The sequence below is a fragment of the Epinephelus fuscoguttatus genome, linkage group LG4, assembly GCF_011397635.1.
Source record: "Epinephelus fuscoguttatus linkage group LG4, E.fuscoguttatus.final_Chr_v1".
Lineage (NCBI taxonomy): Eukaryota > Metazoa > Chordata > Actinopteri > Perciformes > Serranidae > Epinephelus > Epinephelus fuscoguttatus.
In genome coordinates this window covers 2,994,113-3,066,201 of record NC_064755.1, presented here as the reverse complement: position 1 = coordinate 3,066,201, position 72,089 = coordinate 2,994,113, and the positions used below count along the sequence as shown (strand labels likewise).

At 41.0% G+C, this 72,089-nt stretch overlaps 1 protein-coding gene across 3 annotated transcripts; it reads right to left on the bottom strand.

The window, feature by feature from the left end:
- Positions 1-54,930: 54,930 nt before the first annotated feature.
- On the bottom strand, positions 54,931-69,603 carry dnajc24 (DnaJ (Hsp40) homolog, subfamily C, member 24). Of its 3 annotated transcripts, none has more exons than XM_049574527.1 (5): positions 69,507-69,603; positions 67,713-67,816; positions 66,365-66,500; positions 56,567-56,635; positions 54,931-55,273 (listed from the first exon to the last, which is right to left on the bottom strand). In XM_049574527.1, exons 2-5 carry the CDS (start codon positions 67,812-67,814, stop codon positions 55,053-55,055), a joined length of 528 nt encoding a protein of 175 aa, XP_049430484.1. In that variant the 5' UTR covers positions 67,815-67,816; positions 69,507-69,603; the 3' UTR covers positions 54,931-55,052. The 3 variants fall into 3 exon arrangements, with proteins under 3 accessions (XP_049430484.1, XP_049430486.1, XP_049430485.1); XM_049574529.1 differs by having other exon boundaries at positions 54,931-55,251; XM_049574528.1 differs by having other exon boundaries at positions 67,713-67,829; positions 69,507-69,586.
- Positions 69,604-72,089: the final 2,486 nt, after the last annotated feature.

The window sequence follows — 72,089 nt, the reverse complement described above, 5'->3', positions numbered from 1 at the left end:
CGGGAAAAGATGCTGTATAAATGACAGGCTACAACTTTTTTTCCCTTGTCCCCCCCTGGAATTATTCTCTAGAACTTTACTGTTTATTGTCCACCCCAACTATGAAATGGGATTTTCGCCCCTGTAAGAACTGTACCTTTAAACTGTGTAAAGTAAGTATAGAAGAGGTGGAAAAGTTATTGCTGTCCATCAATAATGAGAAACTACCTGGTATAGATAATTTAGATGGAAAGCTATTGAAGTGTATTGCCAGCTATATCGCTGCTCCTATTTGCCACATCTTCAATTTGAGCCTTGAATGTAATGTCTGCCCCCTAAGCTGAAAAGAGGCCAAAGTCATTCCATTACCAAAGAATACAAGAAATGCCTTTACGGGCTCTAACAGCCGACCAGTAAGCCTGTCACCTGTTCTCAATAAACTCCTTTGAACAAATACAGTATTATTTCTCTGTTAACAATCTGACAAGTGACTACCAGCATGCTTACAGAGTGGGTCACTCAACAGCCACAGCACTAACACAAATGACAGGTGATTGGTTGAAAGAAATTGATAAAAAAAAAATAACATTGTGGTGCATTATTGTTAGATTTTAGTGCTGCATGTGATGTGGTGGACCACAAAATATTATTAAATAAACTGAGGTATTATGGCTTTACTCAAACAGCTTTATCATGGATAGAAAGTTATCTATCGAATAGAACTCAAAGAATATTCTTTAATGGTAGCTTCTCTGAGGCTAGACAGGTTGAAAGTGGAATTCCACAACAAAGTTCGCTTGGTCCATTGCTGTTCTCCATTTTCACCAATGATTTTCCATCTGCTTTTCTGACACCACAATTGACCAAGCAAGTCCTTCAAACTCTAGTATTGCCAAACTTAGACTATTGCTCAGTGATTTGGTCAGGTGCGAACAAGAAGGAGATAGGAAAGCTGCAGCTAGCTCAGAACGGAGCTGCTCATCTGGCACTTCAAGGCACACAAGGTCTAATGTAAATAAAATGCATGTCAAGCTCTCCTGGATGAAAATCATGGAGAGGCTGACAGTATCACTCCTTGTTTTTTTTAGAAATTTTAATGTGTTGAAATGTCAGAATTGTTTATATAAGCAACTGACATGTAGCTGCACATGTACATACCACACAAAGCATGCCACCAGAGGTTGCTATACATTTCCTAAAGCTAGGACACAATCAATGCAAAGAACAGTTATGTATCGAGCCATGTTAGGATGGAACTCTCTTCCAGAACAGATCATTAAAGAACAAACAAAAGCGAGCTTTAAAAGAAAACCTAAGCAACACCGAATAGCCCTACACCTGTAAACACATTCTGTACATGTAGACATACACATATAGAATATTATCACACACATGCACACACACCTATAATTATGTGTATTTAAGTCATTTTATTATTATTATGATTTATTTTTTTTCTTTCTTTAATCTCATTTATGATTTTTTTTTATTGTTGTTTATATTATTTTTCTTTGTCTTTTAAATTTACTTAAACAATGGGAATATTAGTATGGATCACACTGTCATTGTAAATGTATACTGTCATGTTTGTTTGTTATGTGTGGACCCCAGGAAGAGTAGCTGATGTCCTGCATCAGCTAATGGGGATCCTAATAAATAAATAAATAAATAAATAAATAAATAAAAACAAAGAGATCATTAATTTTATTACTATATTTGAAAAAAATATATATTCTTAATGATGATCATTTAATAATTTTATATTAATTTTTACCTATTTCTGGGGCCCCTGTCAGTCAGGGGCCCTGGGAATCGTCCTAACTTTTCTCCTCTATACACCACCACTGAGCACGAGAGTTGAGAAAACGGCCCAGAAGCACTGCCAGGACGGAGCTGCCATTGCAAGGACCTCTTCAGTCAGTGGCATAGAAGAGAGCAAGTAGGATGATTGAGCCCCGGCCATCATGACTGTGATGTGCCTGCATCCGGTCCCACACCACTAAGGACGGCTTCATCTGCAGGTCATGGACTGTTGAATTCTTAAGTTTATTGCTTGACGCTGACCAAAATATTAAGACTTTACCTTTTTATTACTGTATTTACGTATGCATTTTTAAATATATCACTGGTAGTGCGTGCATTTAGTACGTTCCTGTTTGCATACGGTTTATTCATGAACGGGGCTGACTGATTTGAAGTATGTATGAGTTATATAATATTTATTTTCCTTTTTTTTACTAATAAAGTTAGAATTTCTTTTATTATTGTTTACATGATCGCCTTTTTCTTAATGTGCATGCTAATCAATCATTATGGAGGGAGCCCAAGACGTGCCAATGGCTGCCTCTGTATTACTGTGCATAATGCAGCAGGCAGATGGAGGTAAGATGACACTGCAGTAGAGGTCACGAGACTTATCCTTGGGTAATATGAAGTCAAGCAAAGAGTAACTCACTGTCTAACTAACTCCGTCTGTATCCGGATCCGTATTTAACGTTGAGCATAAATGGGCCTTTACCCCCAATTTCCACCAGATGCGCGTTACATCTTGATATATCACGCGATTATGCGTGAATTCTCGAGATCTTGTGGGTCCTCGAGCTGCACCGCTCTGCACAACAAACGCAGCAGGTGGGTGTGTTGACGGACGGCGGAGCACGCAGCAGATAACCAGCGCAGCCATTCCGCAACGGACATGCATCCAGTGGAATTCTGGCGAAATAAGAAGACACGAAATGAAAGGAAAACGTGTCCGTTTTTTAAAAATTGTTTATTGTTGTTGATGTTGTTGTTTATTTATTTCTTAGATTTGCTCGTGAAAACCTGTCTAGGGTGGCAAATTTATTTATAGCACATTTAAAACCCAAAGGCAACCCAAAGTGTTTTACAGATTAGACAGACAAGTTAATTGTAGCCTGATCACAGAGCAATCCTGGAAGGGCTGGGGTCCGTTTCACAAAGCAGGTTTAGTGAAAACTCAGAGTCTGTTAACCCTGAAATGAGGGAAACTCTGAGTTTTCCGTTTCAAAAAGGGAGGTAACTCAAACCAGAGAAAGAGGGGTAACTCTAGCCTGTTTCAGAGAGAGAGGTAAGTTAAGCTCTCGGTCAGTTACCGTAGTAACAGACTCTATGAACCTAACCTGGTCGGGACCAGGTTTTTCTCAATGAACCTCGAGTTTCTCTCTGTCTCCGCCCTCTTTCAGAGCCACACACTCCATTTGATTTCCTCATTCATTCAGTCAGCAGGCGAGTTTTGGCGTAGCCTAATTCTGCCGTCTGTCATTTTAAAAAATCATTTAAAAAAAATCAGAGTCAGTATATTAGAAGTCCATCAGGCACAGTAGGTGGCGACTTTTTTCACTAACATGACATGTCCTTTTGATAACGATCCCGTGGATGAAGGTGCAGCATTACTGCGTAGAGAATTAAATGTTCGTCGGGAGATGGTTATCAGACCGCGCAATGTTCTAGCATTTCCACACAATTATCTACATACACAACCTAATCCGTCCTTACATTTGCAACATTACCAATCGTAGTCATGCTCTCACATCCCAGCAGATATTGTGTGTTGCGCTAATAGACTGTATAAAAATGCGCTGCGTTTCTTTGCAAATGGAAGTTTTTTGTACAATGTCGGAGATGCTGAGCACTTATTGAGTAAGGCAACTGTGTGCAGGGCGGTCAGAAAAGTGTGCTCGTTTTACAGGCATCTGCCTTCTTTCTGTTGGCTGAGTAGAAGTCTGTGTTAGTTTAAATTGGCTTAATTATTTAACAGAACATGATATAGATGAGAGAAGACATGTGTGTGAAAACAGCATTATGTTGGGGATAAAACAACTGCACAGTCAAACAGCCACTCAATATTTACTTTACGATGTAAAACATGATCAAAATGAGGTACCCCCATGAGATTATGCCGAGGTCTTACCTGTTTGAACAATGTGTTTACATTTCATCCTAAACTGCTGCCAAGTGCGCTTCTCCCCCGCGGGATTGCACCTAAATGAAATAAATTAATAGGCTACCATTCAAGACCCGAGCAACAATGTTCTCCCATGCCGTCTCCCTCTCTTTTGCAGCTGCAGCAGTGTTGCACTTCTTTTTGAAAACATGTGCAAACTCGCCGTATGAGCGCATTAAAATTTCTAATTCTAGTGGAGTGAAAAACGCAGCCCTCCTCTTCCGCGTTGCCATGGTGACTCGTCAAATCAGGGCTCCATTGATGCTGGCTTTTTATAGTTGTGGTGCACGCGCTTAACTCCAGGTGAAACTACTCCGAGTTGATTAAACTGATTCAAATCAGCTGTTCTGGAACTGGAAACTCAGAGTTTCCTATCTCAAAGTAGATCAACTCAGACCCCTGAACAATTAGTAATGCTGATTCAATTAGAAGATGATCTATCAATACATACTAATGTCCTTTACTTACTTGAATGTGAACTCTGTTCATTCTGCTTCAACGATACATGTGTTATCAATTATTGCCCAAGTTATATTATTTATTTATATATTTATCTTTAATTCTTATTTCATATTCAATATTCTCTTATTTATATATATATATATATTTATTTATCCATTTAAAATATTAATTTAATTATTTATTCATAGAGACTAAATGTATGCTATAACTCAGTGAATGTAAGATATAAAATATTAGCAGATTTAAAGAACTGCCACCTGATGAACAGCTGATGTGAGAGCACATGCATTAACATGCATGCAAGCTACACTGTGTTTCCTAAAAGTAAAGCAAAGTGAGTTGATAATTATAAGTACTATAAATGACTGTGTTTTTAAGTGTTTATGTTAGATTTAAGCAATATCACACGAGAGGGAGTGATGTTGTACTGTGACAATCACAGCCGTGACGATATCACAGTACAACATCACGAGCTCGAATGTGATATTGCTTTTATACAACAGTTCAACAGTTAAATAAGCAAGGCTGATCAAGCAATGTTGAAAAATGAGGACAAAATAGATAATTTAAGCATTTTATTTGTCTTCCGCCAACAAAAATAGTTCCCTCAGGACTCCGCTGTCACTGTTGCTATGTAACTCAGACATGGTGCGCCAGGCACTTACTCTTTATACACATTTATCTGCACATTTCCATTAATTGTGCAGCCGGTGAAATAAGTCTCCGGTGACTGCATGGTGGACTGTCGCTTCACAGACACAGCTGACTCTGCCTTCTGATCTGACAGTATGTTGCTTTTCTCCAAGTCATCGAGCTGCGCTGATGAAATACGGACAAACCTGGATGTGTGCTCAGATGGATTCAGCTTCTCCTCTCCCTCATCTTCCTCTGATGACTATTCATAGTTCAATTCAAAACTTATTTTAGGAAATAAATCCATATTTTTGGCTGTTTGACAGTGGATGAATTAATTAGTCTACAACGCAACTGCTGACCTAACTAACACTAACCGTCAGTTTTGATTTGATTGTTGATTGCAATCAGCTGTGAGGCGGGGTGATACACACACAGTGAAATAACCGTGATGTTGTACTCCAATATCGTCACGGTTTTACTGTCTCTCGACCAATCAGATTGCATGGCCGGAACTAACTGTTGCATAAAATAGTATATTGTATAGCGGTCACCTATAAAACCCCACCAAAGAAATTGCTGAGGGGCTTTTAATTTGAAATGATAAGGCCTGATGCGCACAAGGATTTATCTATTTTTATGAATGAAGATGAGGAGAAGAACTTGCTTTTCTTGAAATGAGTGAATACATTGTAAAACAGAGGGCATAATGTGCCTGCTTAATATGCTTACTTTGATGACACCCACTGAACTCAAAAACTGAGGCTCCTGCGACAGGAGAATGAAATAAATTGCTTCACATTAATGATGCAGTGCTAATGTTTGTCTGCAGCACTGAATGGATTAGAAGACAGATGAAACTATAAATTTGTTTTTGTATGTAAGGCATTCTTTGGGGGCCGCACACTTGCCGTGTCTTTAACTGCCTGGAAAATGCATGGTCAGGCACTGGGTGCTACTCTTGTGCCTTTTCTGTGCCAGCTTTCAAGATTGCGGCAGCAGGTTGCACCTGGGCTCACAGGTGAAAGTCTGGGGTTTCTTGGACCCCCCTCCACCACTCCTCCCACCAAACATATAGGGACTTTCCAGCTATTTATATTACATCATTACCGGCTTCAAACTGATGCTGCAGTGGCATATCATACTGTTGCGACAGGTGACATCCTGCCAACCGATGGCATATCATACTGCTGTGACAGGTGGCTTTTGGCATCAGTGTCAGATGCCAAAATCACTGGCAAAGTGGCACTATTTGATTACTTCAGAAACTGAATGGGCTGGACTAACACATGGATGGTTTGGCTCTGCACATGGAGTACACTGATAATTCCAAAATTCTCGAAAAAAAAAAAAATCAACCTATTTCTTTGATTTTTGTTTTAATTGTTAATTAATATATTTACTCTTCATGATGCACTTGGAATTTCTTGTCTCTGGATGTTGTACAAATAAGCTTGACATTGCATCAGTTGGCCATATCAACAGATTTATTACAGAAGAAATACAAATAATATGAGATAAAAATGCTAAACAAAAATGAGTAATTATTTGAACTTTTCCAAAAGAGAACACATAATTCACAATAAATCAAAAGCTTATGCCCTCCATACCCCTGCAACCACATTACAAGATTGTTCATCTTTTTTTTAACATATATTGTTGCCAAATGAGCAGTGTTTTGAGATTTTAAGTATCAATTGCTGTGCGCAGTTTGAGCTGAAGCTCAAGAGGAGCTCTAATTGGAGGCTTTACTCATGTGAGAGCCGTGTGAAGAGAGGGCAGTCACCCATTAGGCGCTTGTACTCACAGGCTCCTTTGGCAGCATGAGAGGCTTTGGCTGCTTGCAAGCTGTATGGAAGCTAAACACTAAACAACTCTAGAAAGCATGGATAGTCCAATACAACTGTTGTCCTGACTGTGGCTAACCTTAACTGGCTAAAATGAGGGAGGGAGGGAGGTCCTGTAAGAGGCTTTCACTGAATACAAGACCTCAGGACAATAGACAGCTAGATACAGAGAGGTGATGAAGACGTCCAGCCCACCCATACTTAAAAGACTGACCTTCAACAAAAGGCTGCAGCAAGTGTCTCAATAAAGCCTTCTTATACAGGACCAGGATGACCTAAGGACCTTGCGTCATTGTTAATCATTACTGAGGTTGTCCCTGGACTCAGTGCCCTGGGAATTTGGCGGGACTCTCAGGGGGATGTTCAATCCTAACTTGTTTTTAAAGTGGAGAATTAATTCATTATTTAATTATATTATATTTAATGAGAAAATGTATTTCCTGCAGAAAATGCATGTGGATGCTTAAAGCTGAGATAAATTCAAAACCATGGCTCAAAATGCAGAATATGAAACAACCTGCCTGTCAGAAAATGAGGCTGAATTGCATTACCTAAAGAAACTATGAACTGAGATACATTACCAGAAAACCTGGAAGCTAAACTGCAATAGTGTCAAAGGTGAAAGTTCAATTGAACTGAAAAGAAATGCTTCATACTTTAAAATGCATAAAAAGAAGAAAAAATTGAATACAAACATAAATGTCCTTTTAACAGTGGACTTTTAACGTTTTAACATTTAGATGGTTTCTGTAGCTCTTGGTATGCACAAGTGGTAATCAATCAAAAAAATGTAAAGGAGATGTATTACTACAACTAATAGCAGTAGTTGCAGTAGTAGTAGTAGTAGTAGTACTACTACTAACAGTAGCAATAGTAGTAACAAAAGTAATAATACTACCAGTACTACTGGCCTACTAGTTATGTACTACATAACTAGTAGGCCAGTAGCAGTAGAATTTGTACTAGAAGTACCAATAAGTAGAAATAGGAAGTAGAAGTAGGTCTAGTAGTAGCATCTATTAACAGCAGCAGTAGTATTAGAAATAGTGCTAGTCAGGGGCGAAAATCCCATTTCATAGTTGGGGGGGGGGACAATAAACAGTAAAATTTTAGAGAATAATTCAAGGGGGGGACAAGGAAAAAAAGTTGTAGCCTGTCTTTTATTCAACATCTTTTACCGCAATTGACGCTTTAATCCTTTCTCTATCTCTCCAACAGGCAGGCATAGGACCTTTCTTAGCACTGGCTGAGTCCACCTGCACATGTCCAGATTTAAAACAAAATGATTGAAATCAAATTAACATGTACACATCGACAACAGTCAGGTGCGCCGTGCTGTCCAAGGTGCTGAGTGTGTCTGGAGCAGAGCAGGTCTCTGTCTCCCTGTGCACAGTAGTGTGAATATTTATGCTATTAAGTAAGCAGAGAAAACATGTCTCTCATTGTTTAATAGCAGCAAAACAATAAGGCTTCATTCATCAAAGACTGAAACTCGATCTCTCTCCTTCTCTCCCTCTTTTTCATCTGGCTCAGGTGTGTGGAATGGATCCTTCGTCTCCGGCTGGCTGCAGGAGCAAACCATTTTGTTTGTTTGGTTTTTTTTGGGGGTTTTTTTTACCGGCAGTGAGATAAACATTTCCTGCAATTAAACTGGTGAACTGGTTTATAAACAGTGTGCTGTGAGATCTGCCGCTGTGCACCTCACAACCATGCATAATAATCGCGCGTAATGGCCGTCCTCGTCAGTTAAACTGCATGTCTGTCATGTTTGTCTCACTGACAGGTGGAGAGCCTACAGATATTAACTACGAGCCACTCCGTCACTGACTGCTCTTGTCCTGTCCTCTCCCTCTTCTTTCTCTCCTGTCCTCTCTGATTATCACTAAACTCTGGCTTTTGAACAATGCAGGAGAAATGTTGCAGACAGTTTATATTATCAGCCTGGGCCTGGGGCTTGTTGCAACAGTAAATGGGATGTGTTGTAACTTGTTTAAGTTAAACTGTATCTGTGTGAGTGAACATCTTACCCCGCGCGATGTGGGCAGCGGGGTCCAGCCACACGCTGCAACTGCTACCAATTACTAACGGCTGCTAGCCCCGCCCATTGGAAAGAGTGTGGGATATACCACTACTAGGAATGGGAGGGGGGGACTAAATCTTTTAAGATTTAAATAGCACATTATTACGCTTTTGTAATGAGCACCGCTTACATTGTGCTTTTAATAAATACTACTGCATTGTTCAAATATTATTAATTGTGTCTCAAATTATTCTGGGGGGGACAGCTTTATTGAAGGGGGAGTCATGTCCCCCCTGTATTAGTATTAGTAGCAGCAGCAGTAGCAGTGGCAGTAGTAGTGGTGCTACTAGTAGTCGTGATAGTAGTAGTCCCCCCCCAAGCCCACTAAAACAAAATAAAATCATACTTTCTCATGTATCATAAGAAAGTACAGCTATGCATGCTTTGAAATTTTGAAAATACCAAAGTGAAAACAAATCATCCTGAGGGCAATGTCTTAAATTTAGGGGGACTCTATCTGATAGTTGTCGAGACATTTCACTCAAAACCATGAATGTCAATCTTTTGGTGGCACTAGAGCAAAGTCAGGGGTTCACTAAAGTCATTAGGATTCATCCTCTGGTGAACATCAATGTCAGTGCAAAATTTTGTTTCAGTCCCTCCAGTAGATATTTTACAGGATGAGTGAAAACTCAAATCTGCTGGTGGCACTACAGGAAAATTGAGGACATTGCCAAAGTTGCTAGGCTTCATCCTCTGAGAAATATGTTGAGATATTTCAGCAAAAAAATAAAGTATTAATCTGCAGGTGGCACTAGAAAAAAGTCATGGAATCACCATTGTCAGTAGGATTCATTCTCTGGAGACTACAGTATGAATGTCTGCACAAAATGTCACTTAAATCCTCCCAGTAGTTGAGATATTTCAGCGTGGACCAGTGTGGCGGACCGATTGACAGACAGTCATGTCATCCTTAATGCCATGCTGCTAACATGGCAAAAGAGTTGTTCCCTCCATAATGTATTTAGCAAAGCCAAGTAGCAGAACACAAACATATTTAATAGAAACCAACAATTCACATAGACATATGAGGGTCTAATTTACAAATTCTTGCACTAACATGTTTTCTAAAAATTTAAGAAAATTAATGTTCCAAATGGCCCAAGCTTTTCAATAGATTCTATTTTATTTGTCGACTTCCCTGATTTCACTACTGCTGCTGCCAGTGAGCTCGTTTCCACACGCATCAATGTACTTTCATACAAAGACAAGAGGACTGTCCGTCCTGGAAGAGGGATCCCTCCTCAGTTGCTCTTCCTGAGGTTTCTACCGTTTTTTTTCCCTGTTAAAGGGGTTTTTGGGGAGTTTTTCCTTATCTGCTGTGAGGGTCCTAAGGACAGAGGGATGTTGTATGCTGTAAAGCCCTGTGAGGCAAACTGTGATTTGTGATATTGGGCTTTATAAATAAAATTGATTGATTGATTGATTGATTGATTGATTGATTGATTGATTGATTGATCGACTGCTCTATTATAACAAGAAACTTTACTTCCATTGTGAGTTTAATGTCAGTAATATTATTGACTCCCTACAGTAACATTTAAAATATGACAATATAGTCAGATGACCTGGGATCACTCGTAGTAGCTGATCAAATCTGTTCAGGGTTTTCAGAACCTTTGAAAATTGACTCCCCTGGGGTAAAACACTGATAACTAATGGGGAGGACTAGCAAGAGTCCAGCTGCTGAAATCTTTGTCTCACCTATTATCAAGAACACACAAACACGCATGCACACACACAATCAGTCTCCGAGACAGCATTTGTCATCATTTAGCTGGTGAGTACGGTTGTTTTCCTGCGGGCCCCTGGGGACCAAAATGACACACAAAGAAAACTCCAGAGGCTCGACCATGTTTCAGCCTGCCGAACACACACACACACACACACACACACACATTCACACAATGGAAAACAAATCTGTGTGTATTTGTGTGTGAGTGTGTAGCTTGGTGACGCCACTGGAGGGAACTGTTATGACATGCCTGTTGCTATAGAAACCCTAGGGTGGGGGTGTCTGACAAGACACCTATTCCCTGAGGGGCACACACACACACACACACACACACACACACACACACACACACACACACACACACACAGTGATGATCATCATTATTATTATCTTGTCAATGGTAATGGCTTGGCTATATCTTACTGAGGAGGGGGAAATAATAAAAAGATCTTCAGCTGAGTTTTATCACGAGGATACAAAGTGGCACATTGGTAATAGGTTCTCTTCAGCAGAAAATTTCACCTGCAGCTTGGATTCCCCTTGTCCTTAAAATATTAATTAAAAGCTCTCCACAGGTTGAATCAAGTTTTGACACTTTTTCTTACTGAATTTTATTATTATCACCAATAATGGGAGCATGAACACTCTAGGTTTTTCAACAAATACCATGCTAGCCATTACCCTGAGAGTGAGCTACACTGCTGAATACCTTTTGGAAAAAAACAGTAAAGCACAAAAAGTTGATTATTTAGCCAGGTCCACAAAAACACTATAGTGAATGTGAACAGATGCATGTGTGGTTTGAACTGAGCTGAACATGCGTCAGTGTGGTTTGAGCTCCCAACCGATCTCATATTGTCGCTTGTTAAGTGGACTGTCATGTCTACGTCTTACGTAGTAGATATCCTGGGTGCGTCTTGATGTTCCAGGATGCCATGTCAATTACTCTTGTTACATGCATTGTGTTGTTTTTTTTGTTTTTTTCAAAATACACTTCCACTGAGATAGTTTGGATGTAATTTTACTTTGTTGGGTGTGATGGCCATATTGTAAATGTACAATTTCTGTATGTAGTGTAAAGGCTTGTTTGCTGTTTTTAAGCGTTTTAGGTTGGTGCCCTGGAACCAATGAGGAGCATGGATGGATTACTGAATGGGCCTACCGGGGGTCCAAAGTGTTAGGAGGCCTTCTGGCCTTCACTTGCAAAATGTCAAACGCCAACTTAAGATGTACTGACCACTGAGAAACTCAAAATGACCCCTCAAAGACACAGTATGAACCAGTGGAGACCTTAAAATGACCCCAAAGAGACTAGAAATGACCACAAAATGACAGCATAGACACAAAATGACAACAGAGACACAAAATGACCACAAAGAGAAACAAAATGACAACAGAGACACAGAATGACTACAAAACAAAATGAAACAAAATGATGAAAAAGAGACACAAAATGGCCACAGGGTCACAGAATGACCCCAAAGAGACTCAAAATGACCACAAAGAGACACAAAATGACAACAGACACAAAATTACCACAAAAACAAACAAAATGACCCCAAAACTACATAAAGCAACCACAGAGACACAAAATGACCCCAAAAAGACACAAAATGTTCCCAAAGAGACACAAAATGACAACAGGGACACAAAATGACTGCAAAAAGAAAAAAAATTATCCCAAGGGGACTAAAATGACCTCAGATCATCTTCTACTAAATTTTAAAGAGGGGTTCACTATTGTCAGCCTGTTCAGACTATGTTTTTCTCCATTTAGAGTTAACATTATTTTGTACTTGTTTGTATTGTTTTCACATTTTCAGTTTGTTTGGGGGCCCCAAGGAACCACTAGTACTTACCTGTACTTTAAGATAGTCTGCTTCTCTTCATCAGGTATAAAGTGGTTTAAACAATGTAAATGAAAAAAGCACAGTGTGCAGTCAGTAAAGCAGCAGTTATCTCTCACTTCAGACTACGTAGTCAGTCATTGTAGACACACACACACACACACACACACACACACACACACACACACACACACCCATACAATACATGGAAGTGAAGTGTTGAGTAATTTCCACAACAAGTGATTATGCTGAACCACTGAGCAGAGAGTCACCAAATAAAGGCAGTGTAAACAGTGTCTTTGTGTCGACCACTCCTGCACATTTGCACAGCCCGGTGGAGTCGGCACAATGGAGCCATTGCTCTGATTCTGCATGTAATTGTAGAGTGTTTGATTCATCAAACAACTGATGACAAGAGACACGTGTGAAGGGGCTGAAACAGGAGGAGAAGTGAAACAATTAGAGAATCCACACATGCACCTCACATTTACATCACACTGTTACCAGACGGAGGCAGAAGTAGTTTAACCCATTTCTTTCTGCTTCTGTCATGTCCGTCAGAGACATGAGTTTTTCAAACAGAATATGGTGCAGAGCAACTGGATCTTAGATCTCCATCCTCAGAGTTCTTCTCATCTTCTGAGATGCTCTGGTCAACACTTTATTCCATGGAAAGGTATTCTGAATAGAGGTGGTCAGATCTGGATGAAATTTGCAGTGATGCTCCTCAGCAGTGCTTGCAATCAACAGCTTGCATTGCATGCAGCATTTGGGGGAAATAATCATATGCAGGAATTATTAATTTTATTTCAATAATTGCTTGTAAAATCATTTTTCAAATACATTCCCCCTGATCAGTACTGGTCCGTGGCATAGGCAGTGGAGGCAGCTGCTAAGGGTGCTATTTTTACTCATACTATTACTACTACTATTATTTGGAAATATTACATAACACCACAACAACATAACTACAGAGCAAATAGTACTAAATAACAGAGAGGCCCTTTTTCTGGGTTTTTAAAATGACAGAATAATTGTTCAAATAACATTTCTTATTTCTTAACATTTTCTATTTGATGGTCAAGCATACCATTTAAGTATATAAAATATATTCATATTCCTTATTACACCATTTTTTTAGAGATTTATTTACCAGACAAAGTGTGACAAAGTAACCAAAATCATTCTTAACAATAAACATTTAATGAATAATAAGACATAGTTTTAAAAGCAATAAAATAACAAACTGAGTGAAGGAGTATAAAAAATAAAGATGAAGAAATAGATGAAGACATCTTTCCTCTGACAGATCCTTCACTGCTCTTTTCATCTCCTCTCAAGGCCTGTAGAGATGGAGGAGCAGCAGCTGACAGGTCCTGTCCACCTGTGCTTCACTTTATTATGACAGCACATGCAGAAGAAGAACAACTAATGACAGAACAGACACTCTAAGTCATCAGATCACATCTGACAAGTTGCTCCTGTCAAAGCTTTTCTGTTTGATTGGTCTGTCTGCCCTGACCGAAGTGAGGCCTCCAGTTGTCCATACACCTACTCTCCTCTCTGTCTTCTTTCTCCTCTTTTCACACTGTACAGCCCTCAGGAGGAAATTAAATAGACATATGTGAGGACTATATTGTTGTTTTTGCATGTTTTTAACTTTCAGATGAGCAATCTGTTACATAGATCCATCACTTAACCTCTTGCACTGCACCCCTATTTTGTAGTGAAAACGCCAAAAATGACATACCAAAATTAAAATGACTGTAGCCTCTGAACCGCTCTGACTACATGCATGCATGAGGTCTTGCCAGAAAGCAAACTCTCTTAAGTTTCTTGTGAAAGTGTCAGAAACACTCTAGGTGATACAGAGACAGAGTAATGGGCCTCTGAAATCAGTAAACCCGTTGAAGATTTTTCCTAAAATAAAATAAAAAATAAGGGCAGCACGGTGGTGTGGTGGTTAGCACTCTCGCCTCACAGCAAGAGGGTTGCTGGTTCGATCCCGGGCGTGGGAGCCCTTCTGTGTGGAGTTTGCATGTTCTCCCCATGTCAGCGTGGGTTCTCTCCGGGCACTCCGGCTTCCTCCCACAGTCCAAAGACATGCCGACTGGGGACTAGGTTAATTGGTAACTCTAAATTGTCTGTAGGTGTGAATGTGAGCGTGAATGGTTGTTTGTCTCTATGTGTCAGCCCTGCGATAGTCTGGCGACCTGTCCAGGGTGTACCCTGCCTCTCGCCTGATGTCAGCTGGGATAGGCTCCAGCCCCCCCCGTGACCCTCAAAGAGGATAAAGCGGTTAGAAGATGAATGAATGAAAATAAAAAATAATTTTCAGGATGAATAACTGTCTGTGGCTTCATCTGAGCAGGTAAATGACACTGTGGGGCTGTAGGCACACTATCAATGAACATTTGTTTCAAGTTTGAAGAAAATTGCTCAAAGTATGACCATTCTACAGTGTTTTTTCCATGCAAAGATCCAGGCAGAGCTCCAAATGACAGAGCACTCACTCCGCTTCAAAACAGTACTATCAGTGATCAAACAACACTCAGCCATCTTCAAACATCGTACCTTATTGAAATCAGGCGTGATAACGATAGCTGATGTTGTTTATGACAGAAACACCATAAAATATCACCAAATAAAGCCATATGAAACGTGAAAGTTGTGATCCTACTTTCTAGGCGGTATATCTCAGCCAAAAATAGTGGTAGGAGTGAGGTCTCACCTTTTATAAACCAGCTACGTAACCACTGACGGCTTGGCATGAGATTGCGAGTAATCCTTTGACTTTTCCCCTCAAAAAACGGCATGACATGACTTGTCACCACTCATCGCGATTTTGGCCTTCGTGTATTTAGGCTGCTCTGGTGCAAAATCCATAAGGAATAAAAGAAAAACGATGCCATTCAGGAAGCCGAGAGCTTCCTGAATCCAGTGATACCAAACATCACATGGTTTGATGACGTAGCGCGCCTGTGAGATCCCATGTAACAGAGGAGGGAGGTAGTGCGGCATTTGGGCTTCTAAACATGAGGCCTCTAATCAAATCTGACAGAGAACACTTGTGAGCACACCCAGCAGTGTACTGACAGGCATTACTTCATTTCACCTTCCAGGGTTTGGCTTACCATTGACTTAGCAAACACTAACCTCCCATATAAAAGTCGATGACTGTTGGACCCATCCACCACCTATCCCACCTACCCTACTTGGACTGACGCTGCCTTTACTTTCTTTGTTGTCCTGCCGCATTTTCACCTGACGCTGCCCGGTGTCCTTAAAGGGAAATTTCAGTTCATTTCAACCTGTCTCCTATCATCCTAAATTTGTTTCAAGTGACTAGTGACATAAAAATAATAGTTACCATGTTAGCCGTTAGCATCAGACCTGTTAAAACGTAAGTGAACGGGCATACTTCAAGTGCAAAGTTAGTCCACTACACAAACTTTTTTTTTTCCATAAAGACCACCTCATACCGTTAGGATAAATGTCAGAGAACATATAGAAAATGACATGTAAACGTGTTGTCTTACCTTACCGGTGTGGTGCCATGTTTGTTTACCATCTAGCTCTGCTTTCCAAAGCGTGGCCGAAATACAGTACAGGCCAAAAGTTTGGACACACCTTCTCATTCAATGCGTTTTCTTTATTTTCATGACTATTTACATTGTAAATTTCTCACTGAAGGCATCAAAACTATGAATGAACACATGTGGAGTTATGTACTTAACAAAAAAAGGTGAAATAACTGAAAACATGTTTTATATTCTAGTTTCTTCAAAATAGCCACCCTTTGCTCTGATTACTGCTTTGCACACTCTTGGCATTCTCTCCATGAGCTTCAAGAGGTAGTCACCTGAAATGGTTTCCACTTCACAGGTGTGCCTTATCAGGGTTAATTAGTGGAATTTCTTGCTTTATCAATGGGGTTGGGACCATCAGTTGTGTTGTGCAGAAGTCAGGTTAATACACAGCCGACAGCCCTATTGGACAACTGTTAAAATTCATATTATGGCAAGAACCAATCAGCTAACTAAAGAAAAACGAGTGGCCATCATTACTTTAAGAAATGAAGGTCAGTCAGTCCGGAAAATTGCAAAAACTTTAAATGTGTCCCCAAGTGGAGTCGCAAAAACCATCAAGCGCTACAACGAAACTGGCACACATGAGGACCGACCCAGGAAAGGAAGACCAAGAGTCACCTCTGCTTCTGAGGATAAGTTCATCCGAGTCACCAGCCTCAGAAATCCCAAGTTAACAGCAGCTCAGATCAGAGACCAGATGAATACCACACAGAGTTCTAGCAGCAGACCCATCTCTAGAACAACTGTTAAGAGGAGACTGCGCGAATCAGGTCTTCATGGTCAAATAGCTGCTAGGAAACCACTGCTAAGGAGAGGCAACAAGCAGAAGAGATTTGTTTGGGCCAAGAAACACAAGGAATGGACATTAGACCAGTGGAAATCTGTGCTTCGGTCTGATGAGTCCAAATTTGAGATCTTTGGTTCCAACTGCCGTGTCTTTGTGAGACGCAGAAAAGGTGAACGGATGGATTCCACATGCCTGGTTCCCACTGTGAAGCATGGAGGAGGAGGTGTGATGGTGTGGGGGTGTTTTGCTGGTGACACTGTTGGGGATTTATTCAAAATTGAAGGCACACTGAACCAGCATGGCTACCACAGCATCCTGCAGCAACATGCCATCCCATCCGGTTTGCGTTTAGTTGGATGATCATTTATTTTTCAACAGGACAATGACCCCAAACACACCTCCAGGCTGTGTAAGGGCTATTTGACCAAGAAGGAGAGTGATGGAGTGCTGCGGCAGATGACCTGGCCTCCACAGTCACCGGACCTGAACCCAATCGAGATGGTTTGGGGTGAGCTGGACCGCAGAGTGAAGGCAAAGGGGCCAACAAGTGCTAAACACCTCTGGGAACTCCTTCAAGACTGTTGGAAAACCATTTCAGGTGACTACCTCTTGAAGCTCATGGAGAGAATGCCAAGAGTGTGCAAAGCAGTAATCAGAGCAAAGGGTGGCTATTTTGAAGAAACTAGAATATAAAACATGTTTTCAGTTATTTCACCTTTTTTTGTTAAGTACATAACTCCACATGTGTTCATTCATAGTTTTGATGCCTTCAGTGAGAATCTACAATGTAAATAGTCATGAAAATAAAGAAAACGCATTGAATGAGAAAGTGTGTCCAAACTTTTGGCCTGTACTGTATATCTCGCAAGCTCTAGATAAAGCCCAGCTGGATACTACTCCAGGTGGAGGTGTCTCATCCTCAGTCACATCCAGACCTTGAAAATAAGGCTGCAACCGGTCCCATTCCTTGCAACAGAGGCATTCCTCTTCTGTGGGCACTGGGGCACAGCATTCACAGGTACACCACCAATCTCCAGAGCTACGCAGCCTTGCAGCAGCCATTCCTCCTCTCTCGTCCTCTACCTGTTGCGCCTCTCTCTCTCCTCCTCTATTCTTCAATTTCACAAAGCTCTTCATCAGTGCTCTTCGTATTCTGGCTCAAATAAATAAGGGCGGCCATCAAACTCTGCAAAATCAAAATCCTTCTCCACAAAGTCGAAGTCTGGCAAAAAGTCAGCCATTATTCTATAAATCTTTCATAAAATAAATGAATGAACTTTTCAGGCTACTGTCCGGTTCTGCCTTCCAGCTGTTGCTGCTTGTTCTTGCGAGATTTCAGGCACAGTATGAGATTGCTGCTTGTTCTCGCGAAGCAGAGCTAGATGGTAAACAAACATGGCACCACACCGGTAAGGTAATACAACACATTTACATGTCGTTTTCTATATGTTCTCTGACATTTATCCTAACGATATGAGGCCGTCTTTGTGGAAAAAAAGCTTGTTTGGTGGATTAACTTTGCACTTGAAGTATGCCCGTCCACTTACATTTTAACAGGTCTGACGCTACTATGCGCCCCGGCTGTATCTAGGCTAACGGCTAGCATGCTAACTATTGTTTTTATGTCACTAGTCACTTGGAACAAATTTAGGACGATAGGAGACAGGTTGAAATAAACCAAAATTTCCCTTTAAACACTAATGGTGACCGGCAGCGTATCATGCTGAAGTGAAAGAATGGCTTTTCTCTCCGGCGTCTGATGCTGGAAGTCACGGACCAAGCAGCGGTTTTCGACGACGCTGAAGTGAGACCAGGTCCTTTGAAGGTCACAGAAAAAAAATGTAACATCAAAATGTTTGCTCTTTGACCTGCATCCTTCTACTATTTTAAATCTGATAGTCACTAACCTTCTTTGTGAGGGTAGCATTTCAGTTTTATAGTATTGAAAGTAAAAAAACAGGCGACTGTTGACTAAATGCATTATAAAACTGTGTAAGGTAGAGATATTTGGAAGGTGTTACCTCTAGCTAACAGACAAAGGAATCGGCTACATTTTGATACAAGATTTGAGAGTCTGTTTTAAGTAATTCTGGCTGGCTAACATAACTTCATTGCAAAGTTGGGTCAAATGTGAGCAGGTTTGGTTTGCAAATGGTTCAACCAATATCAAAAGTAAGAGCTGAAACTCGAATTGTATTTCAAGAGATTACACTATGTCCTATCTGGATGTGTTGCAAGCAAGCTTCAGTGATTAAATCAGTTTAAATTGCATTGTTTTCTGTTGGACTGTCCTAACTGCCCATGAGTGACGCAACGAAAAGCAGCGCAGTCCAGTGTGCCACACTCACACTGGGAGCACCACAATGGTAGAGGAACAGCTGATATGGTTAAAATAAGAAATTGCCTCCTTGTTTTACTACAAAACCCTAAAATGCTGTACACATGCTGCATTTTTTGTGCCCTCATATTCATTGTTTTTAATGGAGACACGTGGTGTCACACATTCCTGAGTGTCTATTTTACAGGGTGCGACAGCTGCGCCCTAAGATTAACAAAGTTCAACTTTGGAACGCAGTAGTGCGCACCGCATGTCATGTGATGAGGAACAACCAACAACAGCCGGCAAATATCTTTTTTTTGTTTTTCTTTCAAAAAATTCACTCTGTGGTAAATATGGAGGAGAAGTTAATCATTTTAGTGCAGGGCTACCCTGAGCTTTACATCTGTCCCATGGACAACATTTTTGGCTTAATACACACTACAAAACAACACCTGGAATATGATTAAGTCTGCACTCAGGATTTCTGTGGGCTATGATACGGAGTTTGATATGGTTTCTTAGCAACCTCAGATGCAACTGGCCACTGCACCCTTGAAAGTTGGCACAGAGTAGGCTAGTGCCCAGCACCTGACCTCACTTTTTCCAGGTGGTTAAAGATGCAGTATGTGTACGAGCCCTAAATGAATTAGCATCTGGCTGGAGGGAGATCACCAGGAAGATGAACGTTTCTGGTTGAAGAAGAAAGAATTGTGTGGGATGCTAGCAAGCCAGCTTGTTTAAAAAGTGGAAATGGGGATGATATAGTATGGGGCTGCAACAGTGATATTTATAAGTTTCCTGTGATAGTATTGTTGTGAATATGAATAATAAGGAAGTACATACTTGCCTGTCTTTTCAGTGGTTACTCTGAGACCACAGCTGCTGGGTAAGTGGTTTGTTTACATGACGTGACAGAATTCCATATTTAATGGATCCAGTGTGGACAGAGAGTGTCTGATGTAATGCGATAGTCTGACACTCACATCCAGGATACAGTGTTGAACTATGTCGAAAGCTTTAAAATGTTTATATTGTTCATTAATTTGAATGTTCAATGGCAAAAGACATTCCTGCTACTGAATTGCTTACAGTCAGGGCTGGACTGGTACAAAAAAATGGCCCTGACATTTTTGGCTATGGCGGCCCACTATGATTGGTGAAATGCCACACGCATATACTACGCTGTTACCAAAAGTAAAATAAATCTCGGTAGTACCCTATGTGCTCTGGAAGAAAGTACCAAGGCTAGAAAATCAATGTGGTCATTCACTACTCATATACATCCTGGTGGTAGTAGATGGCCACAGAGTACACAATGCCTGTATTTTGGTGAAAGCACTTGCCAAAGAAACTCTACAATATTTATCATTTCATTTTTTTAATAAAATGTGTGCAAGTGCAAATAAGATACATAAATCAGCAAGACCATACCATCATGTAAAATAAAGACTTTCTCAAAATGGCGCCTTGAAAGAGTCTACATGAAAGAGTCTCTCATTCATTCTGCTGATATTACTCCTTACCGGGCTGGCAGTGGCTACTCTGTTCTCCTCAATTTGTCCCTGGGCCATACCTTTCTGTCCCTCCTCCTCCTCCTCTGAATCATCTCCAACAGCAGCCACCTCTTCTCCTGAACTACTCTCTTGCAGGTCCACATTTATGTTTGGTCAACGGGATGTACTGGACTCGGTGCGGACAGCCCTGCTGTACCAGATCGTACAGCAAATACGTCAGATATTTCGCGCATTTGGCTGCATCTGCCTGGAGATTCTTGTGCCTTTTCTCCCGTAGCTTCTCCGCACCTCCTTTGCGCTTTGGTGGTTTATCTATCAGTGTACGTCAGTAGGCTACATACTCCACCATTATGCACAAGGCCAATAGCCAACTACTTGAGCTCAGGAGAACTCAGAAAATGAGTGGGGAGGGGGCGGGCTGAGGAGGAAGGGCTGAGAGATTTCATTGGGCAGTGAAGAAAAATAACCAGTGGGCCATTTTCCATGCTTTAAAGGTCGGTGCGGCTGTTAAAAAATATCTACATAATTACATTAAAGCCGCTGTGCGGAACTTTTCGTTTTCGTTGACTATAGTGCCCCTTTGGTCGAAGCGCTATGACACCCACAACCTGGTGTCGTAAAATTCCGACTGCAGCCGGCAATTACCGCATGCATTTGTTTTGGAGAGCGAGAGGATTAACTAACGTCAGGTCAGTCCAAGAAATTAGTGGAAACAGCAAAATTACTCGGTAAATTCTCCTGTCGTGTTTCTGTTCTGATCTAATCTAATCTGTTGTTATTTTGAGCTAAGGCTACCATAGTAGTGTGAGCCTCAAGTTATTCTGGGTAATGTAGTAACCGTTGTTGTGCTACTGGAAACAATGAGAAGCAGCCGTGTACGTTCGGTGTAAGGAGGAATAAACAGTTAACAAGTCATCTGCCGAGTCCGCATTATTATGTGAAAAGAATACTCCGACGATTTGGGGGTTATGCCCTTTCTCTATCATTTTCATATTGAGACAACATGATGGATATCTTGGCGCTTGTAGGGGGTCAGTACATCTTGCGCGGAGACACCGGTGAGCAACAGCTGCAGCTGGCTCTGGGACAGGTACGCTAGATCACTCGGTAAAAGCAAACAAAGAGACGACACGGTCGATATTACTCACCCGACTGAAAGCTGTCCATCAGCTCCCGCAGGCCTGGAATGTTTTTTCCAGTTCATCTTAGGAACATGAAAAAAAGTTTCAATCACGCCAGGATTAGTGATTGCTGCAAAGTTTTCACTCCTTGTGATGCACTCTCTACGGCGCTTTTCCTCCTGATGATATATCTCCCCAACGATGGTAGCACCGAGTCCCATTCTGTGCAGCAAAATGGGAGCGGAGGATTCAGCCTCTCTTCTCGCCTGCTCAGCAGCCAACACATGGAGTTCCTCATCTGTGTACTCCGGCTCAAACAGGTATGGCTCTGGGTCTGTGTCCGCTACAAGAAACTCTTCAAAATCACGTTCAAAGTCATCCAGCTACTATAGTCTGGAGATATCGCTAGGCTAAATAAACAGCTGAGTTTTGTTTACAAGCTACGTCTATGCCTGCTCACCGGTGTATCCCTCCGCGGATCACAGCGCAGGACGTACTGACCCCCTTTAAGCGCAATGCTAACCGCTGAGACCCAGCCACTGGATGTACAGACACAAAAAAGATATCGATCATGTTGTCTCAATATGAAAATGATAGAGAAAGGGCATACCTCCCAAATCGTCGGAGTATTCTTTTATGTGAAGATACACAGTGAAGACATAACATAATCCTAACACAGCATAGCTGTTAACGTTACCTCCAGCCTTCGCTTGCAAAGCTAACTCTACTAACGTCAGTCCAAGTAATTAGTGGAAACATGCTAACGTTACACACAAATTAGTAGTAAAGTAAGACCTGTTCATAAATGTTCTGGTGTAGCTCTGAATTTCTTATAAACTGAGGACAACTGCCTGCTGTATATTTGTGTTCATGGTCACAGTCACAGATAATTTTAGATGATGCTCCTTTGTTATCCGCCATGACATCAAAAGTACAACCAAGTCCTCATAGATACATCTCTGGTAAAACTGTTAGGTGTTATGTGTTCAGCAATGCTCGTTGCGTACTGCTTACTCGAAGAACACTGTAAACACGGCTCCTTCTTCCGTGGTTTAATTGCTGCGGGCCGCTGCGGGCAAGGCTGTTCAAGAGAAAGCTGAGACACGGGGTCAAACATGGGGGGGATTGCACATGTGCAGTAAAATCTGGTCTGCACTTCCTCAAAGGACTATTATTGGACTGTCACTGGTGGCCTGTGTTGTGGGTGAGAATGACAGAGATGCAATTCCGACAACTTAAGGCAGCCGCCGTCCAAAAGTCCAAGCAGACTGCACCAAGCGCTCTCCTTGATCGCCTGAGCGGATCCTACGCTTTTTATCTAGCACCCCTGCTGTCACCCTCCAGCATCGCAGCTCAAGTTACACTACGCATGTGCAATCCTCCCATGTTTGACCCCGTGTCTCAGCCTTCTCTTGAATAGCCATCCACTGTGTGTCCGACCCGAGCGAGGCTACACTAAATAGCCATATAGAGAAAGACTTTTTTTTGTCGCTGTTGGGTTCAAATAAATATGCGGATCTTCAAGGGGGGGTGATACGGACTAGGGGCAGTTTTTTTAATGGTAAAAAGTTCCGCACAGCTGCTTTAAATCAAATTGATGCCATATTTGTAATTTTATTTAAACTCATTTTTTAGTTCTGGTGAGATCAACAATCTCTTTTTCAAGGGAGACCTGGCCAGGACAGCAGCATACAAGTAAAGTTACAGCCAAACAGCAACACAATAAAAAACATGATACACAGTGACATGTAGAAATATTGGGGTCACATAACACAGCGATAAACAATGATAGCCTGAACTTGTGCTTTCCCCTACTTTGAGGTAAATATTCTCTTTTTCATCCTCAACCATGCTCAGATAGCAGTATTTTTATGGGCAAAGGTTAATGGAAACCAAAATATGTCTGAAGATTTAAATGGTTCATCTGCCTGTAACACTATGAGAAAAGAAAACTTCGCTCGGCCACACAGACACAACTTCACGTGTCTACTACCGCTAATAACGATGAGGCCATAGCTACTAGCAAAGATCCTGCAGCTAGCAAACCATCAGAGCATAACATAGATATGGTTCAGATTCACGGGATGCTAGGAGGCTAGACAGTGACCTCTGGCATCCCAGAGACACTCCACTAATGCCAGCTCTCACTGCTTCCCGCAACAACCCAACAACCTCCTTTACCTTACTTACACATGGCTTTCTCAGCCCAAACAGCACTGCCACCTTCAATGAACCCAGGCTCCGTTTATGAGAGCTCCAGGTAGTGAGCGTGCCGATACTACCTTTCCTAGCACATTCACACACTACATAGCATAACTCCAATATAAGCTAACGTTAAAGTAGATAGAGAAGATAAACTCAGTATCAGGATCAGCAAACACACTCACCTTGCAGCATGGTCTCAAACAAAAGGGATTCAAATAGGCCACTCCCCACTGAGAGGAATGATTGGTGGATCTCTCCACCTGATCTTAAGGAGTTACGTACTCTGCTTAGCAGGTCCCCCTGCTGGCCCCCAACTGACATTATTCCTCCTCATGCAAATCCACTATCTAGATCTAGCTGCTTCATCTGACATTTGCTTCACTGTCTTCCTCAAACTCTGTCCCCGCACTCTGAGTTCCTCCAGGAGCGAGACAGCTGATCTTGCTATGAATCCCCTACACCCCACTTCCACTGGACAAACTGTAGTCTTCCATCCTCGCTGCTCAGCTTCTGCTCCTAAGTCTGCATACCTAAGCTTTTTTCTTTCATAGGCTTTTCCACTGAGTCTTCCCAAGGAACTGTCAGCTCAATGAAATAAACTATCCATTGACTCACTGACCACAACAATAAGTCAGGCCTCTGACTGGTACAAACTATTTCCTGGGAAACAACAAGCTTTCCCCCTAAATCTACTTGCATTTCTCAATCCCAAGCACCTTCTAGGTGACCACACCCTTGCCTCCTTACTTACTTATCCCTTCTGTATTTCTCTCCCTCACAAACTGAATTGCTAAACTCCTATTCTTAAAACCCTCTGAATTCACCTGTCTTCAGTTCCCTTCGATGCCTGGAGCTAAACTTTTAAACACCTGGTTATGTCGCCATGTATATCAGCCTTGTGACAAGCTAACTTTACAGCCTGACAAAATATGCTTTAAGGTTGTGGTACCTGAGTGGGCATGATGGGCACAGTGGGCATGATGAGTTCCCATTTACCCACAGTTTTAGGTTCTGGGGGGTTGGTAACACATCGTATGTAGCCCCTACCAGGAATCTAATACGATTCTCCTCCGTACTCCACAGGTCCCTCCAACTAAGCTTCCTCTTCTCTAAACTTTCCCAATTCAACCACTGTCCCTGTTTAGCCTGGGCCACTACCTTTGCACCCCTTAATATCTCCTCCTGTCTACGTATCTGTTCTACAACCAGCTTTCTTTTATCTTTGAGACCTGCTTTATTCCATACCGGTTTGCCTGAGCCAAGCCCCAGGCCTCCCCGGCCAAACTGAACAGTACCTACAGTCTCTGCATGCCTTAGAGCTGCCTCTGCCTCCTGAACTGCTGATCTTGGGCTCCATTTCCTCCCCTTGGTTGGATTTGGATCCACACTCCTAACTACCATGTCCTTACTCCCAGATAACAACAGCTCTGTCCTGACCGTGCTACATTTAAATTCCTCTGTTAAACTAGATACTGGCAGCTGAAGTATCCCTTTTCCATACAGTGCAACACTACTTAGACACCTAGGAGCGCCCAACCACTTCCTAATATAGGAGCTAACCGACCTTTCAATTCTCTCCACAGTGGATATTGGAATTTCATAAATTGACAGTGGCCACATTAACCTTGGATACAGCCGAAACTGCAAACACCACAACTTCAACTTTCCTGGAAGGAGCTGGTCAGCAAGTGTCGACAAGCCGGTTGGAGAGTGAGGTGTCTCTCAACAGAGGTTGGATGCAGGGGCTTTGCAGCCCGATCCCTGTCCAGAGCCTTCAGTTTGTTGGGCATCAATGGAGTGAAAGGGGAAAGCCATCCGCAATACCACCAAAGCAGCAGAGAAAGCCTCAAGATGGCTATGGCTCAAGAGAGGAGATCCATGGGGTCAGAATAGCAAGAAAAGCCATCTGGACACAAGCTGAGGTCTGATCAGCCTCAGCTGGGTCGCCTGGAGGAGGGTGTATGATGTTGAAAGACCCGAAACACCCGATGATTCCAGGAACATCACTGAAGATGTGTCCAGAGGCATCAGTAGATGTACTTCCACAGCAACCTCTAGCCTTGCTGCTTTAGCTGCCCTCCTTTTCCTGAGAAGCTCTGCCCTTCTAAGAGCTGCTGGCCTGCTTCGCAACTCCTCTTGCAACACATTGATTCCCTCCCTTTCTTCTTCTGTAGCCTTTTTCTACTGCTTTATTGACTGTCTCCTTTCCTTAAAATACTTATCTATTTCTCTTTGCCGCCTAGACTTACCTGACTGTACCCTCTCACCCCTCTTTCTCTCATGCATCCCAAACCTCTCTGCACCATATGAGTAAATTATATCTCCCATCTTTTCTAACCTTTCTATTGCATTTCCTCTAAGCCTGTTTAAGATTACTGACAAATCTCTATTAACTATCTCAAACAGAGGGTATTTTGCTACTGAAACCTTAATAAGTGAGCATTGTGATTTAAGGGTCAGCTGCCCCTAATTCTCACTAGTAATCCCCTCATACATTCTCTTACCAGTTTATCATTAGAGAATTCAGCTTATTTGGTACAGTCCGGCAGCACCAATGCAAGGTAAAACATACAGACACAATAAACAATCGTTTCATTTCATCTCTATCCACCATGTTTGCAGAGATTTGTCTATCAATAAGACAGTAATCTATTCATTATTAAATGAGAATCAAAGTGTTCTCTGAGCCTGTTGGCCTCGTCTGTGCAGCCACTGTGGCTCTTACTCATAATACAGAGACAATAGTGTGGTGGGAGGTGAGGGTCGACAGAGCTGGGCAGGGCAGAGGGGCAGGTAGTGAGGGGCAGATTAAGCAGAGAGGACAAGTCAGAGAGTGGGGGCCCAGGGCCTATTGAGGGCCTGTGAGCCAACACAGATTACTCACGCTTAACCTGGACTGAAGCAGCTTAGTTCTGGCTAGGACACACTGCTCTCTATTCTATTCTGCTCTATTCATGGGGCAGCCCTCCCTCTGTACACCCCCAAGCCAACACCCCCGATGTATGTGAGGGGTTCTCTTTTTTTCTCAATAAGGCAGCAGAACTTAAAGATGTCAATTTGTCACTTGCTCAGTCTCCTACTCACATAGGCAGAAGAAGGGCACCGTGTATTGGCAACAAAATGTGGACAACAAGAGGAGAAATACAGATTCAAGGTGGATGACTTTGTTGGGTGGTGCAGAGGGTGAATGCACAGGTGATGTCTAATGAATGATAATGCTCATCCCTGAAGCATGTTGGTTTCTGTCTGCATCTGTTTGCAACAACAACAACATGGAGCTCAGCAGACATTTTGGGGGGCTGGTGCTCAAGCAAAAAAAGGGGGCACACCTCTCATAATTATATATAAAAACATTAGGTTACATACAGTAGTACATATTTTACTTATATTTAGGCTATTTCAGTACCCTTATAGTCATGCAGACAAGGGCGTCATTCATCATCATTTACATTGGTGGGGACACATGAAGCGGGAGGTATCGAGGTCCTACCCCAGTAAATTTTAAGCATCAAATAATTGTGGAAATGGAACATATGGTGGAAATGTCTTGATGCTGCTCTGACACACAGACACAATGAGGACAATTTTTACGTCAAAGGACTTTAATCAGATATAAAATCCACAAAGTGTAGAAGACAAAAAGAGTCTTTGGGGGGAAGTCTGGTTTTTCAATTCAGCCTCCTAAAAACATGTATCTTTTCTACATGCCTTACTGCAGGGCATGTTTTTTTTTGTTAACTATCACTTTTTTTTTTTTTTTCATTCAATCCACTGTCTTAAAATTTGTAAACAGTGAAGTTTTGTATCAGAGAAAACTGCACTAATTCTTATACTTATCCTCTAAATATGCTCTAAATATTCTTAACAAGTCCCAGAGAACAGATGTGTGTAGCAGCTGCTATTCCACACTCCTCCTCTCCTCCTCTCCTCCTGCACTCTTTGCACACAGAATGTTCCTGCAGCACCAAACCACTTCAGATTTCTTTAAATGAATTATCAGAGCCGCTGTGTGGGAGGCGTAAACATTATTTCAAGTTAAGTTTACAAAGACACGTAGAAGTGAGAGAGCAATTCAGCATCTGTCTCTGATTCTAAAACCTCCTACAGACTGTGAGATTTAAGCAAACTTATAAGTTTAGTGCAAGCTATGCTGTGTGACATGGATCTAAGAAACTTTGGTATTTGTCATGCTGATCAGTGTGTCATTTCATGTTGCATTTCTATTGGTTGGTATGTAGATGTAGGTCCTAACAGCAGTAACTCAGTGAGATGGTTATCCCAAATTTCTGACACTGTCAGAATTTTATCCCAGGCTGTCTTTGATCGCAAGTCCGTGACAACAGCCATCCTTGAACCTCTCTCACTGTGAGATGTAGGACCATCGTTTTAGAGCCATGACCAAAGATATTGCCAGGTTTCTTTCATGTTGGTCATCTTTCATCTGGGACAGCTAAAAATCACGCAGCCTTTACTGGGCTTTAAGGACACAGAGACAGCCACACATCAACAGCAGATAATACTTTTATAGATCCTTTCATAGAGAGTGAGGCCTGGCTATAGTGAAAGGGACTGTGGTCTCCCCACACTCACTTTGACTGACCCTTACCATGTGGTTCAGTTTATTCTCAACAGAGCAGAGGCAGGATAAGAACAGAACAAAGCCTGAGATGATGGACACATTGTTGAATGACACCAAATCCCTCTAGTGGCTGATCAATGCCAACACCATTTCTCACCTGAAGCACTAGTTATTTAAATACTTTTAAAAACTGTCCAAAATAATACCCTTCACAATCTATCATTGTGTCTACTACACTTCATTGTATAACTCCTCCATGTTCCCCTGAGAGACAGCTTTATAGCCCCTGTCTCTCTCAGATTTGCCTCAGGCAGCTCCTCTCACTTTATCTCTGCATTTAATGCACTGAAGCGCACACACAAACAGAAACAAGGACTGCTTCAATCTGAATGGTTCAAGGTTCAAGTCTGGGTGGGGTGGCTGAGCTGTGAATCACTGACGGTGAGGTGGTAACAAAGACAAAGAGCTGTTAAGAGCAAAATGAAGATGATCTTGAGAGTTTGACACTTCTTAAATCTGATTCTATTCATCCTTGCTGTGACAATCAGACCTTACATGTCATTAAACCATGTAGCATGTGGCTGCTGGGTGGGGGTCATCCAGGGCTTTATGTTATAACATCCTAACACTGATATATCTTTCTGTACAGTTTTTCTGTAAAATTTAACTGCAATGCAGCATGAAAACTAAGTAGTTAATTAGCATTCCGTAAATATAGTTTAGATTACAACAGACTGTCCTGTCCCCTAAGAACCATTACAAGGTACTTACAATAGCTCTTTCTCTCTTTCTGTCTCCATCTGTGCACGTGTGTGTGTCTCTCTCTCATCAGCAGACCACTGATTGCTTTCTTGGGCATTTATCAAGCTGAGAAGCTAAACAAGCTTTAAGCTAATAACATCAGAATGAGTTGACAAAGGTCAGAGTGTCTCTGAGGACCTATTTGCTACAGCCAATTAGTTAGGACATCATTTCTTATTAACACAGTGGCTGTTGGGTGGCACAGTGTCAGAACCCCTCAGAGATTATGAGATTACAGTATAGTCTTATTTTGGCTTGTCACTGGTGTCATATGTAATGCAGTCTACCCACTAGTGCAATAAAAATGTCAGACAAAACATTAACAAAACAAGGATTTAATGATTGGAACACCCTGAAAAATGATACAGCCATACTAGACCATGCTGGAAATTAAGATGTCACTTTCCCATTTACTTGTTGCTGCCCAATGCTTTGAATTATTATACGTTTACATGACATTAGAGAAAATAGATTTATTGTGTTAGTTTATTGTATGCAACTAAAACTGGACTGTGAGTCTGACTGAAATCTTACTAAACTGAATTTCTCCAAGTTGGACTGACACACCCAGACATTGCAGAGAGACTATGAGACCCACCTGGCTGAGGCGCACTGAGCATGCTCCACAAGGAACTATCTTTGGTAATTTCCGCACACATTACATATGGCACCCATCCCGTGCCTAAGTGAGGTCAAGAAACATGTGGTCTTCACCCAGCCAATCAGCAAAGATCACCCTATGTCACAGAACACCTCATTGTGGCATTTGACCAATCAGCAGAGACCTGGAACACATCCAACTTCTTGTTTTCTCTGAAGTCAGAAAAAGATGATCATGCAGCTCACTCTACAATCACGGTCAAAACATCAAAACTAACTATGGTAAGTTGATGAAACTCACACATTTTATGGTTGACCAGTTGTGCTAAGTGATGACGTGTTATTTGTGGAGGACTTAGTGAAATGAGTGAAATTACGGCATGAAAAATGTGGGCACCATATTTGATCATACACTTAAAAAATAGTTAATATGAGTTAATATGGTATGTCCTTTTTTGGACATATGCCTGATGCATCTAACAAACCATACTTAGTGCATTTTCTTTACAAATAAGGCAATACAACTTAGGACATTATGTTTTCATGTTGCCAAATGTTTGTATAACACAGTGATTCAGAGAGAATTTTAACCCATTTCTAGAAATTTTCAAGCTATAAATGAATATGAGGCATTTTTTGTCAGTTTATGACCTTATAACAGTTGTTTTATGTTTTATTGCATGTGTTTAATTTTTAGCAAGTGACTGTTCAGGTGTTTTATGGCAAGAGGAGGGAAACTATTGTCGTGCCAGCCCACCCTGCCATCAGTGATGATGACGAGGAGGAAGATGACGATGTGGCAGCCCCTGGGTGTTTCTCAAAGTCAAGGATCCTTCCTTGCGAGGACGGGTTGAAAAAAATGTATCAGAATTGTCAGAATCACGTGACTTTTAGGGAGAATATATTTCTGGATCATATTTTAGACTAAGTGGAGTAATGAAGTAAAGGCAACAGCTAAAAAAGTTCTAAATTATCATTTACAATATATATATACGAAAGCAGAAATGAAAGCAGTTATGTGAATAGTAGGGGGAGATGGACACTTGACGCTCCATCTCTGCTGTGAATGATTAATTCAAAAACTTTTGTTTTATCTAAATCAGGTTATTATTTAAATTTTCATTATTTGGCAGTGGATGCATTGAAAAGTGTTATGAATTATGAGGTTTCTGTCAATATTTTTTTCACGCTTGTATGAAAAACTCATGAAGACATTAATCCAATTAAATTACATATTTATCTAAATCCTGCTGAGCTCTGCTGGCACAGGTTTCATTGAAGAGGCCCCGTCCTCACTTTCAGTAAATTATGTGCAAAGCATTATGGGGATTTTCTACCTGCGGAGGATCCACACATGCATCCTTGGAATTTCTCTGAAAGAAGGACTCAGTCCTCAGTGAAACTCGCGAGGATCCTTGACATTGGATTAGACGGCAGGGGTCAATGACGTAGCGTCGCTCAAATTCTGCCGTTTGAGGATTAGCTGACACCTGAACATAAAGCCTTGGGTGCCACCAGCCAGATTGTCTCTGTACTGGCCAGTACCATGTCTTCCCCCACCACCACAGCCATCTTTGCTGGCAAATTTCTCACCAGCCTGGAGCTAGTGCGGTACCTCTGAAACCAGAACTGCAGGTACATGGGGACAGCCAGGGACAACAGAATCAGAAAGCCTCCACTCAAGTCCATCACAGAGATGGAGGAAAAGGCTGTCCCTCATGGTGATGGGATACTGGACATCAGGTGGACGGACAACAAAACAGTCACTCTGCTGTCAACAGACATGGGGGTGGAGCCGATGTCCTCAGTCATCAGGTACTGCAGTGAGACCAAGATGAAGGAGCATGTGAGCTGTCCAGCTGTCATCAGGAGTTATAATGCCAGCACGGGGGGCATTGATGAGACTGACATGATGGTCCACCTCTACCGCACCCCCATGAAGTCCAAGAGGTGGTACCTGCGACTGTTTGCGAACACCATTGATGTCAGCCTCACAAATGCCTGGGTTGTGTACAGGTGGGACTGCAAGGCCCTTTGTGTGAATGGCCAGTCTCTGAAAGATTTCAGAATCCAGGTGTTCAGGGGTGCCAGCAGCCAGAGGCCAGCCATGTCTAGCTCCAGAGGAAGCTCATCTTCATCTGTTGACAGCCTGACCACCAGTGCTGATGTCCCTAAGCCTGTCTAGGGACACCGCAGCCACACCCCAAATGAGGCTGTGCGGTTTGGTCTGTCCCTCTTCCATGCCCTCTTCCATGCCCAAATGTCAGACCTGCAAGTACTGCAGCTGGAAAGGCAACATTCTCAGGTCAAATGTGGTCTGCAAGGTCCACCTCTGCATGAACTGTGAGCGTAACTGCTTTATTAGGTACTATTAAGAAGTGGCCTAATGTTGTCTAAGGTGATAATGTGTATGTTGACAAATGCCTGTATCAGCACTTAATGTTGTAATGTTCTAAAAGTGATGCTCTGTTGTTCTAAAATACATGTTCATTTCACCTCATGTATATTTTTCTTGTATTTTTTATACATACACTTCTTGGAATTTTTAACCACTTACGTGCAAGGAACCAAATATGGTAACCTCATTGACCTTGATTTTGTACATGAAAATGAAAAATTTTGAAAGATGTCGAAAAAGTAAAAAAGTCTTGTTATGTCCTCCATTAACACTCTAGGGTTGAAATTTTGAATTTCAAAGTATTTCAGTAAGTGAACACCATTGGCGGATTTTGACTGGCATACGAACTGCTGGTGTTTTGTGCTGCTCTTGGGTCCTGCCTCAATCCGCGACAGTACAGTCTGGCCAATTATGGACCCAGAACACAATCCATCACCTCTGTGCCAACTGGAGCAGATTGAGAGTGTCCTTCAACATCATGAGGCAATGAAGTGCCTGTGTCAGCCTCTCCAGCACTGGATCCGGCTGATCCTCAGTCTAGCGATGCCCCAGAGCCCCGGGTGGGAACCCCTGAACGCTATGATGGCGACCCAGACCCAGAGACTTGTGGCCCCTTTCTGACAAATTTTTCCTTACTGTTCTCCCTTCAGCCTCATATCTTCGCCACCATCAACCATCTCACAGGCAGAGCTCACCTGCGGGGAATTGCAGAGTGGGAGAGGCAGTCTCTAGCCTGCTCCTCTTTCCAGACTGCTTGGGAACTTATTGGGTTGTGGCAGGGGAACCGCACAGTGAGTGATTACTCCATAGACTTCCGTCGCTCCATTCGCCACCTTCCAGCCTTCCGCCTGACATCCCTGAGGTGCCCCCGGAATACCATTACCTACGCCAAGTCTTCAGTAAGGCCAAAGCCACATCTCTGCCCCCTCATCGGCTGTATGACTGTGCCATCAACCTTGTATTGTTTCTATTGGCTGCTCTGGCGCAGAAATTTTTCCTCAAGGGGATTAATAAAGTACCTACCTACCTACCTACCTACCTCCTGCCTGGCACTTCTCCGCCCAAGGGTCACCTATACTCCTTGTCTGCCCCTGAAAGAAAAACCATGGAGATCTACATCAACAAGTCTTTTTCTCTCGGCACCTGTCTCCGATTGAGAGAAATTATAATACTGGGAACAGAGAGCTGCTGGCAGTGAAGTTGGCTTTGGAGGAGTGGCAGCACTGGTTGGAGGGCACCAAGGAGCCGTTCTTGGTTTGGACTGACCACAAAAACCTTGAATATCTCTGCACCGCCAAGAGACACCATTCTTCCCCCTTCTTGTGTTGTCGCCACTCCTGACTTGGGACATCGAGGAAACGGTAAGAACTGCCACTGAGGGCCAGCCAGGTCCCAGCGCCTGTCCAACCAACTGCCTCTATGTTCCAGAAGCACTGAGGTCGGAAGTTCTGCAGTGGGCCCACTTCTCCAAGTTCACCTGTCACCCAGGTTCCCAATGCTCACGAGATTTCCTCCTCCAGCACTTCTGGTGGCCCACCTTGGAGGATGACACCTGTGACTTCATCAAGGCTTGCTCCATCTGCAACCAGAACAAGACCTCCCATCAGGCACCTGCAAGACTCCTTCAGCCACTCCCGATTCCACATAGACCCTGGTCCCACATCTCCCTGGACTTTGTCACGGGCCCTCCTTCCTCTAAAGGCAACATGGTCATCCTCACTGTCGTCGACCTTCAGTAAGATGGCCTACTTCGTGCCCCTGTCCAAACTGCTGTCAGCCAAGGAGACTGCCCAATTAGTCTTGCTCCACGTCTTCCATCTGCATGGTCTCCCGGTGGATGTGGTGTCTTACCGGGGTCCCCAGTTTACCTCAGTCTTCTGGAGAGACTTCTGCAGCCTGATGGGAGCCACTGTCAGCCCTTCCTCCGGGTACCACTCTCAGTTCAATGGGCAGACTGAGCGCAAGAACCAAGAAATGGAGACAGCCTTGCACTGCCTGGCATCCCAGAACCCATCCTCCTGGTCCCTGCAGCTCCTGTGGGTGGAATACGCCCACAACTCCATCACCAGTTCTGCCACAGGCCTCTCTCCATTCCAGTGTGTTTACAGTTACCAGCCTCCACTCTTTCCGACCTTGGAGAGAGAGGTTGCCTGTCCGGCTGCCCAAGCCTGCATCCGCCACTGTCGTCGAACCTGGGGCCGAGCTCGTTCTGCCCTCCATCGCTCCGTGGGGCGCTACAACGCCTCAGCCAACCAGCGACATTCTCCAGCCCTGACTACCAGGTTGGCCAGAAAGTGTGGCTCAGTGTCCTGTCCCGGTGCAAACAGCGTTTTTTGACGTCCGTGGTCCAGTTGTGGAAAAATCAAACGTCCAAGTACAATAAATCAAACACACCCCAACCGCTGTGTTTCGGAAGTAGACGTGCATGCGCAGTCACGTACTGCTGAGAGTTAAATCCCTGATCGTTAGCTCACACGCAGCTTGTTCAAGCTGTTCTCTGTGTTGTTGAAATTAAACAAAATAACCTGGAACATATCTGCTTATTACGCTACTGATTTTAATTGGGATATTTTTTGATGAGCTGAATGACATTTAATGGAGTGTTGCACATCTCGAAGGCTGGGCTTATAGGAGACCACCGGACTCTTTCCCAGGGGAGGGGCTTGGGGAAAGAGGGAGATGTCCGGCCAAGGCTCCGTCCATCATGGACCAAAACACAGCACGGACAGTTCAGAAGCAATTCGGAACCAGTTAAAACCAATTAATAAACAAACAAAGTGGTGTTTAAAGCTGCATATATTGCTAGCAGATCTATTTTCTGGCCTAAAGTGCGGCCGTGACTGGTTCTAAATGTTGGCTTTAGCAGGCAGCAGCTCTCTCCTCTTCCTGGTACTGCGTACCTCCCCGAATCTTTAAGTGGTAGTACCAGACCGTACCAGCTTACTTTCACCCCTGATAACGTCAATTTAAATAACCCATTCACATTTTTAAGGAACCTAATCTGAAGCTTTAATCTGTAATTGCCAAATAAACTAAATAAATGTTTTAAAATTCTAATCTTTTGTCATGTTTAACTTACATGTTTCAAAGTTAGTGTGCATATTGTGAACATAACAGAGCACAATGTGAATTAAAATAGTAATTTCTAATAATGACAAGTAATATTTATGTGCAATCCTTATTTACACACATTACAAGCAATCAGGAGCAGGTGTGGATTCTCTTAGTACCTGTGAAAAGATCAAAGCTACTGACAAATTGATGAATGCCAAAATACACGTACAGTAAATGTCCTTCTAAGAACAGTTTACACACAAATTCATTCTGCTCACATTTTATGAATGAGACCCACTATATTTACATTTGTTTCCTTGTGCAACAAAAGCATGTGGTTTGATTTAGGAATAAGCATCGTGGTTTGGCTCAAACATTCACATGAGAAGTGAACAGCAGGCTTCCAGGTGAAAGTCCAAGGTCTCTTGGATCCACAATCAATCCTCAATCTACCCCTACTCCCACCCACCCTCCTGGGTCACAAAAGGTGCCTTTTTTGTCAGCAGAATCACTGACAAAGCAGCGGTATTTGATGACTGCATGAGAATGGTCTGAGTATACAGTACGTTCCTGTGCTATTTCAAGACACAGAGCTGCCAGACCTTACAGAGACAGGTGTGCAGTTCTCCAAATCATGTCCAGTCAACTGAATTTACCACAGATGGACTTGAATTAAGGTGCAGAAACTAAAGAGTCTGAATACATACGTCAAAGTAATATTTCAGTTTTTTCTTTTTAATAAATGTTGAGAAATAAAAATTTACATTGCTCTTATCTCTTTGTCATTATGTGATATTAAGTGTAGATTTATGAGGGGGGGGAAACAAATTTCACCAATTTTGAGCATAATGCTGTAATATAACAAATTGTAAAAAAAAAAAAAAAAAAAAAAAAAGTGAAGGGGTCTGAATACTTTGTGAATGCACTAAATTCACTCCATCCTTACAGGGACTATTTAAGGGCAATGCCACCATTTTACAGTTATTACTCTAACAGTTATTCAGCTCATCCATCAACACCTCCACCCCCCTCTATCAACCTTACCACTGTCAGCCACCCAAACAGAAACACAGACCAAGATGGAGAGACAGAAACTGAGACAGAGAGAGAGAGGACTAAATAGGTCTATTTGCAGGTGGTCAGAGAGTGAGAAAGGATAAGAGGAAGAGGAGAGGTTGGGGGTTTGGGACAGAAAGTGATCTAAGGGCTCTAATTGCAGGATAGAGAAAGATTGGGCTTTGAAAGAGAGAGACAGGATACACTGTAAAAATCATCAAATTGCAACCAGAATGCTGTAACAAGTAGTGAATGGTTTGCTTGATTTACGCAAAAGTTTTTCTGTCAACTTATCTAAACTGAAAATGATTGGATGTTGGATAAGGTATGTTTGTGAACAGTGAAAGATGATGTAAACCATTTTATTTAATATTTAGCTGATGTTGCAATAGCCTTTTTTTTTTCAGATCACTTTCAGGACATCTCGACTGTGTTGGCTTAAAAGTTGAGGTCGAACCTTCATAGACAAAAAAATCTCACCTCAAGGTCTATTTAGTAGCTTTTCTGGAGTGTTTGATCACATTTAACGCTCTTAGTTTGTTAGAAGGACATGCACTTCAAACTTCAAACAAACAAAAGAAATAGAGCTCTTGTTATGGAGGTTGCACTCCTTGTAAGCTGCTTAGGATAAAATCTAATAATGTTATCAGTGATGTAGGTGCAGATGCTTCCAGTCACCTCCTGTAAGCTCTGCTTAATTTGTGCAAAATATAGGCTCTTAAGTCTTGTTGGTGTTTTTGTGGTTGGTGTAGGGCAGTGGTGGCGTGTGGCTGCAGGTCACTCTTTAAGATGAGAAAATCAACTCAGCAGTCTGTAAACTCTCCTCCTGCCAACGTCTACTAGCTAGCTGTTAGCTAGCCAGGTTGAGGTTTTCGGAAAAAAACACATCAGTAAACACAGAGAAAAGATGAAGAAGAATGGGCACCGGCTGAACCAGCATCCTGCAAATGTCCATGTTTCATGGACATTTACAACAGATAGTTTGAGTAATTTATTAATCTTCATCAGCAGATGGAGTTTGCTCAGTTGTCATTGAATTGCAGATATTTAAATGTATCTATAGATCCTTTAGGGCTGACATCGCAAAACACGACTCGCTACCACAGGGCTGTTGGCTACACAGGAGTCTTAAAATGTTGTCTTGTTGTGTTATTGGGAGCCAGAACAGAGGGATTCATTCATCAAAACTTAAATCACATACCAGCTGCCACTACCCATCAACAAAAACTAAGACAACTATGGTTACATGCAATAAGACCAAAGGACTGGACGGAGGCCATCATCAAAAATGCTCACATGTACAGTGTACACTTCATATCAGGGTAGGGAAAAAGTATTTACTGTTGCAGGGATGAATAATGTTATGTGTCTTAAGGGTTATCATGTCCACCTAATAAGAAATTGGGGAGGAATGTTGGATTTCTCCGTAATGCTAACTTTTTAGTGTATTAGTTAACATTAGCTCAATAGCAAAACAAACTGTAGGAAACCGCTGAAGTGTCGTCCTCCTTTGAAAGATTGGCATAGTAATCAGCCACAGAGCCGGTCATCCAACCTTTGGCAATCCTGTCAAATCATCCATCTACTGGGTGAGAGCATATGGCTCGGCCAGTCTGGTCCCGCCGGTCAGTGATTACCAAGTGGCAGGGCTGACGAGTGAAGCCAATGCACAAGTGCCAAAAACTGCAATTCATCAACAGGCCACTTGAGGGTGCCTCCAAAACAGAGCAAATCCCCATAGACTCCTGAGTTAAAATGCCCAACTTTACAGCTAAAACAAACATGTTTACAGCTTAGAACAAAATACAGTTTTGATCTCTATGGTTTATTTCATCATTCATGACAATTGTACATGGGGTGAATTTTTTTTTTTTTACAACAATCCCATTTAAATGTTATTAAGGCTTAAAATTCTGCATAATTAAGGTGTGGCCACTTTGACTGACAGGCTGTCTGCTGTGCCTCACTGCAGGCTACTCAACTTGACCTCCATACTGTGTTTTGAGGTGCTGGAGCCGGCTGCCCAGAGCCTTGTAGAGAGGTTTTTGCACAAATATCAGCCAAATAATATATTTTGCAGTGCAGATAACTGTACTAACTGACCGTTGAAGACACCAGTGCTCCAGTTTTTTTGGTGTGTGATATTCTATTATGTTCTATTATGTATATGTTAGCACTAATTAGCATGTATCATTGTTTGTCTGGCTTGTTAGCTTAGCTTGTTATCACCTATCTACCTGCTAATTGGCATACACCAAAGTCCAAGTGTAATACAGAAGTGTTAATATTTAGGGTGATAATACTTTTTAATGAAGGGCATCTGTGTGTGGTTGGAAAAAAAGCTCAACTACATTCACATTAGTTAAGTTATGCTATGTAAGTGATACACTTGCCATATGGGCAATGTAATGTGAAGATAATGTTAATGATAGACTTGGTTAAAATGATGCAAACTGTGTGCAGTTACAATAAGCTGTATGTGTGTAACTTAGAAATATTAATGTCACATTTCAGCATGGTTTTTAAGTTATCCTAACTAGATGTTGCGTTTTTGCTTAAGCTGGAGTTGGTTATTGAGGCTATACAGCAAGTTAATATAAAATTTGACGGTCCACAAACCCCAATGTTGTTATTTTTTTTAACATCATTGCTAAAACAGGTGACTGACGGTGGTCGTCTGTAGGCTGTAACGTTGACATGTAACGTTTGCAGCTTGTCCGCTGCATTCAATGTTTTACATGGTCTTTAACACTTACTGAACTTAATCGTGTGTTACATGAGTGAATGTGGTATGACAAAAATGTCCACCACCTCTTTTAAGCCAAAATAAAGTGTTGACCTGTTGAACATTAAGAAATGTAATGTTTTCATGTAAAAAATAAAATCTTTGAGGGAGGTAACCTAACACAAATATTCCTTTACATATCTATTTGTCTGATTAAAGTTTTCCTCTAGGTGATTCAGTGGATCAGGTGGCCCAGTGGATGCTCAGCCTGTGTCTTCATGCCTGTGCTGTAAGCACTTTGAGACTCCTCACTTCAGTGCTTACCTCAGCTTACAAAGACCTTTTTTATACCTCATAAAGAATCAAGCAACTCACTGGTTTAAATTGATTAAGTACTGATCATTATTGTGTACAATACAATGTTTAGAAGACTATTTTTTATCTAGGAGTTTTGTTGACCTAAATAAAGGTACTTAGTCTTCAACTGAAGCAGCCATGCATGCACCTGTCCTGTCAGGCTGGTATATGTATATGATTTATTGTGATCCACCATGTCTCAACAAAAGTGTTTGTCTTTTACTGTGATTTGAAAGGTATCCACACTATTGAAACCAGAATGACTGCTGCCAACAGAAGGCAGACCTCATGTATGGAATGGTGTACTTGGCTCTCAAGTTCTCAGATAGGTTGGGATTATGATGCCAGAAAACCACTTCAAGTTCATCTTCCTCTGATAAAAGGACAGACCATGTTTTACCGGTTTGTTTGTTATTCTCTGTCCTTAATATTCAGAGATTCTGTTTCTTACCTTTGACTTAATTTCTGCTGTTGTTGGATAGCTGATGGAAGTGGTAACATTAAAAAAACAAAAACAAAACAGTTTTCTTAAAACTGTTCAAGTGAATCAAGTGATGGATCAACTCACGGTCACCTCCATCACATGTGAAGGTATTCCCTTATTTTAACATCAAAAGGGTCTTCATTAGGAAACAGCTGGAAATGGCCAAACCAGAAGTGCATCCAGGAGCAAAATGTGACTCCTGTAGGCTCATAGATGTGTGCTGAGTGTTCATTAGGCATACAAACTCTGTTGTGTGTAATAAGATTTGTCAATTAGATTTTAATTTCAAAGCAGATAGGTTTAGTAATTCATATTGCATGTCCTTGTACGTTTTTTCATTTGATTGAGATCTGTAAGATGTCAGCATGGTACAGCGTATGTACATTTGTTTTATTCCAAATTACAGTAATTACAACTGTAAAGAAAAAAAAGTATTTAAGGCCTTTGTAATTTGTGATGATAGTTTTCTATTTCGTTGAATTTTGAATATACACACCGTGATTAAATGGTACTAAGTTTATTTTTTAATCACTACAGAATGCTCTTGTCTGGTTTATTTCAGATTTACTGTATGCCTCGTAATGAATCCAATTGGACGCTTTTGTGAATTAGCGTTTTTCAGTGTCATAATAAATGTCAGGAAAAAAAAGAAGATAAAGATATAATATCTATTGTGTTCATTGTCAAATGTACATGGGCAGCAACATTTGTTCTATCATTTATGATGCTGAGTAAAGCTAACATAGAAATAGCATTGTAATTAATTACAAATTCTAGCAAAGCCATCAATGTGTTTCTGCATTATTACAATACTATACATGTTGGCTATTGTTTACATTTAGACCAGATATGCACCATAAAAACCATCAACAAACTCAGGGCATGGTCTTCATTAATACTAATTTGAAAAATTGTTATTATCTATCAACAACACCAGGACATTATATAAAAGAATGTGATTAAAGGGATTATTTAAATAATGTGACATTGCAGCTGTGGATCAAGGAAAAGGTGAACTTAATTGTAACAAGACAAGTTTGCAAAATGAAAAGTGGTAGTTGAATTTCCAGTGCAACATACTGTAAGTTTAGTAACAAGTAAAAATTACAGTAAAAATGGTTGACATGAGAAACCACAATATAAAAATGATACTCAATGTATAGCTTACAGCACTTGGTGCAGCATCTCTTCATTTAGTAAAGTCCAAATCCTGGTATGGGTGAAGGAATAAAAGCTGCCTTTACAATTAATTTGAGGATAGCACAACAGTTAGTGAAAAAGCTATTAGTTAGTTGTATTGTACAGGAGCCACTATTCATTATAATTCCTTGTGTGTGAGACTATAGTTACTTTTCTGTTGCTGTTTAGTGTAAAATAATACAGCAGACTTTTTTTTTTTTTTTTTTACATCTAAACTTAAGGAATAATGTATTTTCAGGTAACTGTGTGGAGCTCATCTAATACAGTAGGTGTTGTTTCTTTTGTTATTTTTCTCATTACACTACATAAACTGTTATTGAGAAGTGTGTACACTTCTGCGGCTTTGTGTGGGTGCACATGAAATGGTACAGCGCTCAATATTGTCACCTTTTCTGAAAGAGAAAGAATCATTCCAACAGATGTTTTTGACGACTGCCATCAACACTGAAATGAACAGGACCTGCATGCAAAACATAGCCTACAAACTCTGACCTTTAAGAAAACATGTTAATATTAACACACACTCACTAAACGTTGAACTGTAACATTACTCTCTTTAGGTGGATGAATACTACACATAAATCAATAACAATTTGTGTGGTGTAGTGTAACTGGTTATATAAGCTAAATTTCATCTGCTGGCCTTGAGCTATTAGCACACCAAGACACTGCATTATTGCAGTTACACTTACCGCAAACCACACAATTTAACATTAACCTATACACATAAACATTAACTTAAGCTGACGCTACAATAACTTTACAAGGTTAACATTACTGCTCTTATATGTAATATTTGCCATAGGTGGACATGTATGCAATTAGCTAACATCACTAAGATGACTTAAATACTTGTATCTAAATTTTACCTTGAATTATGGAAGCTGTTTTTGTTAGCGGCGATTTAGCATGGCAAGCCGGGTGTAGCGTTCAATCAGGTTCACCCTCTCATCTAAAAACTTTGCATGTCTGGCCCCAGAAATTAAAGATGGCAACAGGCAAAATGCCAAACTCGAGGCTTAAAAATGGCAGTCTATGGTGTTTACTTATTCAGGTAACACTCGCTGTCCCAGAGAGTGAGTGACCTGACATGGTGTGTTCGTTAATTTAGCCAAATGCTCTACACTAAAATAAGAGCCCTGTTGGCTGAAGAAATGGAGCGTTATATTTTTACATGGATTAAAAACCGCTAAGTTAATCACACATTCTCTCAACTCTGCTGTGCCCAGAGTGTGGTGCTCTGGACAACAGAACGTTACACTCAGACAGTGCTCCAAATTTACAAACAGTCCAGTCTGTGGCAAAGTGTGCTCCGGCACTTGGAATGCATGTTAATGAACGCACCCTATTCAGAGAGACTCCTATCATCTTCCTCCAATGTCTAAAACTAGCCAACATAACTTGCTAGCTATCCCTAGCTAATGTCTATGGAAAATTATTTTGCTTCCAGTTTCACCCCACCCACCAAAAAAATGTCCTACTGCTTACTAACAGTAAAAGGGTCGATAGTATCTATCTACTATGGAGTTTAAATTTGAACAGCAGCCAGGAAAACAGTGCATCATAGCCCATTTGATGAAGACCATGTTTAAGATTGCAGCTGCCTTCACAGTCCCACCTTCATTTTTTTTTAAAAATGAGTTTGGCTTCCTTGGAAAGTTTGCAGCCTGGGTGATCATCTTAAGTGCTTCTCTGCAATTAAGTTATATCATTGATATCACTTAGAGAAAAATGGCGAACCTTACAAAAGTATCCCAAATTTTAAGAAACTGGAATTATCCCTTAACCAATTGTGAGGTACTGATAAAAGAGGAGTTGATTTAATTAGATTGATTATAAGATTTTACAGTGTAAACGAGGGGAGGGGCGGGCTCTGGAGGGGAGGTTGGTAGAAAGTGATCTAAAGCGCTCTAATTGTAGATGGTGTGTTGGTGAAAGTGATTTTGTGTCCCAGCACGTCTCTGTGTCTGTCACATCAATATTCTACCAACCCCTCATTTAAACATCAGCTGTCTACCCCCACCCCCACCCCTCTCTGTGTACCAGTAGAAACTGCTTCACTGCTGACCACCGTTGCTGATTCTGACGACACTGTAGAGAGAAAATAATTAGTGCAGATTTCAGACAATACACCCCCTCCTTCTTTTCTGTTAGTCCCAGACTTTCTCTGCTCTCTACCCTTCTTCTTCACCTCCTCTCTGTGAGGAAGGCAGATATGGATGGATGGATTAGGGGGGATAATAGATGAGAGATCATCATCACTCTGAGCTTCTGTCAGCTGTGACCTTTGCAGGCTGAGTGACCAGAGAGAGAGCAGAGTCATTACCAGCCTTTATCCCTTTGTGTGCCTGTCGCAGCCCCGCTGAGAGGAGAATAGCTCTGTCATTTAGGGCACCGCTTCTCAACCTGGGGGTCACGACCCCTAGGTGGTCACAGGATCATTTTGCAGGGTCATAGGATATAGTTTTACTATGATTTGCCTCCCTCTTGATTTCCCTCTATTTTTGTTTCTTGTTGTCTTCTTTCCACCGCCCACCGTATAATATAATATAATGGCAGCACGGTGGTGTGGTGGTTAGCATGTTCTCCCCATGTCAGCATGGGTTCTCTCCGGGCACTCCGGCTTCCTCCCACAGTCCAAAGACATGCAGATTGGGGACTAGGTTAATTGATAACTCTAAATTGTCCGTAGGTGTGAATGTGAACGTGAATGGTTGTTGGTCTCTATGTGTCAGCCCTGCGATAGTCTGGCGACCTGTCCAGGGTGTACCCTGCCTCTTGCCCGATGTCAGCTGGGATAGGCTCCAGCCCCCCCTGAGTTCAGACTGTTTACTTACAGCACAGCTACACTCACAGACAACTGTGCCTTCAACCTGCCTGTCAAACAGCATCAAATCATAAACCTTCTCCAGTCCAGACTGAGTGGAGTCCTGCTCTTCCCCATGGTCTCTGAGAGAGACCATGGGGAACAGCCTTGGTGTTGATGATATCTACATCCACTGGTTTGGCTGAGATGGTCTGAGGTGAATGAGCCTTCTCCCCATCTTCATCCAGTGTCTACGAGTCACAGCAGTTCCGCATGTCCTCTTCATCTACTGTGGTGGGAATGGCCTGGGAAATGTCTCAAGGGTTGACCTCATCACAGCAAATAAGGGGGCCCTGCACCACATCAACCTGCAGCACCCAAAGTGCTTTTAATTTGTAAACTTCCCTGCATTTGTGTGTGTGAGTTTTGAGACTCCCCTGATGTGACTTGATTCACAACTACATTTTTTCTAATAGGGCATTGGCGGCAGCCAATCAGATGTCTCACTCTTTTACAGCCAATCACATATGTGCCTCCCCAAGAGGGGTGTTATATGATGCCATTAAAGCGCATGCAGGTGACCAGAGGCTGGAGGAGGTTTGTCGTCGGCCAGTATTCATGAAAAAGACGGCTGGATTGCAGCAACATGGCATCTGGTAACGGGAACCATGGCAATTTAAGTGTAACGGCCAGGGTCCACCGGGCACGTCAGCAGCGCGACACGTCTGTAGCGCGAGTCCCGTAGCAGCTCGCCCCCCTGTTAATCAATTACAGTGACTCCACCGGCAACGGGAGCGGCGCGAAAACCCCCGTCTGTCGCACAACAACTCTCTATTTTAGGCGGCTCTTCTATTTTTGTCGCGCTACGCTCCCCTAGCCACCCTCCAGCAGATAAAAACTACATGAAATAGTGTGCTAAACGAGCACAATGTGTTTTTAAATGAATAAACCATTATCAGAGGTGATGTGTGGTGATTTTTTTTCATGCATTTACCCATGTTTATCCGTGACATTGTGTAAATGGCCGTGGCGGACATTTGAAAGCGAGTAGATGACAAACACTACAGTAAACTTGTAGATAACTCAAATATATGTAATAACTTAGGTGGAAAATGCTTTAACATTTCATGCAGCCTACATGCAGCCTCTCGGCTTGGCAAACGGTAAACAACCCCGCGGGCTTCTCTACGTGTCGCTTCCGTACGCAGTCAGTGGAGCCCAAATGAATACGCCACGACGCTACGCTGACATGACACTTACGTTTGCGGCCGGTGGAGCCCGGCCGTAAGTGAAACGTAAGTCATGTTCTATAATTATGAATGATTGTTTTTTCCGAAATTGTGACGTCAACTTAGGTTGACGTCACAATCATTCGGAATTCTAGAAGATGACTTACGTAAAAAATTCATTAAAACATGTTATGTTTCACTTACCAGCGGAGGGGAAGCATGCGCACGAAAAAAAAATTTCACACGCGTGAAACTTTTTTGTATGCTTGCAAAGCACAGCCTGCTGGGATGTTTCTATGTATCTACTGGCACCAGAAGGGCTCTTTAGGACTAAGTACATACAGTACATGTGTGCACAGTAATGAGCAGGTGAAATGTCTGTCTAGCTTACATATGAGGTGTCTCAAGATTTAGGAACATACAGTTTTATTGAACGTAATAAAAGTAAAAAGTCACTTGACATGCTGCTGTTTTGTGCTATGACCTATTTAAATGCTGGAAGTTGTTATTTATGTGACAACGCCTGAATGCAACACAGGCTCCGCACCAAATGAGTGCCGTGCTGCGCTGCTGTGCTAGCAGCGTGTTTGTCTGTGCGTAACAGCAGTCTGTTGATGGTTATTTACACACTGGCCATAATAATAACTATGTTAGGTAACACACTGCACTGGGTTCGGATCAGGAAAATGCTCTAGCGTGCTCACCTGTGTGTGTGGCGGAACGCCGCCGTGCGCGATACAGAGAGCAGAGGAGAATTGTTAACACATGACCATGTAGAGACAGAAATGACACTATAACATAACACGATAAATAGTATATTGTTCTGTTATTATATGAAGTGTCCGTCACACAAAATAATATAACTTTAGTTTATGAAGAGATAAGACAGAACTCTCTCCTCTCCTCCTATATGCTTTACTCACAAGTGTGAATTGGCCTGGTTATGAAGCATCCGCAGTGCCAAATAGTAAAACGGTCCAAAGAGCTAAGGAAAAAAAAAAGAAGAAAGAACAGCAGTGGCGGTCATATTTCAGCAGCTGCTAGTTGCATATAGGGGAAACACTGCTTAGACTTAAATTGCCACAGTTCCCGTTACCAGACACCATGTTGCTGCAGTCCAGCCTTCTTTTTCTTTGAATACTGGCGGATTACAAACCTCCTTCAGCCTCTGGCCACCTGCGCGCACTTTAATGACGTCATATAACACTCCTCATGGGGAGGCACTCATGTGATTGGCTGTAAAGGAGTGAGACAGTTCATATTATCAATGTAACAACCTTCAAATATGTATTTGATGAAAACTGCAAATACTTTTACATGCGTACATTTGTGAATTTCAATTGCACATATTTAATATTTGTGTGTCCATCACAAATATGTTCAATCTTATTTTTTATATGTGAATTTTCTTTTACTTATATATGGAATGAAACATATTTTTGTGTGCATTGAAAATGTGTTTGTGTTTTGAGTCATATATATGACTACTACATATATATATATGTATGTATAAATCCCCAAATACATTTGCAAATCCTTTTTTGTGCATTTATTAATTTCTGTGTGCATTTATTCATTTTGAGACTGTTCTAGCTCCATACTGGTGCGTCTTCAGCTTAAGTCACATAAAAATCAGTTAAGCAAGAGATGTAATGTACCATGTAGAAGTCTACATTCTGAAATCAAAACAAAAGATTTCATTTTATTGTCAGAGTAATTTGTAATATATACTATATCCTAATATATATTGTATACTGATAATGTACCCACATCTGCTCTATCTCATACCTAGAAATCTGACAACCCATATAGGGCCCCTGTTTTTTTTTTAAAAGTGGTTTACTCATATGACATTCCATTCAAAAGCTTCAAACCAACACATCAGGCTGAATAAACCCTTCTGACAGACAGAAACACAGTTAGAAATGACCAAATCACATCTTACACAGCTCCCATTTCTCTTCAAACACACTGCCCATAGTCCAGATGATCTAAATCCAGCAAAATATATAGTGCAAACACATAATTACATCCATAGATATTCACTCAACTCAACTCAACTCAACTCAACTTTATTTATAAAGCGCTTTAAAACAACCACAGCTGAAACAAAGTGCTGTACATAGGAGGTCATAAAACAACAAAACAGTGAGATAATAAAAAAGCAGTTAAAACAAAAAACAATAAAAACAACAAACAAATAAAAAACAGAGCAAGGTCTCATGCTGGGTTAAAAGCCAGTGAGTAAAAGTGGGTTTTAAGGTGGGTTTTAAAAACAGACAGTGAGGAGGCCTGTCTGATGTGCAGTGGTAGATTATTCCACATTTTTGGAGCAGCAACGGAGAATGCACGGTCTCCTCTAAGCATTCGCTTTGACCTCGGTACCTCAAGGAGCAGCTGATCAGCTGACCTGAAGCACCGGGCAGGGGCGTAGGGGTGAAGAAGCCCAGAGAGGTAGGGCGGGGCGAGGCCATTTAAAGATTTAAAAACAAATAAAAGGATCTTAAAATGAACTCTAAAGTGCACAGGCAGCCAGTGGAGGGAGGCCAGGATGGGTGTAATGTGCTCTCATTCGCACTCCAGTTAGCAGACGAGCGGCAGCATTCTGGACTAACTGGAGACGTGCAAGGGAGGACTGGCTAACTCCAAAATAAAGTGCATTGCAGTAATCCAGCCGAGATGTGATGAAGGCATGGATTACTGCTTCAAAGTGCTGATGTGCAAGAAAAGGCTTCACCTTCGCAAGCTGCCTGAGGTGAAAGAAACTGGACTTTACAACTGCACTAATTTGGCGGTCCAATTTAAAATCACTGTCCATCTTAAAACCCAAGTTCGTAACAGTAGACTTCGCATAAACTGCCAAAGGACCCAGATCAACAGGGGAAGAAACACAGGAGCCACTGGGGCCAAACACCATCACCTCTGTTTTTTTCTCATTAAAATTTAAAAAGTTTAGGGCCATCCAGGCTTTGATATGTTCAAGACATGACAGCAGGGGTTTGAGGGAAAAGGCATCGCTCTTACTCAGAGGGACATATATCTGGCTGTCATCAGCATAGCAATGAAAAGCGACACCATGCTTTCTGAGGATAGACCCTATGGGAAGCATATACAGGGAGAAAAGTAGGGATCCTAAAATTGAACCCTTTGGTACCCCATATAAAAGCGGAGCAGAGGAGGATTCACACGCACCAAGACCAACACACATAGTCCTGTCAGCTAAGTAGGACCTGAACCAGTCCAGGGCGCTACCACCAATGCCCACTAGCTGCTGCAGATGTTTTAACAAAATGTTGTGGTCTACAGTGTCAAAGGCAGCGGTCAAGTCGAGCAGGACAAGAACAACATAGTTGCCACTATCATTTGCCGTTAAAATGTCATTAAAAACTTTTAAAAGGGCAGTTTCTGTGCTATGCAAAGTTTTAAAACCAGACTGAAAAACTTCCATAATATTGTAATCATCAAGGAAAGTTTTTAGTTGTGCATAGACAATTTTCTCCAGGATTTTAGAAATAAAAGGCAACTTGGAGATGGGCCTGAAATTTGCTAAAACAGTGCTATCTAAGCCAGGCTTCTTCAGCAAAGGTTGTACTACTGCATGTTTGAGGCTTACTGGGACAACACCAGAGGACAGGCTGCTATTTAAGATGGTCAGAACCGACTGCCCTATAGTAGAGAAAACTTCTTTAAAAAAAAGTGGGGAGGGACCACATCACGAGGGGAACCTGATGGTTTAATATGGGCCACCACATCCTCTAACAGTGACAGAGACACAGGTTCAAATCTGTTGAACACAGCTGGGCAAAAAACAGAGACAGAGGGGTCAAAGGTGGGTGGAGAAATGAGAGCTCATGTGGACACAACCTTATCAATGAATAAGTGCAGAAAACTATTACACACATCAGTGGGTGTTTCCAAACATACAGGCTGTGGGACATTCAAAACACAGTCAATTGTTCTGAACAGTACATGAGGGTTCTTACAGTTTTCTGTGATCATGTTTGACAGATACTCTCTTTTGGACTCTTTGACAATATTTTGATAAGAGCACCAGCGGTCCTTTAAAATTTGAAATGAAACCTGCAGCTTGTCCTTCTTCCACCTGCGTTCGGCTCTGCGACATTCCCGTCTGGCTGCACAGGTTCTGGCATTGAACCAGGGTTCACGTCTAGCCTTAGACTGCCTGGGTTTTAGAGGAGCCACAGAGTCCATTATAGAAAGGCAGGAGGAGTTAAACCAGGAGCAGAGCTCCTCCTCACTTACTGCCATTGCATCATTTCAGATGTTCATATTTCTCCACATATTATCCACAATGTCTCAAATTGGAGGCGAGCTTCTGGCCTTTCCACTGACACTTCACTTGAGCCAATAGGAGCTTCCAGTGCTGTTGATATGACCTCCATTGCCAACCAGGGCTGCCCTCAAGGAACACATTCTCTATACAGTGGTGGAAAAAAGTTTTCGGACACCCTTAAAATTTTATACAATCTCAAATATTATCATGAAATATTTGTGGAAAAATCTTTTTTGTGTTTCAAAAGGTGTGGCTGCATTAGACAGATACAAACAAATACAAATTATATTTTTTTGTTTATTGTTTACAAGAAAAACTAACAAAACTAAATTCTTGACAGTTTCAATATGTCAGTTCTCAACATTGTCGGTATCAAAGTCAACAAATAACAGAGAATGTGTTCAAAACTGAACAAAAAATAAATAAACCATCACATCATCAAATTAATATTTAGTAGTCCTGCCATTGGCACGTAGTAGAGCTCTAATCCTGGCTGGCATGTTCCCCACGAGCCTTTCACACTGTTGAGGGGTAATCTCGTCCCATTCTTCTTGAATTACTGCTTTTAATTCTTCTAAATTCTTTGGTTTATGCTTTGAAACAGACCTTTTGATAATCCACCACAGATTTTCAATGGGGCTCATGTCCGGGGATTGAGCTGGCCACTCTAAGACCTGGATACTGTGCTCCTGCAGCCAAGTTCTACTGGCCTTGGATGTGTGGCAAGGGGCATTATCTTGTTGAAACATCCAGTTTTTACCTCGACGGAACAGTGCACGCGCAGAAGGGAGCATGTGGTTTCGAGAATGGTACAATACTTGGTAGAGTTCAATGTGCCATCACAGACAGTGAGATGACCAACACCAGCAGCACTCGTGCATCCCCAAACCATGATACTGCCTCCACCATGCTTGACAGTAGGTACTGTACATGCTGGAGATAACGCTTCGCCTGGCCTTCTGCATACCCTCACATTAGTAGGAGGAAGATAAAGCTGGAAACTGGACTCATCTGACCACAAAATCTTCTTCCAATTCCTGGCTGTCCAGTTCTTGTGTGCCTGGGCCCAGCAACGCCGGGCTAACCTCTGTCTCTCATTGATCAGGGGCTTCTTGATAGCCTTGTAGGACCTTAAGCCATGATCTAAAAGTTGGCCACGTACAGTGCGGGTGCAACACTGGACACCAGTTTGGTTTGACCACTGCTGCTGAAGCTCCTGTGATGTCATTCGCGGTTTTGCCTGCACATGCGGATCAGGATGCGGTCATTTCTTGCTGAAGAAACCCTTGACGCCCAGATCTTGGTTGGTCTTCCAAGCTGTTGGTTCGTCTGTATTTCTGCAGAGTGTATCCAACTGCTGAAGGACTGCATCTGCACTTCCTGGCTATCTGGCGGCAGCTGTACCCTTCCTGGCTGAGAATCTTTATCTTCAGGCGTGTTTCCTGCGTTAGGTTCCTTGTTTTAGCCATTTTTGTGTCTGAAGAACTTTCGAATGTGCTGGCTTTATGTAGACACGAAGCTTGGCAACAAAAATTGTGTCTTTTAATAAAAAGACCGACCTTCATCACTGGTACCAAAATGACCCAATACTCAAAATTTCTTATGTATTTTTATGGAATCAATCAATTTTAAGTTTTTAATGGCTTTTTTTTAGGATTTATTTAGTATTTGGGCTGTGATTGTACTAAAAGAAATTGCACTTGAAGACCTAAGAGTGATTCTTAATGCAATATTTCACAAATGCATGGGTGTCCGAAAACTTTTTTCCACCACTGTAGTTCTGAGGTGTTTGAAGAGCCAGCGATTGGCCCACCTCCACCAAGGCTTATGTATGAGAGGCCCTTTGAGACATAATTCATACTTGGTTTCACATGTAACATCATACTCTCATACATACACCACTATACTCTTACACAAACACTACTATACTCTTATATTTATCATCATGTTTTCTTTGCAGTGCGCGAGCCTCCGCGGGCGCTCCGCTCTGCTCAGCAGCCTGTGTGGACAGTCAGAGGCCAACAGCTTCACTGAGTCGCTCAAGGTCCGCCATCTTTTCATATTTTGATTGGGAAGTCGGGCTTTCTCGCTTCATCAAAAATAACCAATCAGGAACTGAGAATTCAGTATTATTTCCGTTTCAATCAAACTCTCTCACACAAACAACTATTCTCATTCACATACCCTGTCATTCTGTCTTACATTCACTGTCATTTTGTTCCTTACACATGATTATTTGCATTCACATGTACAACTAATTTCTCTTACATATGCTATTATTCTGTTTCAAATATAATATTATTCACTCATACATATATTAGAACTTTGTTTTACATATACTGTTACTTTCATGTACATACTATCATACTTACATACATATAATATTATCCTCTGTTATACTACGAGTATGACAGTAAATAAAAGAAAACATGATGATAAATATGAGAGTATAGTAGTGTTTGTGTAAGAGTATAGTGGTGTATGTATAGGAGTATGATTGTGCATGTAAGAGGGCATAGTAGTGTTTGTGTAAGAGTATAGTGGTGTATGTATGAGAGTATGATTGTGCATGTAAGAGGGTAGTGTTTGTGTAAGAGTACAGTGGCGTATGTATGAGAGTATGATGTTACATGTGATACCAAGTATGAATTATGTCTCAAAGGGCCTCTCATACTCATGGGTCCTGTAGTCAGTGACACTCCAGAGGTCCACAGCACTTTTTATAAAGTGTTCTTGTGTACAGTAAGATCCTAAAACAACATTTCTGTCTGTCTGTAAATTAGTTTTTCCTCTTGTAATCACACATTCAGTTTATTGTTTTTGCCTTTTTTTGAAAAGCACCTGGACAAAAGCGTACAGAGACATGTGTAAAATGTTTATTGTAATCTACTTTGAATTTGGACTATGTGAGGCTGATGGGAGTGTGACCTTCTAAATGAGACTATGCATGTACATCTACGAAAGATGGAACAAGTACAGCTTTCAGTTTACTTTGAGTATGCCTTGGATAGGCTTTTTAGGTGACTTTTTCAGGATGCGTATGAGGTTTAAACCCTGCTCCTGAGAGACAGGTAGCTGCTGGTTATCTGCGTGTGATGCGTTTGATGAGCATCAGGTATGCTGCATCATGCCAGCTATCAGGCAGGTTCAGACATGTAACGAGGATCCCAGAGTGTACAGACACCCCTCACTCTGCCTGAGTGAAACCTCACAAGTGCCTCTTCAGACCATCACATCACTTAATAGCAATCCCCATGATGGTCACTGGTCTACCATACAACACCCATCCGCAACACTGTAATATCACTGCTGAGAGCCAGACAGCACACACAAGGTATCACTTACACAGGAATGGTGCTGACAGGTAAAGAAAGAAAATCTGGTGGACAAAATAAATTAAATTTGGGTCTTACAGTTAAGCAGACGTATTTTAATTTGCTTAATCTCAGTTTGTGTCGGTTTGAGGTAAAAGTTTATTTATTCTTGTTTTAATCTGTTTAGTTTAGGTTAATCTTATTTTTCTGGGGTGCCAGCCATGTCTCCCTCACAGCATGTTAAGACAGTCAAGTTTTAGTTAGTTGTGGGTGTTTTTTTCTGTTTGCCTTTTAGTTGTTTGTTTTAAACATAAAACCTCACAAAGAATGTACATCACCAAGAACATACACCCTATACTGAGTGACGGCACAAAAAGAATAACAACAATTTCGACACCCAGGAGTGTAAATTACATTTGGGGGAAAATTAGAACCCAATATTCCCCCACAGTCCAACACAATAAAAAAATCCATTCAGTTTAGTTGGTAACACAAATATAGCTCACTTAGCCTAAAAAACTTAAAAAAGAAAAAAAAAAAGAAGAATAAAAGAATAAAGTTTACTCACAGTCCTTACAGTCTGTTACTTCACTGTTAGTCTGTCCGTCAAAGTCAGCCCAGTCCAGTCAGTCGGCAGATCCAGTCCAGGTTTTTGCTGCTGCAGGCTGTTGGTGTGTGGATATTAGGGATGTCCCGATCCAGCTTTTTCACTTCCGATTTGATACCGGTATTACAGCCTTGAGTTTTGGCCGATACCGATACCAATCCGACCCAAGCGCGTATTATACATATTCACTTATTTTGTTGTCAGTCATGTTAGAAAAGGTTTGATCAAGCAAAGAACAACTACTTAATCAGGTTAGTTAGAATGATCCACAACAGTTGGTATGAGAAATTGACCTGTTTATTGTTAACAGGCTTAAATAAACAAACTGTAAATTTGAACATTAACATTAAATAAAAAATATAGCTGGTTTGCTTTGGCTGCTTTGGCCCCTTAATAAATAGAAAATAGATCAACACAAGAAATCTTTAAAATGTCTAACATTGCTTTGGCCCCCTAATAAATTAAACATAGATTAACACCACAAGACATTGTTGACATTTAACAAACAATGCAGCCTTTCCTTTTCAGTTATTTTAGTAGTGTTTTTGTAGTCCGTCCATGGCTCCAATTTTACTAATTGTGCCCAAAACAGTGCCATCAGTGCTCTTTACTTAAACAGTAAGTGTGTAAACCAAATAAAAATATCACTCTCAAAAAAACAGAGCAGAAAACAAATAGTCAGTTAACTAAGTTGACCGCTACTCTTCCTACCCTCTGTGTATCTGCCATCTGCATGCTGGCCTGGTGGATTGATAGTAGATTGATAGTGGACTCGATGAAAAACTGGATCGGAGTTCATGGATCGGCATTTTCCCATGCAGTCCGATCCGATGCCAATGCCCGTATTTTGCTAATATTCATACATTTGTTTTTACGCAAAAAAAAAACAAACAAACAAACAAGCATGAACCAACTATTAATGAGACCACTGCACTCTCTTTGATGATTTCTCACTTCAATCAATCAATCAATCTTTATTTATAAAGCACTTTTTATACAAAAATGTAGCACAAAGTGCTTTACATTGACCTCTCCATTGTTGCCTTGTCCATCCTCTTTCCAGCCTGTATAGTATGACATGGCCATTGATGTCATCATGGTTCAAACTCCAGTGAAGACAAACCTGCTTTTGGTTCCAACTGAGAACCAACTTTTCAGGGTCTGAACCAATTTATTTATTAGTCAAAATGCTCGGAACGGTTCATAATTAGGTGCAGGAACAGAACCAATTCCATGTTGGTTGAAAAAGAGCATGAGTAAGCAGTTTTATTGGTGCCTTGCTTCATGGGGCCCTTAACAGAAGTGATGGAGACAGTGAAGGCAAAGTCTGAGACACTGAGAGAACTCTTCCACTTTTTACTTCGACTGACCAACACATTGATGATTTGGTGTCCTCTTCCATAGAGGGTAATGTTGACACAATTGTGAGGTAGCCAGGCTCGGCAGGTTTCCAAACAAGGATTATTATTGGCATTTTAAGATTTGAGTCTTTCTACGTAATGACCATGTGACATACACACTGAGGGAACATGTATCACAGCAAACAACTACTCCTCTGTGCTCTTCATCCTTTGTGTCCTCCTCTTCATTATCCAGCTGCCTCCTCTGTGTCTCCTCCTCCACCTCTTCCTCAGAGACATTGAATCCTCCTCCACAGCGACAGCTGTATGTATACACACACTCATCTGAAATAACACACACTCCCATTTTAGAGGGAAAACTATAGATTTACCAGCCCCAATCAGACAGTGAGCATGACCATGTTCCATTATTATGACTGACATTTAACCCAAATCGTAAATGACAACATATGATGACAAGATTATTTTGCTATTCATGCTATTAGAAGAAAAACATTTTTATATAGGAAAATGATACATATATACACATACATAAAAACATACCATTAAACTTCACTTAAAAGTCCAGCCCCTTTTAGTAGCTCAGTGTGGCTACACATTTTGACAAATAAACGCCTGTCTCAATTAGATGCCTGGTCTGGTTGCCAAGCAGTTCATTTTTATTTATTGTTTTATAGAAGAATCAAGAATCAATTCAAAAGAATCAAAAGGGTTTTTCATAAAAATGTATCCAAGTTTTGTTTTAACTGGATAAAGTGGGGTTGTGTCGGTATGCTGGGTGCCACAATCCTTGAGTACTGTAACTCTCTCTCTCTCTCTCTCTGATGCGCTGTCTGTCGGAGCTAGATCAAATGAATGATTCATAATTGATTTATAATCTGAAGCCTAAACAATCTGATTGTATTTCCCAATCTTTGCTGATTAAAAGTTATGTGTAAAAGGAACTGAAGGCCTGTCTCACATACTGTAGACGCTTGTCCCAAAGCCTGTCGAGTTCAGTAATTTAATCAAGTAACAACCTGGGCTATTAAGTGAAGTTTTATGGTATGCAATGCTTTTACTTTGCTAAAGCAAGTTGTATCATTAAAGTCAGTTGGAATGTAAAATCAATTGAAATTGTCAATTGAAGAATCAATTGACATGCCTCTTCACCTGTTTTCTTGGAAATAGCTGCAATAAGAGGAAGGACGAATGACGGTATTTTTTTATTAGCTATTTACACCAGGTGCACATTCCCTGTGACAGACTTTACTTTACACTGACACTGAGCATGCTAGGTATTGTATGTGCAGTTACCTTTACCTGTAATACAAGAGGACATGATTATCATGAACGTCAATCCCAGTCTTAATGGTGCATACGCATGGATGCTGCAGCCAGTCTTAAAGGTATACACACACAAATGCTGGTGCCAGTCTAAATGGGTTAATTGGATTATCCAAAACAGACATTCTTGTCTTATTATATTAACCTTGAACAGTTTCTCAAATGATGGATTGCCACTGACACCACTTTGTTGCTTGGTGTTGACTTTGACACTCTTTAACACCATAAAGGTAGTTTTTCAGAGACCTGTTTTGAGGCATGAGTGTTTTCGTGCACATGGCGTGTAGTTACCTGGATCCCAGGTCATGTCGTCCAGATAGACTGTAGAATCCACAGGCCAATCCTGTTTCAGTTCCAGTGCTGGTGAAGCAATAAGCATTACATCATTATTTTAGCAGGAGGAGGACAAGCACAACTGTAACTTTAAATTGATAAAATTACTATTTTTACCAATACACTCAATAACTCATAATGACAAAGTGAAAACATGTTTTAGAACGTTTTAGAATCTTTTGCCAAATTAGGAAACTGAAATCTCTCATTTACTTAAGTATTCAGGCCCTTTGCTGTGGCACTCCAAACTGTGGTCAGGTGCATCCTGTTTGTTTTAATTATCCTTCATCCTTATATCTAAAACTTGATTGGAGCCCATCTGCAGACAACTTTAGTGACTGGACTTAGATTCAAAAGGGCACAAACCTGTACATTTAATGTCCCACAATTCACAATTGCCTGTCAGGTCAAAAACCATGCCATGAGGTCCAATTAAAGGAGACCTGTTATGCTTATTTTCATGGTCATATTGATATAAATATGTAATACTGGGGTCAGGTGGAATAGATTAATGTGCTTTAATGTTTAAAACACACATTATCTGTCTTGTACTGCTCATTGCTGCAGCACCTCTGTCTGAAACGCTGTGTTTGGCTTATGTCCCGCCTCCCCAGCAGCCCAGTATGCTCTGATTGGTCAGCTCACTCAGTCTGTTGTGACTGGTGCAATGCTTAGAGCGTGTATCAGAAACGTCACGCCCCTTAGCTTATCTGATTTCACCTGCCGAAAAGAACAACTGAGGCTAAGCTAACAATGGCAGCCGTTGGCCCTCATCAATTTGAGTGAAGAAACACGAGCCGATAGACTCCGAAGCTCCTTCGCAACTAACTGTGCCTTCACACCAAAAGCGTCATGAGCGCCAGTGGTTGCTCAGGTCGCTGGCATCGCGCTGCCTGGCAGCAGCTCCAGCAGGCGCTTGCAGCGGCCAAAGGGGCGGGGCCGGCTGCTGCAGATGTGTCCATCAAGGCTGACACGGCTGTTCACTTTACAAGGATCAACAAATATACTATCATTTATGTCTTCACTTTGTATTATCCATGACTTTCATTGCACAATTAAAATAACGCTAATAAACACAGTCAATATAGAGTCCTTTATAATTATGATTTTACTCTCCTGTTGGCACGTAGGACCACTGAGAAATGTAATTGGTGGTAAATAAGTGGGAGCTCATTAATCGCACTTTGGGAAGCCTCTTTTGTACTGCATCGGCGTATTTGCTGAGGAAACACAGGGCCCGGAGCCGTCGGGCCGTCTGGGTCCACAGAGTCCTGCAAACCCGGCAACTCCACGGTGAATTTCACCGGCTCGTACAGCTCCGGGAGAGCCCAGACCTCCGTACCCGAATCCCGGTCTGCAATTGGCTGCTGCTTCGGCAGCGGCGCTGCTCATTTGCATAAAGTTCAGCTTCTCTCAACTTCTACTTGACGCTCTGGTCACTGGCATCGTGCCGCTTGCTGCAGCCGACGCCCCTAACGCCCTTCGTAGCAAGCGTACATTGAAAATGAATGGCTGCCGGCCGCTTATGACGCTCATGACACTTTTGGTGTGAATGCACAGTAAGACTGGAGTAGGACGTTTCATAGTGGTAAGTTATTTTGTAGCTGTCTTATTATTTCAGCTGTAACATGATAATCAGAGACGGCTGGTATAAATGGGCTAGCAGGGCTAAGCCCTGCCTATCTTTTACAATAAAGACAAGAAGATTATTAAATTAAAGAAAATATTAAAATATTAGTTACTTAACCTTAGAACTGATTGTTTTTGGTAGTCACAAAAACGCAGGATTTATCTAAATGGGCCAATTTTTTTTACAGCCCATACTCCTAGAATCAGCTTCCAATCATTGTTGTCACATCATGAGTGACAGGTGTCGTGACAAGCCCCCTTGATTTACTGTCCAGTTGGAAAGCATACAGCCAAAACAATGCTGGAGTGGCTTCAGGACAAGTCTCTAGTTGGGTTTTCATCCAAAGGTTGTGCAAATTTTAACCAAATTGTCAGAGAATCTGCAAAAATAAAATAAAAATGGACATTTGTTCATTGAGATAACCAGGAGGAGGCACTAATTCTCAAGTCAGATGCCACAAAGAAAAGGGTGCAGATAATGTGACTGAAAGAGCACCAGTCAAACCTCAAACCAATGAAAAGAAATAATGAGCGTAAAGTAACAGAGAGTACACTGGACAATGGAAATACAGAGTTTTGAACAAGCAGTTACCTCCAGGGCTGAAAAATAAAAGCCAACACTATAGCTCCAAAATCTGCAGTTTATTGAATGGCCACTTGAGGCTTACTCCAGTCAATCCCCATAGACCCCCATGTTAAAATGTCTAACTTTACAGCAGATATAAACATGTTTACAGCCTGGTACAAAAAAAACTGTTTTGGTCTCTCTAGCTAATTCCCCCCTTCACGACAACTGCATGGGGGATAAATTTATATATAACTCATCTGACTACATTTTATTAAGACTTAATATTACGCATACTTGAAGGCGGGCTGCTTTCAGTGACAAGCTGTCTGCTGATAGTGCCCTCGGCTTCTCAGTCTCCAAAAAAACCAAGATGTCTCTGTGCATGCTCGCTAACACGGCCCTGCTCGCTCAAGTCCTGCAACATGGAGGGAGCCGAAGCACAGGTCTACACTACTATTGCTGAAGAACTGGTTTGTAAAAAGAAAAACAATGGTTCAATTATTTGGAGATGGTTCAGATTTAAAATATCTGATGAGAATGCCACAAAGAGGTTACATCTAGTGCTGCACGATTTGATAAAAATGTGTGATTGCGATTTGAGTGGACAATATCACTATTTGCGATTGCGATTACAATATAATAATAATAATAAAAAAAAAAAAAGTATGATTAGTCTTCTTGCTTGATTCAGTGTTTCCCCTACATTATATCAGGGGGGCACTGAACTGACCTGAGATAGTTATTGTTATGGACAGTGTAAATGACCATCAACCGATTGCTGTTATGCACAGTCAAACATGCTGCTCACTCAGCAGCACGTCACTGTACCTACAGCGGAGCGAGCCTGAGTTGCGTTCAGGCGTTGTCATGTCTATGTTGGTCACTGCTGCATGCAGGGTGGTCATCTGACCATATATTCTGCACACACCAGGTTAGCTTGTGGGCGTAATGTCAACAAACTCCACACACTACAGGAGAGGCAGTCACGTTCACAGGCAGACACGTTGACATTTATTTACATTAAATCGCAAATCGCAGCCTTTTATGCGATTATGTAATCGCACAGCCTGACATTGCGATTGCGATTAGATTAATCGTGCAGCACTAGTTACATCCAAAAGTGGAAGCACTTCAAATCTCTATCACCATTTATAACAGCGCCATAAACTTCTGTACAAGGAGTGTGTTAAACCTTGTGTCGCTGCTGCTACCTCGGCTGCGAAACCCTCAAAGGCCTCTGCCTTGTCTGCGAAACCCTCGCAGTCTACTGCCTTGAAACAAAGCCTGATGCAGGCCTCGTTTACCTGTGGTGTGCCCTGTGAAAAGACAAGTGCCAAGCGGTGCAATATAACTAATGCGGTGTCCTACCACATTGCTAAACATATGGTCCCTGTTGCAACAGTGGAACAAAAAGGCTTTAAAAAGTTTCTAGTGCAGTGCTTTGGGCACCAACTTCACCTGGCGATTGGTGAGTGCAGTGTTTAGGGAAATGACTCTGGGAAAAAAAGTACATGCCAGGCCTACCATGCTAAGCAAAACGATTGTTTGCAGTAAGATCACTCACAGTAATGCTATTTTATCAGTATATTCGATGGTGGAATGTAATTAACTACAGTTAAGTGCTGTGTTTGTAACTGAGTCTTTGCTTTACATGCTACTTTATATTTCTACTTCATTTCAGAGGGAAATATTGTACTTTTTACTCCTATACAATTATTTGAGAGCTTTAGTGACTTTGCACACAAAACATACAAAGAGAAAGAGCTTGTAAAGTATGAGGTTTTCTTATAAATGAAATACCCACCAACATAATGAGATAATGATCATTTATTGCAATCCCATACAAAATAGTTTAAAAATTTAACTTTAACCTAAACCAGCTACAACAGCAAAACCCTGCTTTTACATTACTGCATGAGTAACAATAATCTAATGACATCATACATAACAGTCACAGGGGACACTTTTATGCATTGAGTATTTTTTGAGTATTTTTACTTATAGTCTTTAATTACATTTTCCTGACAATACTTATTACTTAAGCGGCAATTTAGTGCAGGGCTAAAACTTCTTACAAAGTTTTTTTTTTATAGTATGGTACTTAGACTGTAGTAAATGGTCTGAATAATTTCTCCACCTCTGAGTATATTAATTATGCACATCCCTATGAAACAAAGGAGATCTGCCTCCTAAAAACTAAAATAAATAAATATTTTCCTTTAGACTTCAGTGCCAGAATTCAAACAGTTAAAATGAATATCCTACCAAATCTACTATATTCATTTCAATCTCTCCTAATCAATGTTCCCCAAGCCAATTTTATAGCCAGCGATAAGATGATCTCTCAATTCATTTGAAATCGCAACTAATGACTCTTCGGCTGCCTAAAAGTAGAGGTAAAATGGCTTTACTAAATCTTAGGGAATACTTTTATGGAGCCCAGCTTAGATCCCTGGCCTGTTGGTGTAGACCACACACTTTCCATTTTTCGATGTAAAGAAATGGAAACGGAAATACAGGGCTACCAGATCCAGATCTTGGTGGGAGACAAATATTTGACAGAAACTTTGAGACATGCAATGGATCCAGTAGTAGCATTTACTCTAGAAATATGGAATGTTATCATGGAAAAATGCAAATTAAAAAGAGCGATTCACACATTATGATGGTTTGCATTTCATTCAAAGTTTAAGCCAGGGATCAGAGGAAATCTCAAAAAATATGACTGAGGTGATTGCAGAAGTATACAAACAGAAGGGTTCTCAGTTCATCTCTGCTTCCTACCAAGCTTTGGGGGATGTAGAGGGGACTCAACACTTTACATCAAAGCAATACTGGAAGATAAGGTAAGATAGATATACTTTATTGATCAAAATCAAAGGACATTAAATAGAATAAGATTAAAAAGAAAAAAATAAAAAGTAAAAATTAAAGATAAGAAGCAGAGTTAAAGATTCAAATAAAAGAGAAAGATTGATACCAAATGTGTGAGACACAATGTACATTCACAAACTAACTAGTGTCGAGGGAATTCTGCTAGAAGAATTTAACCTGCTTTTTCACAACACCCAAAATAAATAGCAGGCAGCTTGGTACACAGCAACAATGTTGGAGGCTGTGTGGGAGCATGGAGGCCTACCACTCGCATATTTCTTGGAACTGTACAAAGATCTGGTCATACTGGAAAATATTCATGTGGCTGTTGAAAATGTTTTGGGATATGAAATCCCAAATACCTGCCTTGTGATGTATCTCGGGAACATTAAAGGTATTGTGATAAGAAAAGACATTTACTTGACTACAGTTTTATTTGGAGCAAATAAGAAAGCTATTACCAGGCACTGGCTCAAGGTAAGCCCCCCAAAACAGGAACACTGGCTAGAAATTGACCAAGAAATTTTAGTGATGGAAAAGTTGACATGTGTTTTGAAAATTAAAGAGAATACATTTAAAAATAACTGGAAAAAAATGGAACATCCATATGAGACAAGACACCAACTAAAAGAATCCCTAACTTGAAGACACTTATTTGAATACTGACAACGCCCCAGACAACGAATTATTGTTATTTGTATTTTTATTTGGTGTTTGTGCCACACTGTATTATTTTTGTGTCAATATGTGTGTACTGTTGATACATCTGTGAAAACTCAATAATAACGCGAGTGAAAAAAAAAAAAAAAAAGATAAGAATTGCCAGGAAGAATGGGAATAACATTCCAATGAAGAGTGCAAAGCTTGTAGAGAATTACCTAAGAAGACTCAAAGCTTAAAACTGCTAACAAAAGTGCTTCTACAACAGACTGAATTAAGGGCCTCAATGCTTTTATAACTGAGATTTTTTTAATGAATCAACAAATATTCTACATTCTAAAAAAAAAATAACAGATCTAGGACAGAACCTCAGCCATCAGTGGATAGATGGATGAAAATAGATATAAGGACAGATAAATGGATGGACTGACAGATGGACTAGAGATAGAACAATGGATAGACAGGTTAACAGATGGATTTCACACACTTTAATTTTTTTTTACAGTTCACTCTTGAGGAAACAGTCATTAACAAGTTGTGCAGCTTGACAGTGATAATGACTTGAACCATGAATAATTAGTGCTAAACTTTGCTTGGATTTTAATTAGTGTTACACTGTGTGTGGAATAATTAAAAAAAAAAGTCTTATTCACTTTTGTGACAAGGATGATACATAATATTGTTTCATTTGTTACATATCAATACAATAGTGATGGGAATTACGGTTCTTTTTTGTACTTTTTAGTGAGCGAGATCATTTGGCCCAGCTCACCATGAAGAGCCGGCTCTTTCGGCTCCCAAACGGCTCTTCATTTTACCACTTATACATTTTATAATTCAGCCAAATTTAGCGCTGTTTGGCTTATGATATGTATGTGTACACATATCACTTAAATAATTCAATACATCTTTTGTATTGAAGTATTCACAAGTAAAAATTATATTTTCTAATATCAATAAATTGCTGTAGCCAATTGTTTTCATTGCATTTACAGACCCTTGTAACTCTCCGAAACCACCCAATGAATGCACTGACTTGCTTGTAGAACCACCGTGCTACACAAAGCAGATAGAAATACCTTTAAAAACTTAAGCATAGAAATAAAAAAGGACGGCTATTGACATTTTCAATTTTTATTTAAACACAAATAATCATAAATAAATAACATAATAAAAATAAATAGCTAAATTGCAATGTGCAAAACAGCAGCATCCAACAGTTTTAGGTGTCTATATGAACTGACCACCATCATCCCGTCATTCTGCCTTGTAGTTTTGTTTCTATGGTCTGTGCTTGTAACCTATTATTTAACTACAAAAAAAAAAAAAAAAAAAAAAAAAAAAGACTCGCGGACGGGAGCCGGCTCCCATCGTTCACTTAATAGAGCCGGCTCTTTGAACCGGTTTGTTCGCGACTGACACATCACTACAATACAACCAATGCATATGGGACTTTTTGCCGTAACTGATCTGCAATGCTTGTCCCTGGTTAGGTTTCTCAGGGATAAAACAACCACTACAAACAGCAACTGACACAACAATTAAAAACAAGAGAGAAAGACAGTACGCATGCTGTGTAAGCCCATGCATCTCAATTGCTGCTGAACTGGTAATAACTCAAAACAGGACTAATGATAAGGGAGAGCATGGGGCTTGCACACACAACAACAGAAAACAAATATCTATTTTATTTCTTAGAGTTGAAAATCTATCTATATCAGGACATTTTTTTCCTCACAGCGACTTTGGGTCAATATTGGAATGTGAAATATAAATTTTCCAGCCTACAAAACTTAAAAGTAGAACTGGGCATCAAACCTTCATACTTTTGTGGTTCTGGCTGAGAAGTGTCTGAACCACTGATCATAAAAACTTCCAAGTACTACAAGCTGTATTGTATTTGTATTATTTCCCTCACAGTGTGACCTAGGAATGGGATTTTTGTGATAATACTACTCTCACTGATACTGCGTATCCATGCGGTATTCTTGTCAGCTCTTTTTGGGGGATTTTATGAGAAAAAAAATGTAACTAATTATTTTCTATGGATGTAAGTTCAGTACATAAATTAACATTCTATGACAGTACTGTTTTGAAGTCAATTTCAATTTTCAATTTTATCTATTAACTCCAATATCACAAATGAAAATTTGCCTCAGAGGGCTTTACAGCATACAACATCCCTCTGTCCTTGGACTTTCACAGTGGATAAGGATAGACTCCCCCAAAAACCCTTTAACAGGGAAAAAAAATGCTAGGAACCAAAGCAACCTGAATTAATTACTATAAAAATAATAATAATGATAACAATAATAATAATAATAATAATAATAATGACAATAATACATTGGATTTACAGTATATAGCGCTTTTCGGGATACTATAACATACCCGAGTAGGATGGCGTAACCGGAGATGAACTATGAGATAGGCCATCAAAAACGGTGCATTTCTCTGTCTGTATGTGATGCACTTTCACTAGATGTTTGGAAAGATTGCTTGTGTTTCTGCCTTTACATGCAAAGACATTGTTGAACTTGCGGTAACAAGCAGTGTCGGCATCAGCTCTTGTAAAATTTAACCACACTTTGGAGCATCAATACTATGGTCTTCAATAATTTGGCCCCGGGGCCCGTTTAATACAAGGTTTTGGTACCCATCCCTAGTGTGACCAGGGCAAAATGGATTAAAAACCCTCGTACAACCACAGTAATGAACTGACCAGCACTCCCTCCCTATATTTTTATTCATGCCAGCTGCAGGGATAAAAGGCTTTATACCAGTATGTCAGCAAACAGGACTAAAACCAAAGTCCCAACGTAACGTCCTGTCAATCAACATTTCTGCACTGTCAGATGTTATAAAACAGGCAGCAGATTTGTGATATTATACATATTCTAGGACAGTATTTATGCAGGGGTTCATGTGTTCAAGACACCACAAATATTGGTATATGAATGGATGGGCCAGAGTGTAAGGATGTACTGATCCAATACACTGGAGTAGTATCAGAGCTGATACTGACCGTATTGTGAATGGGGTGTTGCCAACCACATGACAGATCCACATCAGATACGAGGGATGTGCCTATTTAACCGCCGCACATCGGCCAATTTTTGCCTTGTTAACTGCTATAGACCTATCAGCAAAAAAAAAGATGACATTCATCGATGGCAGTGGCCAATGTTTTTTACTGTGGAACATCAATTCTGTGCAGGCCAAAAAGCGGGGCTCAAGACTGATAGCGTCTGGTTGTCTCAGGGACAATAGAAAACAAGGACAAACAGAAATCTTCCCTGGGACATCATCAGGACGAAAGGACGCAGTTAACTCCTTATGGATGAGTCAGGTGAAGCACCCTACTGTTTCCCTGACAATGCTTCATTGTGAGGAACAAATCCATGTTGACATCAGCAGGAGGAGAGCTAGTTAACGTTGGCTGTCAGCAGCTGGAGTTGAAAACTAACTACTGACAGATGTTGCATTGAGTTACTTTATAATGCATTCAAGCTTTATTCAGAAAAAAATGTGTATTAGGTGAAGGTAAATCAAAATGTTTTCATGTGTTTAACGTAATCTTTTTAGCGTAATCTTCTAAGCTTTTGGTGAGAAACTTGAATAAATCCATCTGTTTGAGGGAGAAATTTGCTATTGTTTTCAAATAGATATTACAGAGGGAAGTATGACATATTTTAAATATTAAAAAGGTTATTGAAGCAGTTACTTTTTTATGTTTTTCATGTAAAAGGTTATATTAAAGGTTGTTTCATAAATGTGTATTATTAAATTTGCACTCGTTCAAAGGTAGTGTAATGAAGGACTGAATGACTTTAAAAAATACTTTTCTTTTTCTTTTCTATTTCTGTGTTTTCCTAGCACAAAAGAAGGGCATCAAATGTGCTAGGACCACCTCTGCATATCAACACAAATAAAAGAAAGTAAAAGAAAAAAGTTTTTCATGTCTTAGAAACTAAACAATGACCATGTCCATACAGAAGCAGATAAAGTGAAACGTGTATTCTTACCTCTCCTCTGCAGGTCATACTGTCTCCTGGTGTTCTGGTCACTAAGGATCTTCCAAGCTTCATCAACTTCTAGAAACTTCTTCACAGCAGACTCTGCCTCTGAAGGACACTCACCTCTGAGACGATCTGGATGGTACTGTACATTCGCATACACACACAACATAGACAAATGGATTTGTTAAACTCAAATTAGAAATACATTTTCAGCTGGATTTATTATTATTATCTATTTTACCACAGATGTTGTTCCCCATCTGCTACCATGTAACAGTGCTATGAAAGGATCACTCTACGGCCAGTATGAACAGGAGTGACCATAACTTCTTCAGCATACACACAGGCATGTTTTGTTGTATTAGGACAGCCCTGACAAAATGTGAAGTTGGTCTGTAACAAGTCAGGGTTCGGATAAACATTTAGTCAAATAATGTTTGATATCAGTCAGATGTACCCTCTGCAATGTTTCCCCTAAGTTTACAGCTTTTGGGGGGCTGTCAGATAGCAACTCAAAAATTGTGCTTGGGTTAGGCCCACTTGACATGCTGCTGTGTTGTGCTATGGCCTATTCAAGTGCTGGAATTTGTTATTTACATGACAACATCTGAACGCAACACAGGCTCTGCTCCAATTGATTTTTTTTTTTCCTCAATCAACTTCATTGAAGACCACAACATTATAAACTGCGCTCCAATTGATTATGTGTAGCGGCGTGTTTGACTGTGCATTACAGCAGCCACACTGTCCATAACAATATCTCAACAATGTCAGGTAACAAACTGTGTCGAGTTCATGTCGGGTTTGGTTATAACTGTCTCCGACTTGAGTCGAGTTCGGTCAAGAAAATGCTGCCCAAGTAGTGTGCTCACCTGTGTGTTTGTTTGCGCATGTGTCTGTGCATGTGTGCGCATTGGGGCGGAACTCCGCCATGCGTGATACAGAGAGCAGAGGAGAATTGTAAACACGTGACCATGTAGAGACAGAAATGACATGCCGTCATATAAATAAGATAAATAACATAGGGATATTTACTTTGTTTAATAAAAGGACATGTTATAGACCTGTTCTATAGGAAAGGTAACCTTAAATGACTTCTGTTGTGATCTGGCGTTATATAGAAAATAAAATTAACTTTACCCTCAAGGGGGGCAGGGGGTGCTGTTGGGGGGGGGGCCTTAATAATATAATACGGGAAACACTGCTCTGTTTGGGCTTCATTCCGGCTATGCCTATTGTCTAATTTAAGCCCAGAACTGTACAGACCAACAGACAGAGGTCTGCTCTCAAACAGTATGCAGTGGTGGCTGTGTTGCGTCATACTGATACAGAGACAGACAGAACAGTTTTTTACCTGTAAGGCCAGCTGCTGGTACCTGTGTCTGAGCTGCTGGACTGAGTCTGAGGGGCTGGCTCCCAAGACAGCATACAGGTTCTTCTCTGCTGCTTCACACATCCCTCCAACAAAACACTGACATCAGACTGACATATCAGTACCACAAACCTGTACTGGTAGAGCTCATGCTCTTCCCTCAGGCCTTTATACAGAAGCATCAGATGGCTTCATTAAAAGCATATGTGCAATGTAAACCTGCCAAATGAGTCACTGTTTTGCAAGATTAGCATCAGGTATTCAGCTGAAAGTCCTCTAAACATGCTCAAGTCCCCCCCTTAAAGCATCAATATGTGTATTTGTAACAGTCAGAACTGCAAATGAATGAACAGCACAAGAGGAGGAGCAACCTACAAATCTCATTAACCAATCAATCATCACATGGTCATTCATGCCTCTTCAGAAACATGTCTCTTTTTTTTTTTTTTTTTTAGAGAAGTTGAAGATCTTTTCCAACCCCTCCTCCACAGCTTCATACAAATATTGTACAAAACATACAAGACAGTCAGGCTACAGTACACTGAAAAAAATCATTTAAGTTAAGAGGTGGGATGTATACACCATCAGTGAGCTGAGTCAGCTGACAAACATCTATCTGAAATATGTGTGTTAAATTACTTGTTATTATTATTACTATTATTACTGAGTAAGTGTACACTGTGCAGCTGAATTGGGTGAGAGAATATGACTTCTGAATCTCAACACTTAATTATGGAAATAGGAAAAAAAACAACTGAATGGACATCTGTGGAAGAGGCTCACTAACATAATATTCACATCATAATTTTGAATGCCCCTTGCTGTTAGACTATTATACAGCATAGCCAACTGCGAGCAAAGCTGCAACTACTATCTGATCAGTCCATTAGTCAGTGTTAACTGATCGGCAACCATTTCATTCAACTATTAATTGGTTTTTGTAATTAGCAGAAATTCTCTAAACCCAGCTTCTCAAATGTGAACATTGTATATTTACATGGTATATTTTATATAATAATAAATATCTTTGGGTTAACGTCTGAGTGAGAGAGAGAGAGAGAGAGAGAGAGAGAGAGAAGAGGCGACAGTAACACAAGTCAAATGTCTGGGTTTATGAGACTTAGAAGCTGGCTCACAACCAAACAACCAAAATTAAAAACAATTTAATTGAACAATACATGAAAATGATTATACTGACTCTGGCGTTTCTCAGCAAAGCTAGGCTGAATCTGAGCCTCTCTTTTTTAGAGATTTTAACAATTCTGAGGTCGACGATTAACGTTAATCTAACTTACATTTTCAAGGTTTTTACAAGCTCATACACACACAAGCAAGGCTCACTAAGGCCTGCTAATTCGAGCTACGATGACAGTAAGTTACAGACAATGTGTTGCTATAAGCTACTGGTAAGTTACACATTACAGACTGCTCTGACATGAGTGGAGGGAGCGGCTTGCTTACTGGACGAAACTACGACTGTCTGTCGTCTGCCATACGTCACTTAACGTCAACGTTCTACTGTCCCATTATCTATAGTGTGTTATGGAGCTAAATGAATATTTGGTAATAATGTCTGGTTGGTCCACGAACATAAATCAAAATACACCCTCGTGGATGCATAGTGTGTGAGTCTACGTTAAGTATGAGCCAGTGAGCCAAACACACGTGAAGATGGAAATGCGGTAATTTTGCTCAAAGCGCAATAAAAACATTTCTTTCCGTTTATCAGTGCTGTCATTTAACATTTGTGCTGTGGGTGTAAGGCATTGAACATACCTTCAAAAACGCTGTCAGCTCAGAGACCACACAGTGTCCGACGATGTTATGGTTCCCCCTGAACAATGCAGTGTTGTTTCTGTTCCGCCTGCTGCCTGAGTTCCGCTGGCGAGAATCAAGACTTCCGGTCTTTTTCTTTTTTAAAATACAGGCGTCATCACTACAACTACAACAAAAGATAACAAAATATATAATGAAATATGCAGTTTGTACGAGTTTAATTCCTAACACCTGATTGCTGAGGCGTATAACTAAAAGCCAGCTAGAAAATAAAGTCACTAAAGTTTTGCTTAGTGTTACACACAACTTAAGCAATTTTCATACTTGGTGCCTATCACAGTCAAGGATGCTTCCTTGGTAGGAAAAATCCATCCAAGTCAGAGTCTAGGCAACACTCCTTCCGAGCATTCAGTGAATGCACATTGGAACAGGCGACCAGGGCAGTGTCCGAAATCACTCACTACTCACTCTAGTCCACTATATAGTGGGTTTGCCATTTCTGAATATGTGGGAATTATTACTCCCATATGTAGGCTGACCAAACATCTTCTTTTGCCCGGACATGTCCACTTTTGACATCCTGTCATCCGGGGGGTGTTTATAAATTGATGATAATGTCTGGTTTTCCTTGTGTGTGTGTGTGTGTGTGTGTGTGTGTGTGTGTGTGTGTGTGTGTTAGAGTGTGGCACGGGCCGCATATTTCTGTCCGAACCCGACAGTCATTCTGTTTTGTTATGTCCGAAACTGACATTATTTAATGACTAAAGCACTGAGTTTGTGTCACACAGTTGTTATGGTTACAAGCTATTTAACAGGCCGGGCGTGCGCCGTGGGTGCTCCGCGGAGAGGGAGACCTCCATGTTTGAGACGGGAGCGGGCGGCCGGAGGTCCAAGGCTTCCAGCGAGGGGAGAGGGAGAAATATAACAAAATAAAATAGGAAAAACCTGCCTCCCTCTTTTATTTAATTTTCAGCGTTTAATCAAGGTGGAGGCTGGCGGTGGGAGGTCTGCTTCCAGCGAGGGGAGCGGTAGAAACAAGCAGCCAATGTGTGTGTGTGTGTGTGTGTGTGTGTGTGTGTGTTATGTTCAGGTGTTGTCACGTAAATAACAGTCCCCAAGCAATAAACAGGACAGACAATAGGATTTTATTTATTTTTACACTACATTTTCACTGAAAGCTTACCGAATCCGACCCGAGCCTGAAAGAAAAATTTATACATTTTTGAAAGAAAAATTTATACATTTTTGACCGAACCGAGCCCGACCCGTTGGGACCCTCTAGTGTGTGTATGTGTCCCCTATCTATAGGGGCCTATCTGAATTTCTGTCTTTGAGAGATATTATTTTGTAATATAACTGAATATCCTATCCATACATATAAACTTTAAATATATTAAAATTATCTTTGAGTAAACTGCGATTATCATTTAAGTAGGCTATCTCGTGGCCGGGCTGAGTGTCCTCTTTTTTGGAAATCAAAATATGGTCACCTTACCATATAGTGGACTCAAAATATCCCACAATGCACAGTGAAAAGTAGTGTACAACTGATGGTCACTCACCAAGCAATGTACCCCATCATGCATTGAGCTAAAGGAACAGATGGACCATTTGGAATGGACACCGAGATAGATGAGAGGAAAGAGAGCTACTCAATCACAACCCGCTGTACATGTGTAACCTATAATGACATGTTGAAGTCTGTTTTACCATTTTCTTAACCATGTAATAAACTGTTGTCGGTCCCTGAAAAGATAAAAATAAATCAGCAATTGATCTTCTCTAGTGCTTAACAGTACTGTACAGAGTAGGGTTAATAACACTATCTAATGTTAGCAAGCTGGGTCGCCACTACTTCTGATTATTGCCATAATGGTGTATGCAGTACGTTATACATTAAATTCACAAGCTATTACATGACTGACTGGTAAAACAAACTTCAAGACAACAAAGTGGTAAATTACTGACATTAGTAGGCCAGATTAAAATAGAAGCATCAGGGGCAATCAAGCAGAGTTCTTGGATCGTGTCTGTATCTGTGAGTTCTAGAGGACAGATTTAAGAAAACAATAGGTCTATTTGGGACACATTATCTTGGATGATGGGCATCTTATGAAAATGGAGCACATGCTATCACTTATTGTTTTTGGTGGTGTGATGAGCTTGCTGGGTGCTCAGTCCCCCCCCATCCTAACGTACAGCTCCACCTTAAATAGTATTGTTGCTGCATGGCTGTAACAAGACCCTAGTCTGCAATGTTAGATGGAGTATGACACACAGTAATAACATGTTGCTAACCTCACAGGTTAGCAACATAGCAGCAGGCAGAGAGGCAAGTAGAACATTGTACTCATGCGAATTTATTAAAGGCAACATAGGTAACCTAACAACATAGCTAAAATAAGTGTGGTTCATTGTAATAGTTGTTAAATGATTAGCTGATTCATTACATATAAACCATAGAAGTCACACAGATAATTTAACAGTTATGTAGCTGTGTTTGGCAACCACTTTCAAATGGGGAACTGCCCATTGGTCCAACTGCTCATTGGTCCGACATCCCATTGTTCTAACCATATTAAA

Excerpts from the sequence above, each read along its gene's own strand:
- dnajc24 (XM_049574527.1), bottom strand. The coding sequence starts at position 67,814 with ATGTGTGAAGCAGCAGAGAAGAACCTGTATGCTGTCTTGGGAGCCAGC. Across the intron at positions 56,636-66,364 it reads GTATGACCTGCAGAGGAGAG|CACTGGAACTGAAACAGGAT; the intron begins GTAAGAATACAC and ends TTGCTTCACCAG. Across the intron at positions 55,274-56,566 it reads CGACATGACCTGGGATCCAG|ATGAGTGTGTGTATACATAC; the intron begins GTAACTACACGC and ends GTGTTATTTCAG.